Here is a 68,583-nt window from a genome sequence, read left to right as displayed (position 1 = left end):
GATGTGTTAAAATAGCAATGTAGAATAATCATATATATTATTAAAAAAGAAGCCTGGATCTAATTATTTGGACAATTAGTTATAAAGTTAAACATTTAAGTAACTTTCTGAAGTCTTCATCATAAGGTATTCTGTAAATATCCGTGGATACCTATTGTTATTTGTTATTATATTTTTTATATGACTTCATTAACGATCAAGAGAGAATAAAACATTAATGAACTATTATTTTCAGTCAAGGTTTTCTGTGATTTTCTTCATACACCAAGATTGACAATCATTAAAAGTATTGAATAGTGAATGATTGCTCTATTATAAAAGACTTTCAAATATTGATATTGCAATATTAATAGTCACATCACTAAAGCTACATCATTAATAGAGTCACATCATTGCATCTACATAATATAAGATTTCGGGGTTCTATTTTTAGGTTTGATTAAACAACTTGCCAAACACCTAGATTTTGTATGATTCTCTTTTAAAGAAAGATACCATATCCTCCATAAACAACATAGATTCATGAGTTTTACATTTAATTGAGTTAATGTCAATAGAATTTCTGTAATATAAGTTAATCAGTTAGAATTTGTGTACAGGATGTAATGTATTTTAATTAAGTAGGAGAATGGGGCATAGTAAGTCAGATGTTGTGATTAGTCTACAGTTGTTGCTCTGTAGCAAAGTTTAAGTCAATTGTTCCACCGTGGTTATGTTTGAATTATTAAAGATCAATTAATAATAGCAATAATATCAAAAATCAATGTTATTTTATGTTAATTGTTGATGGTTTCTTCCTGCCTCATTTAATCTGATTTCATATTGATTCCCAAGCCTGATCCCAATCATGATCTGATTTGTTTAAAGACAAATTGGTGAGGGCCAGTAGGCTGATGTAAGCCAATGTTTTGCTAGTTATTGGGATTTTTAAAGCTTGAAAACATTTAGATTTAGGAAAGAAAACAAGCTGTATTATTTTCTCTGCTGCTTGTTAGATAAAATATAAATTAAAGAATTAAATTGGATAATAACCAAAAAATTTGACATTTGTTTCATTATCCTAAAGACCTAGCTACTGGTTTATGAACAATAAAAATATTCATAATAATGTCAAATAATGTTAATTTTACATTTCCATATGCTCAAAATGCTGCACAATCTGACCCATGGCAAAACAATAATCCAAACCAAGACAAATTAATGAAAAAGTAAGCAAACGTAGGGGAGTCAAGTTTGTCACAGAAAAACATATGGCTATCTGTGTTACCGTGTTACTTTTCTTTCCTGCTAAGCAATGGTTTGGTTAAGGTTAGCAGACTAGCAGAGCTATAGCTGAGTTGGGCATCTATACATGGGGTTTATGCACTTTGTTTTATTACCCTCTTCATTCAATTGTACTTTAATTGTATAATTGTACTATTGTTTCTGTAACTTTTTTTTTTCCCTCAAATTCTGTAAAAGTCATACTGCAGCCTTTACCATAAGTCGAAAACTCTTGAAATGTTCCGGTATGGTTACCAATAACCCCCAGTACCCATAAACCTAAATTTGTGGTACTGCACCCAAAGGTGGCGCTATTGTAAAAAATCATGAATTAGTCTTATTTCTCCTCACCAGATTGACCTGGACTCAAAATTCTTTCAGAAAATTAATCTCTAGAAGAATGTTTACTTTTCCCACGATTTCATATTAAAGCTAAACATGATAAAAAGATTCACAGGCTACAAAAATAATCAAAAAATCACCAAAATCGCCACATAAAATCTTTAGACCAAGCCTCACAAAAATCATCAAACAGAATTTGTTTTATTTAGTTCCATTTGAGAAATATTGGCCAATAAATTTGGAGCAGTTAGCCCATTTTTCTTAGATGACCATTTTGTCATTGTATAAAAAAAACTACGACTATTATTAGGTGGATACCAATACCCCCACTACCCATAAACGCAAATTGTGGTACTCCACCCAAAGGTGGCGCTATTTAAAAAAAAATACGAACTAGCCTTATTTCTCCTTACTAGAATGACCTGGACTCAAAATTATTTCATCATATTAATCTCTAAAATCAGATAAAAATGTTTACTTTTCCCACAATTTCATAGAAAAGCCAAACGTCCACAGTCTCAACCCATTTTGCCTATATGACCATTTTGTTATTGTATAACTACCATACGGCTATCATTAGGTAGATACAATTAACAGTACAAATTTTCAGATCTGTACTCTTTTAAGAAAGCCCTTAATTCTCTTGTGAAATGTGTGCTTGGAGTTTTCTGGATGTTGTGTGCTTATCAATCAACATTTTTACATGTGAATGAGGCTTCATGCAGTTCAGGAATGTCAGTGGCTCAACGGGATAATGCCGTGTACTGGTGATCCTTAGGTTAAGAGTTGTTCAGATTAAAGCATTATGAACAAGCTGAACATAACATTCTGTAATTGCCACTCAATTAAGAAACACAACATTGAACAGCACCTGAAATTCATCAGGCAACATTCCGGCTCATTAGTTTCCAAGAATCTGACTGCCAAGACACAGTATGGCATTAAGGGAAACTTCTTCATTAACCATTTTTCCTTCATAATTAACTCTGTCATATTTATATTTCTTCCGTTAGTGTTCTTGACTAGATTTTTCTGGTATATGTTTTGAAGAAAGCCCTTAATTCACTTGAGAAATGTGTGCCTTGAGTTTTCTGGATGTTGTGTGCTTATCAATAGACATTTTGACCATGTGAATGAAGCTGCAGTTCAGGTTTATAAGTGGAATATCTTTCCTTAAATATGACAATTATATGTTATATTTGTATATCTTCCATTAGTGTGTTCTTGACTTTTAATTTTGCTCGGACCCCGTTAATCATTTATCATTTATTTGTTGTTGTTTTTACTCTGAGATGCGGTCCAGGGCCCCGTTTCCCGAAAGCATCGTTAGCCTAAGTGGATCGTGAAGTACGTCGTACGAGCATCGTACAGTTTTCACACCGTTTCCCGAAAGGTAACGAACGTCGTGAAAACGCTCGTAGCTAACGAGGATTCCAGGGGTACTCGTAGGATGCTAAGAGCATCAGCCTACTATAGCCTCAGTGGCGGCACCCGCGGACATTCCGTGTATTGGATGCAGGGTGCGATTTGTGAAAAAACCAGAGGGGGGGATAATTTTGAGAAACATTTTAAAATGTTTCAAAATGAAGACGGACCCTGTGTATTTTGGTTGTTAATTATTACGATGTAATGGTGAAAATACTTTGGGTGGGGGGGATAATTTTTATCCCCACCGAGGATAAAAATAATTCAGCAGAGGGTAGGACGTGTAAACCAGAGGGGGGGATAATCCCCACCATCCCCACCGGCAAATCGCACCCTGATTGGATGTGTTATATTATTGTATGTGTTTTATTAAAACACATCCAATACCACGGTATGCCCAGCTGGCACAAATTTGCAACCAAAAACAGTGGTTACCGCCGATATATTACTCATAGACTACTGTTAGATCTAAACAGCAAAGATAGAGACATGTTTGAAGTCAACAACAACATAATTAATTGCAGCAATTTAAAATTCCAAAAGTACATGCGCAGCCGAAATGTAGGCTACTGATCAATCGCCACGTCACAAGGCATATAATAAAATCAAATGATTCCATTGCTCTTGTGTGGGAGGTCACTTTCGAGCTGCACTTGCAGTCTCCCTCTGATTTTAATTCAACCATCGTGGTTAAAATGTCCTCATATTGATCAATGACAGAAGACATAGGCTACTGTAGACATGAATCATGCTGACACCAGCGGGTGTCAGATAATTTCTGCAGGCGGTTTTTGTTGCGATTGTTTGCATTAAGCACTGTAGGCGCTTCGGTGAGGCTGTGATGAAGTTCACTATTTATTGGACCGTGTCTAGACAGTAATGAATATCCCTGACCATAGTTAATTGCGTTTGTAGTCTACACTCAGACGTGAACTCATTATTGCATGCGGTTGTCTTCATTCCTAAAAAAATTAAAACATTCGGGAGTATGCAATAATACAAATTATTCTAAAGAGGTCTAGACTCCGTGCGCAGCCCAGCCTTCTCCAGTGAACCAAGAAAACCCCCGCTGTGACGACCGGGGGTTGACCCCTTCGGTTTTACACAGGACACTTGAGATAAGAAGGTGAAATCGCCGGGTGTGCCAAGCTGCGACCGAACCAGCTTGGCAGCGTAAAAAGACCTATAGCCTACATCATCCTGCCCAACAATATGGGCAGGATCTAGACCAAGCTCTCCTAATCGGGTCAGCAATTGCCGTGTGTCAATGCCTAGCCTCTGCGTTGGAATGATAATGAATAAATTGAACGTTGCATTTTTAATGTCTAGAAATATTCTAGACTAGAGAATGCGCGCCAATCAATGAAACCTTATGCGGAATCAGTTAAAGTCGGCTCTCTTTGCTGCGCAAAGCATGTTTCAGAAAACAGTACCTAGTTGTCACAGAAGCTATTTTTGATTTTCGTAATATGGAAGGGGGGAAAATGCCGTGAAAAAATGTGCACTGTGCATTCAGGATTAGGTCCGATACATATGTCGGCCTAGGCCTAATCAGTTGTGTTTTAATATCTTTAGCATTCAAATTATTGCAGTCTATTCTTTTCGTAGGCTACTCTGCTGTTGGCCTTGATGGGGAGATATTTTGACGCTTTTTAACCCCATTTTCCTGCGACATTCCTGCGTCTCCCTCAGTAGGCCTACGGAGCCCATTTCATTTCAGTGTCAGTAGACAGTTACAATCCTACGAACGTCGTGAGTGCACTGAACACGCGTTCATGCTAAGAGGAGTTTCGGGAAATGCTCCAAAGAAATTCACGATGGTTCGCAAGATCCATCGTGAGAATGATCGTATGAGCGAAGATCCATCGTTAACCGGAAAAGAGGCCCAGATGTTATTTCACTTGATGAATACAATGGCATCCGCATAATGTCAGTGACATGAACTTTTGATTCTACCTAGCCGACTACTGCTGACATAATAATTATAATAATAAATGATTTTATATAGCGCCTTTCAGGATACTCAAGGTCGCTTCACAAGAGTGGGAGGTGAGGGTGTATGAGTAGGCAAGTGAGTGAGTGTGCAAAATGCGTAAGGCGCTGGGTGGGGTCGTGAGTGAGAGGCCATAGGCCTCAGAGAAAAGGTGTTCTTTCGTGTACTTTTTGAAAGTCTCCACGGAAGGGGCACAGCGGATGTGGGGGGGGGGGGGGGGGGGGGGGGGGGGAGCTGATTCCACAGAGTGGAACATCATATCAAAATATTTTTTTCTACTTTAGGTACTATTTCAATTTTTATAATTTGAATGTGGTTTATAACCTTTGTTCATTATGGAATTAATTTTTGAAAGAGAAATAAAATCGTGAAAAATAATAACACTATTCTAATTGTTACCCACATACATTTTTGTTCAATATGTAAGTTGTACATGTTTCCAGATTTTTTCCTTTATTTAAAACAATTGACATACATTGTTTGATTTTAAACAGGCAATATATTTGTAAATATTCACATACAAATCAAAAGCAATTCATTAATAAAATACTAATTAGTAAATAAGACATCATTTTTACATTAATAGACAAGTCCTCTATATAAACTTGAAACCCTGAAAGATTATGAAACCATGATTGTTTATACATTCTTAAACAGGGTGTGAAACAGTGAGGTGAAGAACAGTGAAGCGAATAGATCAATATTTATGCTAGTTGCTCGGTTGCTGGTTGCAGATGTGCTTGTGACTGCAGCTGCAGCATTATTTGGCAGTGTTGCTCTTGATGTTGTTGAAGACCCTACAGTGGTGGGTCTGTGGGGTCCTGTTGTTGTTGTTGTTGTTGTTGATGTTGCAGCAGCAGTTGTGGATGAGGTATCTTTAGTAATATTCGGCATGGCTATGGGAAAGGTAAATATGTTTTTAGAAAATGGTAAGACGTTATGACATTTTGTATGATGAGCAATCAGTAGTATTTAAAAAAACTGACCTGCTTTGATACTGCTTGGAATTATATTCAGGAATATAGTCGATGTATCTAGTGCAATTTTCAGAGATTCTTCTGCACTAGTAATGTTTGGCACAACTGATTGATTCACAAAGATCAAATCAAGATCTGTCCCCACAGAGCCTTCCCTGTAGAGATACAAACGGTTGTCATTTGATATTCAGAAGTAAAAGTAAGTAATATTAGCCAATGAATTCAAAATAAATAAAAAGAAGCCTACTGACCACAGATGTCTTAGATGCGATCTAAGGAAAATGTTTGGATAGAAATGGCGGTATCCTCTATTACACTAAAGATGAGAAGCAACACATTTAAATTATTATGAATGAAATATTATAATTAAAATGGTTAAAATGGGACATTTATGAAAAGAGATGTTTCAAATAGAGTAGTATATTACCTCTGTTGTTATATTAAGACTGATGGCTTTGTATTCTTTAGATTGACGATTGATGTAAGCTGGGATCCATTTACGCATGATTCGAAACTGCAGTAGAAGGTAGCCTTCATCTTCTTCTGGAGGATTAGTTGATACTGTTGTGGATTCAGGGGAACTAGTCGGAGTGTCTGTGACTGCTTTAGTTGCTTTAGTTGCTGTTGTAGTTGTGAGACCAAGAGTTGTTGTTGTAGGGCCTGCAGTGGTAGCTTTGGTACCTGTGGTTGTTGTTGTGGGGGCTGCAGTTGTGGGGGTTGGAGCAACTGTTGTCGTTGTGAGTTGTGCTTTTGTAGTTGTGAGACCAACAGTTGTTGTTGTGGGGCCCGCAATGGTAATTATGGTACCTGCAATTGTTGTTGTTGGGCCTGCAGTTGAAGTTGTAGGTCTTCCAGTTGTGGTGGTTGGAGTAGCTGTTGTTGTAGGACCAGCAGTTGGTGTTTTTGGACCTGCTGTTGTTGTTGTGGTTTGAGCAGCAGTTGTTGTTGTATAACTTTTTGTCGTAGTTGTTGGACCTACAGTTGTGATGGCTGGAGCAAATGTTGTTGTTGTGGGACCTGTTTTAAAAGTTGTCGGACCTGCGGTTGTTCTGGTTTTAGCAGCTGTTATCGTTGTTGGACCTTCTGTGGTAGTGGTTGGACCTGCAGTTGTGGTGGTTTGAGTTGTCGTTGTGGGACCTGATGTTGTAGTTATAGAACCTGCAGTTGTGGTAGATTGAGCAGCTGTTATCTTTGTGGGACTTTCCGTGGTAGTTGTTGGAACAGATGTTGTAGTTATTGAAACTGCTGTTGTTGAGGGAACTGCTGTGGTAGTTGTTGGACCTCCAGTTGTGGTGGTTAGAGCAGTTGTGATTGTTTGAACTGCTGTTGTTGTTGTGGTTCGAGCAGCTGTTGTCACTGTAGGACCTGCTGTGGTAGTTGTTGGACCAGATGTTGTGGTTGCTTGACCAGCTGTTGTTGTTATAGGACCTGCTATGGTAGTTGTTGGGCCTGACATAGTAGTTGTTGGTGTTGTTGAGGGAACTGCTGTGGTAGTTGTTGGACCTCCAGTTGTGGTGGTTGGAGCAGTTGTGATTGTTTGACCTGCTGTTGTTGTTGTGGTTCGAGCAGCTGTTGTCACTGTAGGACTAGCTGTGGTAGTTGTTGGACCAGACGTTGCAGATGTTGGAACCGCTGTTGCTGTTGAGGGAACTGCTGTGGTAGTTGTTGGACCTGATGGTGTAGTTGTTGGAACTAATGTTGTTGTTGAGGGAACTGCTGTGGTAATTGTGGTGGTTTGAGCAGCTGTTGTCGTTGTGGGAATATCCGTGGTTTTTGTTGGACCAGCAGTTGTTGGTGTTGGACGTCCAGTTGTGGTGGTTTGAGGATTTGTTGTCGTTGTGGGACCAGCTGTGGTAGTTGTTGGACCTGAAGTTGTAGGTTTTGGAACTGCTATTGTTGTTCTAAGAACTTCTGTGGTAGTTGTTGGACCTGCAGTTGTGGTGGTGTGAGCAGTCATTGTCGTTGTGGGACCTGATATTGTAGTTGTTGGACCTGCAGTTGTCGTGGTTTGAGAAGCTACTGTTGTTGTGGGAATTTCCGCGGTAGTTGTTGGACCAGACGTTGTAGTTGTGGGAACTGCTGCTGTTGTTGTTGGACCTGCAGTTGTGGTGGTTTGAGCAGCTGTTGTTGTTGTAGGACCTGCTGTGGTTGTTGTTGGACCCGCAGTTGTGGTGGTTTGAGAAGCCGTTGTTGATGAAGGACTTGATGTGGTAGTTGTTGGACCTGAAGTTGTAGTTGTTGGAACTGCGGTGGAAGTTGTTGCACCTGCAGTTGTGGTGGTTTGAGCAGCTGTTGTTGTTGTAGGACCTGCTGTGGTTGTTGTTGGATCCGCAGTTGTGGTGGTATGAGCAGCTGTTGTTGTTGAAGAATTTGATGTGGTAGTTGTTGGTCCTGAAGTTGTAGTTGTTGGCACTGATCTTTTTGTTGTGGTACTTGCTGTGGTAGTTGTTCGACCTGCACTTGTGGTTGTTGGAGCAGCTGTTGTTGGTGTTGGACTCTCCGTGGTACTTGTTGGATCAGACAATGTAGTTGTGGGAGCTGCTGTTGTTGTTGTGGGACCAATTGTGGTAGTTGTTGGACCTGAAGTTGTAGTTGTTGGAACTGCTGTGGTAGTTGTTGGACCTGCAGTTGTGATGGTTTGAGCAGCTGTCGTCATTGTTGGAGTTTCCGTTGTACTTGTTGGACCAGATGTTGTAATTGTTGGACCTGACATTGTATTGGTGAGAACTGCTATTGTTGTGGGACTTGCTGGGGTAGTTGTTGGACCTGCTGTGGTAGTTGTTGGACCTGAAGCTGTGGTTGTTGGAGCAGCTGTTGCTGAGGTTTTTGGACTTGATGTAGTAGTCGTTGGCACTGATCTTTTTGTTGTGGGACTTGCTGAGGTAGATGTTGGACCTGCAGTTGCAGTGGTTTGAGCAACTGTCTTTGTTGTTGGACTTTCTGTAGTACTCCTTCGACCAGAAGTTGGAGATGTGAGAACTGCTGTTGTTGATGTGGGACCTGCTGTGGTGGTTGTTAGACCTGCAGTTGTGGTGCTATGAGCAGCCGTTGTCCTTGTGGGACCCGACGTTGTAGTTGTTGGACCTGCAGTTGTAGTTGTTGGAACTGCTGTGGTAGTTGTAGTACCTGCAGTTGTGGTTGTTGGAGCAGCTGTTGTTGTTGTTGGACTCTCTGTGGTACTTGTTGGACCAGACGATGTAGTTGTGGGAGCTGCTGTTGTTGTTGTAGGGCCTGCTGTGGTAGTTGTTGAACCTTCAGCTGTGGTTGTTTCAGCAGCTGTTTTCGTAGTGGGACCAGCTGTGGTAGTTGTTGGACTTGAAGTTGTAGCTGTTGGAACTGCTGTGGTAGTTGTTGGACCTGCAGTTGTGGTGGATTGAGCAGTTGTTGTTTTTGTAGGACCTGCTTTGGTAGTTGTTGGACCTGCAGTTGTGGCTGTTTGAAAAGCTGTTGTCGTTGTGGGACCTGCTGTGGTAGCTGTTGGACCTGAAGATGTGGTTGTTGGAACTTCTGATGCAGTTATAGGACCTTCTGTGGTAGTTCTTTGACCTGCAGTTGTGGTGCTATGAGCAGCCGTTGTCCTTGTAGGACCCAATGTTGTAGTTGTTGGAACTGCTGTGGTAGTTGTTGAACCTGCAGATGTGGTTGTTGGAGCAGCTATTGTGGTTGTTGGACTCTCCGTGGTACTTTTTTGACCAGACAATGTAGTTGTGGGAGTTGCTGTTATTGTTGTGGGACCTGCTGTGGTATTTGTTGGACCTTCAGTTGTGTTTTTTTCAGGAGCTGTAGTTGTAGTTGTTGGTCCTGACGTTGTAGTTGTTGGACCTACAGTTGTGGCAGTTTGAGGAGCTTTTGTTGTTGTTGGACTCTCTATTGTACTTGCTGGACCAGACAATGTAGTTGTGGGAGCTGCTGTGGTAGTTGTTGGACCTGCAGTTGTTGTTGGTTGTGCAGCTGTTGTTGTTGTTGGACCGTCTGTGGTAGTTGTTGGTCCTGCAGTTGTGGTTGTTGGAGCAGCTGTTGTGGTTCTTTGTCTCTCCGTGGAACTTGTTGGACCGGACGATGTAGTTGTGGGAGAGGCTGTTGTTGTTGTGGGACCAGCTGTGGTAGTTGTTGCACCTTCAGTTGTGGTTGTTTCAGGAGCAGTAGTTTTAGTTGTTGGTCTTGAAGTTGTAGTTGTTGGACCTACAGTCGCGACGGTTTGAGGAGCCGTTGTGGTTGTTGGATTCTCCGTTGTACTTGTTGGACCAGACGATGTACTTGTGGAAGTTGCTGTGATTGTTGTTGGGCCTTCAGTTGTGGTTGTTTCAGGAGCTGTTGTCGTTGTCGGACCAGCTGTGGTAGTTGTTGGTCTTGAAGTTGTAGTTGTTGGACCTGCAGTTGTGGTGGGTTGAGCAGCTGTTGTTGTTGAGGGAACTGCTGTGGTAGTTGTTGGACCTGCAGTTGTGGTTTTTAGAGCAGCTGTTGTTGTTGTTTTTGGAACTGATGAAGTAGTTGTTGTTTCTGACGTTGTAGTTGTTGGCACTGATCTTTTTGCTGTGGGACTTGCTGTTGTAGATGTTGGCCCTGCAGTTGTGGTGGTTTGTGCAGCTGTTGTTGTTATTGGACTCTCCGTGGTACTTGTTGGACTAGAATGTGTAGTTGTGGGAGCTGCTGTGGTAGTTGTGGTACCTGCAGTTGTGGTGGTGTGAGCAGCTGTTGTTGTTGTAGGACCGTCTGTGGTAGTTGTTGGACCTAAAGTTGTGGTGGTTTGAAGAGCCATTGTCGTTGTGGGACCAGCTGTGTTAGTTGTTTGAACTGAAGTTGGGGTTGTTGGAGCAGCTGTTGTAGTTGTTGGACTCTCCGTGGTACTTGTTGGACCAGGCGATGTAGTTGTGGAAGTTGCTGTTGTTGTTGTGGGACCTGCTGTGGTAGTTGTTGGACCTGCAGTTGTTGTTGGTTGAGCAGCTGTTGTTGTTGTTGGACCGTCTGTGGTAGCTGTTGGACCTGCAGTTGTGGTTGTTGGAACTGCTGTGGTAGTTGTTTGACCTGCAGTTGTGGTTGTTGGAGCAGCTGTTGTGGTTTTTGGTCTCTCCGTGGTACTTTTTGGACCGGACGATGTAGTTGTGGGAGTTACTGTTGTTGTTGTGGGACCAGCTGTTGTAGTTGTTGGACCTTCAGTTGTGGTTTTTTGTAGACCTATTGTCGTTGTGGGACCTGCTGTGGTAGTTGCTGGACCTGAAGTTCTGGTTGTTGGAGCAGCTGTTGTTGTTGTTGTTGAGGGAACTGCTGTGGTAATTGTTGGACCTGCAGTTGTGGTTTTTAGAGCAGCTGTTGTCGTTGTTTTTGGTCCTGATGTAGTAGTTGTTGGTTTTGACGTTGTAGTTGTTGCAACTGATCTATTTGTTGTGGGACTTGCTGTTGTAGATGTTGGCCCTGCAGTTGAGGTGGTTTGTGCAACTGTAGTTTTTGTTGGACTCTCCGTGGTACTTGTTGGACCAAACGATGTAGTTGTGGGAGCTGCTGTTGTTGTTGTGGGACCTGCTGTGGTAGTTGTTGGACCTTCAGTTGTCATTGTTTCAGGAGCTGTAGTTGTGGTTGTTGGTCCTGACGTTGTAGTTGTTGGACCTACAGTTGGGGCAGTTTGAGGAGCTTTTGTTGTTGTTGGACTCTCTATTGTACTTGCTGGACCAGACAATGTAGTTGTGGGAGCTGCTGTGGTAGTTGTTGGACCTGCTGTGGTAGCTGTTGGACCTTCAGTTGTGGTTGTTTCAGGAGCTGTTGTCGTTGTGGGACCAGCTATGGTAATTTTTGGACTTGAAGTTGTAGTTGTGGGAACTGCTGTGGTAGTTGTTGGACCTGCAGTTGTGGTGGTTTGTGCAGCTGTTGTTTTTGTTGGACTCTCCGTGGTGCTTGTTAGACCAGACGATGTAGTTGTGGGAGCTGCTGTTGTTTTTGTGGGACCTGCTGTGGTAGTTGTTGGACCTTCAGTTGTCTTTGTTTCAGGAGCTGCAGTTGTGGTTGTTGGTCCTGACGTGGTACTTGTTGGACCAGAGAGTGTAGTTGTGGGAGCTGATGTCGTAGTTCTTGGACCTTCAGTTGTGGTTGTTTCAGGAGCAGTAGTTTTAGTTGTTGGTCTTGAAGTTGTAGTTGTTGGACCTACAGTCGCGGCGGTTTGAGGAGCCGTTGTGGTTGTTGGATTCTCCGTTGTACTTGTTGGACCAGACGATGTACTTGTGGAAGTTGCTGTGGTAATTGTTGGGCCTACAGTTGTGGTTGTTTCAGGAGCTGTTGTCGTTGTCGGACCAGCTGTGGTAGTTGTTGGTCTTGAAGTTGTAGTTGTTGGAACTGCTGTGGTAGTTGTTGGACCTGCAGTTGTGGTGGGTTGAGCAGGTGTTGTTGTTGAGGGAACTGCAGTGGTAGTTGTTGGACCTACAGTTGTGGTTTTTAGAGCAGCTGTTGTTGTTGTTTTTGGAACTGATGAAGTAGTTGTTGTTTCTGACGTTGTAGTTGTTGGCACTGATCTTGTTGTTGTGGGACTTGCTGTTGTAGATGTTGGCCCTGCAGTTGTGGTGGTTTGTGCAGCTGTTGTTGTTGTTGGACTCTCCGTGGTACTTGTTGGACCAGACGATGTAGTTGTGGAAGTTGCTGCTGTTGTTGTGGGACCTGCTGTGGTAGTTGTTGGACCTGCAGTTGTTGTGGGTTGAGCAGCTGTTGTTGTTGTTGGACCGTCTGTGGTAGTTGTTCGACCTGCAGTTGTGGTGGTTTGAAGAGCTGTTGTCGTTGTGGGACCTGCTGTGGTAGTTGTTGGACCTGAAGTTGTAGTTGTTGGAACTTCTGTGGTAGTTGTTTGCCCTTCAGTTGTGGTTGTTGGAGCAACTGTTGTGGTTGTTATTCTATCCGTGGAACTTTTTGGACCGGACGATGTAGTTGTGGGAGATGCTGTGGTAGTTGTTGGACCTGCAGTTGTTGTTGGTTGTGCAGCTGTTGTTTTTGTTTGACCGTCTGTGGTAGTTGTTGGTCCTGCAGTTGTGGTTGTTGGAGCAGCTGTTGTGGTTCTTTGTCTCTCCGTGGAACTTGTTGGACCGGACGATGTAGTTGTGGGAGAGGCTGTTGTTGTTGTGGGACCAGCTGTGGTAGTTGTTGGACCTTCAGTTGTGCTTGTTTCGGGAGCTGTTGTCGTTGTGGGACCAGCTGTGGTAGTTGTTGGACTTGAAGTTGTAGTTGTTGAAACTTCTATGGTAGTTGTTGGACCTGCAGTTGTGGTGGTGTGAGCAGCTGTTGTTGTTGTAGGACTGTCTGTGGTAGTTGTTGGACCTGCAGTTGCGGTGGTTTGAAGAGACCTTGTCGTTGTGGGACCAGCTGTGTTAGTTGTTGGACCTGAAGTTGTGGTTGTTGGAGCAGCTGTTGTAGTTGTTGGACTCTCCGTGGTACTTGTTGGACCAGACGATGTAGTTGTGGAAGTTGCTGCTGTTGTTGTGGGACCTGCTGTGGTAGTTGTTGGACCTTCAATTGTCATTGTTTCAGGAGCTGTAGTTGTGGTTGTTGGTCCTGACGTTGTAGTTGTTGGATCTACAGTTGTGGCAGTTTGAGCAGCTGTTGTTGTTGTTGGACCGTCTGTGGTATTTGTTGGACTTGAAGTTGTAGTTGTTGGAAATGCTGTGGCAGTTGTTGGACCTGCAGTTGTGGTTTTTAGAGCAGCTGTTGTTGTTGTTTTTGGACCTGATGAAGTAGTTGTTGTTTCTGACGTTGTAGTTGTTGGCACTGATCTTTTTGTTGTGGGACTTGCTGTTGTAGATGTTGGCCCTGCAGTTGAGGTGGTTTGTGCAACTGTAGTTTTTGTTGGACTCTCCGTGGTACTTGTTGGACCAAACGATGTAGTTGTGGGAGCTGCTGTTGTTGTTGTGGGACCTGCTGTGGTAGTTGTTGGACCTTCAGTTGTCATTGTTTCAGGAGCTGTAGTTGTGGTTGTTGGTCCTGACGTTGTAGTTGTTGGACCTACAGTTGGGGCAGTTTGAGGAGCTTTTGTTGTTGTTGGACTCTCTATTGTACTTGCTGGACCAGACAATGTAGTTGTGGGAGCTGCTGTGGTAGTTGTTGGACCTGCTGTGGTAGCTGTTGGACCTTCAGTTGTGGTTGTTTCAGGAGCTGTTGTCGTTGCGGGACCAGCTATGGTAGTTGTTGGACTTGAAGTTGTAGTTGTGGGAACTGCTGTGGTAGTTGTTGGACCTGAAGTTGTGGTGGTTTGTGCAGCTGTTGTTTTTGTTGGACTCTCTGTGGTACTTGTTGGACCAGACGATGTAGTTGTGGGAGCTGCTGTTGTTTTTGTGGGACCTGCTGTGGTAGTTGTTGGACCTTCAGTTGTCTTTGTTTCAGGAGCTGCAGTTGTGGTTGTTGGTCCTGACGTGGTACTTGTTGGACCAGAGAGTGTAGTTGTGGGAGCTGATGTCGTAGTTCTTGGACCTTCAGTTGTGGTTGTTTCAGGAGCAGTAGTTTTAGTTGTTGGTCTTGAAGTTGTAGTTGTTGGACCTACAGTCGCGGCGGTTTGAGGAGCCGTTGTGTTTGTTGGATTCTCCGTTGTACTTGTTGGACCAGACGATGTACTTGTGGAAGTTGCTGTGGTAATTGTTGGGCCTACAGTTGTGGTTGTTTCAGGAGCTGTTGTCGTTGTCGGACCAGCTGTGGTAGTTGTTGGTCTTGAAGTTGTAGTTGTTGGAACTGCTGTGGTAGTTGTTGGACCTGCAGTTGTGGTGGGTTGAGCAGGTGTTGTTGTTGAGGGAACTGCAGTGGTAGTTGTTGGACCTACAGTTGTGGTTTTTAGAGCAGCTGTTGTTGTTGTTTTTGGAACTGATGAAGTAGTTGTTGTTTCTGACGTTGTAGTTGTTGGCACTGATCTTTTTGTTGTGGGACTTGCTGTTGTAGATGTTGGCCCTGCAGTTGTGGTGGTTTGTGCAGCTGTTGTTGTTGTTGGACTCTCCGTGGTACTTGTTGGACCAGACGATGTAGTTGTGGAAGTTGCTGCTGTTGTTGTGGGACCTGCTGTGGTAGTTGTTGGACCTGCAGTTGTTGTGGGTTGAGCAGCTGTTGTTGTTGTTGGACCGTCTGTGGTAGTTGTTCGACCTGCAGTTGTGGTGGTTTGAAGAGCTGTTGTCGTTGTGGGACCTGCTGTGGTAGTTGTTGGACCTGAAGTTGTAGTTGTTGGAACTTCTGTGGTAGTTGTTTGCCCTTCAGTTGTGGTTGTTGGAGCAACTGTTGTGGTTGTTATTCTATCCGTGGAACTTTTTGGACCGGACGATGTAGTTGTGGGAGATGCTGTGGTAGTTGTTGGACCTGCAGTTGTTGTTGGTTGTGCAGCTGTTGTTTTTGTTTGACCGTCTGTGGTAGTTGTTGGTCCTGCAGTTGTGGTTGTTGGAGCAGCTGTTGTGGTTCTTTGTCTCTCCGTGGAACTTGTTGGACCGGACGATGTAGTTGTGGGAGAGGCTGTTGTTGTTGTGGGACCAGCTGTGGTAGTTGTTGGACCTTCAGTTGTGCTTGTTTCGGGAGCTGTTGTCGTTGTGGGACCAGCTGTGGTAGTTGTTGGACTTGAAGTTGTAGTTGTTGAAACTTCTATGGTAGTTGTTGGACCTGCAGTTGTGGTGGTGTGAGCAGCTGTTGTTGTTGTAGGACTGTCTGTGGTAGTTGTTGGACCTGCAGTTGCGGTGGTTTGAAGAGACCTTGTCGTTGTGGGACCAGCTGTGTTAGTTGTTGGACCTGAAGTTGTGGTTGTTGGAGCAGCTGTTGTAGTTGTTGGACTCTCCGTGGTACTTGTTGGACCAGACGATGTAGTTGTGGAAGTTGCTGCTGTTGTTGTGGGACCTGCTGTGGTAGTTGTTGGACCTTCAATTGTCATTGTTTCAGGAGCTGTAGTTGTGGTTGTTGGTCCTGACGTTGTAGTTGTTGGATCTACAGTTGTGGCAGTTTGAGCAGCTGTTGTTGTTGTTGGACCGTCTGTGGTATTTGTTGGACTTGAAGTTGTAGTTGTTGGAAATGCTGTGGCAGTTGTTGGACCTGCAGTTGTGGTTTTTAGAGCAGCTGTTGTTGTTGTTTTTGGACCTGATGAAGTAGTTGTTGTTTCTGACGTTGTAGTTGTTGGCACTGATCTTTTTGTTGTGGGACTTGCTGTTGTAGATGTTGGCCCTGCAGTTGAGGTGGTTTGTGCAACTGTAGTTTTTGTTGGACTCTCCGTGGTACTTGTTGGACCAAACGATGTAGTTGTGGGAGCTGCTGTTGTTGTTGTGGGACCTGCTGTGGTAGTTGTTGGACCTTCAGTTGTCATTGTTTCAGGAGCTGTAGTTGTGGTTGTTGGTCCTGACGTTGTAGTTGTTGGACCTACAGTTGGGGCAGTTTGAGGAGCTTTTGTTGTTGTTGGACTCTCTATTGTACTTGCTGGACCAGACAATGTAGTTGTGGGAGCTGCTGTGGTAGTTGTTGGACCTGCTGTGGTAGCTGTTGGACCTTCAGTTGTGGTTGTTTCAGGAGCTGTTGTCGTTGCGGGACCAGCTATGGTAGTTGTTGGACTTGAAGTTGTAGTTGTGGGAACTGCTGTGGTAGTTGTTGGACCTGCAGTTGTGGTGGTTTGTGCAGCTGTTGTTTTTGTTGGACTCTCCGTGGTACTTGTTGGACCAGACGATGTAGTTGTGGGAGCTGCTGTTGTTTTTGTGGGACCTGCTGTGGTAGTTGTTGGACCTTCAGTTGTCTTTGTTTCAGGAGCTGCAGTTGTGGTTGTTGGTCCTGACGTGGTACTTGTTGGACCAGAGAGTGTAGTTGTGGGAGCTGATGTCGTAGTTCTTGGACCTTCAGTTGTGGTTGTTTCAGGAGCAGTAGTTTTAGTTGTTGGTCTTGAAGTTGTAGTTGTTGGACCTACAGTCGCGGCGGTTTGAGGAGCCGTTGTGGTTGTTGGATTCTCCGTTGTACTTGTTGGACCAGACGATGTACTTGTGGAAGTTGCTGTGGTAATTGTTGGGCCTACAGTTGTGGTTGTTTCAGGAGCTGTTGTCGTTGTCGGACCAGCTGTGGTAGTTGTTGGTCTTGAAGTTGTAGTTGTTGGAACTGCTGTGGTAGTTGTTGGACCTGCAGTTGTGGTGGGTTGAGCAGGTGTTGTTGTTGAGGGAACTGCAGTGGTAGTTGTTGGACCTACAGTTGTGGTTTTTAGAGCAGCTGTTGTTGTTGTTTTTGGAACTGATGAAGTAGTTGTTGTTTCTGACGTTGTAGTTGTTGGCACTGATCTTTTTGTTGTGGGACTTGCTGTTGTAGATGTTGGCCCTGCAGTTGTGGTGGTTTGTGCAGCTGTTGTTGTTGTTGGACTCTCCGTGGTACTTGTTGGACCAGACGATGTAGTTGTGGAAGTTGCTGCTGTTGTTGTGGGACCTGCTGTGGTAGTTGTTGGACCTGCAGTTGTTGTGGGTTGAGCAGCTGTTGTTGTTGTTGGACCGTCTGTGGTAGTTGTTCGACCTGCAGTTGTGGTGGTTTGAAGAGCTGTTGTCGTTGTGGGACCTGCTGTGGTAGTTGTTGGACCTGAAGTTGTAGTTGTTGGAACTTCTGTGGTAGTTGTTTGCCCTTCAGTTGTGGTTGTTGGAGCACCTGTTGTGGTTGTTATTCTATCCGTGGAACTTTTTGGACCGGTCGATGTAGTTGTGGGAGCTGCTGTTTTTGTTGTGGGACCTGCTGTGGTAGTTGTTGGACCTTCAGTTGTCATTGTTTCAGGAGCTGTAGTTGTGGTTGTTGGTCCTGACGTTGTAGTTGTTGGACCTACAGTTGTGGCAGTTTGAGGAGCTTTTGTTGTTGTTGGACTCTCTATTGTACTTGCTGGAGCAGACAATGTAGTTGTGGGAGCTGCTGTGGTAGTTGTTGGACCTGCAGTTGTTGTTGGTTGTGCAGCTGTTGTTGTTGTTTGACCGTCTGTGGTATTTTCTTGACCTGCAGTTGTGGTGGTGTGAGCGGCTGTTGTTGTTTTAGGACCGTCTGTGGTAGTTGTTGGACCTGAAGTTGTGGTTGTTGGAGCAGCTTTTGTGGTTGTTTGACTCTCCGTGGTACTCTTTGGACCAGACGATGTAGCTGTGGAAGTTGCTGTTGTTGTTGTGGGACCTGCTGTGGTAGTTGTTGGACCTTTGGTTGGGGTTGTTTCAGGACCTGTTGTCGTTGTCAGGCCAGCTGTGCTAGTTCTTGGTCTTGAAGTTGTAGTTGTTGGAACTGTTTTAGTAGTTGTTGGACCTGAAGTTGTTGTTGGTTGTGCAGCTGTTGTTTTTGTTTGACCTGCTGTGGTAGTTGTTGGTTTTGACGTTGTAGTTGTTGCAACTGATCTATTTGTTGTGGGACTTGCTGTTGTAGATGTTGGCCCTGCAGTTGAGGTGGTTTGTGCAACTGTAGTTTTTGTTGGACTCTCCGTGGTACTTGTTGGACCAAACGATGTAGTTGTGGGAGCTGCTGTTGTTGTTGTGGGACCTGCTGTGGTAGTTGTTGGACCTTCAGTTGTCATTGTTTCAGGAGCTGTAGTTGTGGTTGTTGGTCCTGACGTTGTAGTTGTTGGACCTACAGTTGGGGCAGTTTGAGGAGCTTTTGTTGTTGTTGGACTCTCTATTGTACTTGCTGGACCAGACAATGTAGTTGTGGGAGCTGCTGTGGTAGTTGTTGGACCTGCTGTGGTAGCTGTTGGATCTTCAGTTGTGGTTGTTTCAGGAGCTGTTGTCGTTGCGGGACCAGCTATGGTAGTTGTTGGACTTGAAGTTGTAGTTGTGGGAACTGCTTTGGTAGTTGTTGGACCTGCAGTTGTGGTGGTTTGTGCAGCTGTTGTTTTTGTTGGACTCTCCGTGGTACTTGTTGGACCAGACGATGTAGTTGTGGGACCTGCTGTGGTAGTTGTTGGACCTTCAGTTGTCTTTGTTTCAGGAGCTGCAGTTGTGGTTGTTGGTCCTGACGTGGTACTTGTTGGTCCAGAGAGTTTAGTTGTGGGAGCTGATGTCGTAGTTCTTGGACCTTCAGTTGTGGTTGTTTCAGGAGCAGTAGTTTTAGTTGTTGGTCTTGAAGTTGTAGTTGTTGGACCTACAGTCGCGGTGGTTTGAGGAGCCGTTGTGGTTGTTGGATTCTCTGTTGTACTTGTTGGACCAGACGATGTACTTGTGGAAGTTGCTGTGGTAGTTGTTGGGCCTACAGTTGTGGTTGTTTCAGGAGCTGTTGTCGTTGTCGGACCAGCTGTGGTAGTTGTTGGTCTTGAAGTTGTAGTTGTTGGAACTGCTGTGGTAGTTGTTGGACCTGCAGTTGTGGTGGGTTGAGCAGGTGTTGTTGTTGAGGGAACTGCAGTGGTAGTTGTTGGACCTACAATTGTGGTTTTTAGAGCAGCTGTTGTTGTTGTTTTTGGAACTGATGAAGTAGTTTCTGACGTTGTAGTTGTTGGCACTGATCTTTTTGTTGTGGGACTTGCTGTTGTAGATGTTGGCCCTGCAGTTGTTGTGGTTTGTGAAACTGTTGTTGTTGTTGGACTCTCCGTGGTACTTGTTGGACCAGACGATGTAGTTGTGGAAGTTGCTGCTGTTGTTGTGGGACCTGCTGTGGTAGTTGTTGGACCTGCAGTTGTTGTGGGTTGAGCAGCTGTTGTTGTTGTTGGACCGTCTGTGGTAGTTGTTCGACCTGCAGTTGTGGTGGTTTGAAGAGCTGTTGTCGTTGTGGGACCTGCTGTGGTAGTTGTTGGACCTGAAGTTGTAGTTGTTGGAACTTCTGTGGTAGTTGTTTGACCTTCAGTTTTGGTTGTTGGAGCAGCTGTTGTGGTTGTTATTCTATCCGTGGAACTTTTTGGACCGGACGATGTAGTTGTGGGAGCTGCTGTTTTTGTTGTGGGACCTGTTGTGGTAGTTGTTGGACCTTCAGTTGTCATTGTTTCAGGAGCTGTAGTTGTGGTTGTTGGTCCTGACGTTGTAGTTGTTGGACCTACAGTTGTGGCAGTTTGAGGAGCTTTTGTTGTTGTTGGACTCTCTATTGTACTTGCTGGACCAGACAATGTAGTTGTGGGAGCTGCTGTGGTAGTTGTTGAACCTGCAGTTGTTGTTGGTTGTGCAGCTGTTGTTGTTGTTTGACCGTCTGTGGTATTTTCTTGACCTGCAGTTGTGGTGGTGTGAGCGGCTGTTGTTGTTTTAGGACCGTCTGTGGTAGTTGTTGGACCTGAAGTTGTGGTTGTTGGAGCAGCTTTTGTAGTTGTTTGACTCTCCGTGGTACTCTTTGGACCAGACGATGTAGCTGTGGAAGTTGCTGTTGTTGTTGTGGGACCTGCTGTGGTAGTTGTTGGACCTTTGGTTGGGGTTGTTTCAGGACCTGTTGTCGTTGTCAGACCAGCTGTGCTAGTTGTTGGTCTTGAAGTTGTAGTTGTTGGAACTGTTTTGGTAGTTGTTGGACCTGCAGTTGTTGTGGGTTGAGCAGCTGTTGTTGTTGTTGGACCGTCTGTGGTAGTTGTTCGACCTGCAGTTGTGGTGGTTTGAAGAGCTGTTGTCGTTGTGGGACCTGCTGTGGTAGTTGTTGGACCTGAAGTTGTAGTTGTTGGAACTTCTGTGGTAGTTGTTTGACCTTCAGTTGTGGTTGTTGGAGCAGCTGTTGTGGTTGTTATTCTATCCGTGGAACTTTTTGGACCGGACGATGTAGTTGTGGGAGCTGCTGTTTTTGTTGTGGGACCTGCTGTGGTAGTTGTTGGACCTTCAGTTGTCATTGTTTCAGGAGCTGTAGTTGTGGTTGTTGGTCCTGACGTTGTAGTTGTTGGACCTACAGTTGTGGCAGTTTGAGGAGCTTTTGTTGTTGTTGGACTCTCTATTGTACTTGCTGGAGCAGACAATGTAGTTGTGGGAGCGGCTGTGGTAGTTGTTGAACATGGAGTTGTTGTTGGTTGTGCAGCTGTTGTTGTTGTTTGACCGTCTGTGGTATTTTCTTGACCTGCAGTTGTGGTGGTGTGAGCGGCTGTTGTTGTTTTAGGACCGTCTGTGGTAGTTGTTGGACCTGAAGTTGTGGTTGTTGGAGCAGCTTTTGTGGTTGTTTGACTCTCCGTGGTACTCTTTGGACCAGACGATGTAGCTGTGGAAGTTGCTGTTGTTGTTGTGGGACCTGCTGTGGTAGTTGTTGGACCTTTGGTTGGGGTTGCTTCAGGACCTGTTGTCGTTGTCAGACCAGCTGTGCTAGTTGTTGGTCTTGAAGTTGTAGTTGTTGGAACTGTTTTGGTAGTTGTTGGACCTGCAGTTGTTGTGGGTTGAGCAGCTGTTGTTGTTGTTGGACCGTCTGTGGTAGTTGTTCGACCTGCAGTTGTGGTGGTTTGAAGAGCTGTTGTCGTTGTGGGACCTGCTGTGGTAGTTGTTGGACCTGAAGTTGTAGTTGTTGGAACTTCTGTGGTAGTTGTTTGACCTTCAGTTGTGGTTGTTGGAGCTGCTGTTGTGGTTGTTATTCTATCCGTGGAACTTTTTGGACCGGACGATGTAGTTGTGGGAGCTGCTGTTTTTGTTTTGGGACCTGCTGTGGTAGTTGTTGGACCTTCAGTTGTCATTGTTTCAGGAGCTGTAGTTGTGGTTGTTGGTCCTGACATTGTAGTTGTTGGACCTACAGTTGTGGCAGTTTGAGGAGCTTTTGTTGTTGTTGGACTCTCTATTGTACTTGCTGGACCAGACAATGTAGTTGTGGGAGCTGCTGTGGTAGTTGTTGGACCTGCAGTTGTTGTTGGTTGTGCAGCTGTTGTTGTTGTTTGACCGTCTGTGGTAGTTGTTGGTCCTGCAGTTGTGGTTGTTGCAGCAGCTGTTGTGGTTCTTTGTCCTTCCGTGGAACTTGTTTGACCGGAAGATGTAGTTGTGGGAGAGGCTGTTGTTGTTGTGGGACCAGCTGTGGTAGTTGTTGGACCTTCAGTTGTGGTTGTTTCAGGAGCAGTAGTTTTAGTTGTTGGTCTTGAAGTTGTAGTTGTTGGACCTACAGTCGCGACGGTTTGAGGAGCCGTTGTGGTTGTTGGATTCTCCGTTGTACTTGTTGGACCAGACGATGTACTTGTGGAAGTTGCTGTCATTGTTGTTGGGCCTTCAGTTGTGGTTGTTTCAGGAGCTGTTGTCGTTGTCGGACCAGCTGTGGTAGTTGTTGGTCTTGAAGTTGTAGTTGTTGGACCTGCAGTTTTGGTGGGTTGAGCAGCTGTTGTTGTTGAGGGAACTGCTGTGGTAGTTGTTGGACCTGCAGTTGTGGTTTTTAGAGCAGCTGTTGTTGTTGTTTTTGGAACTGATGAAGTAGTTGTTGTTTCTGACGTTGTAGTTGTTGGCACTGATCTTTTTGCTGTGGGACTTGCTGTTGTAGATGTTTGCCCTGCAGTTGTGGTGGTTTGTGCAGCTGTTGTTGTTGTTGGACTCTCCGTGGTACTTGTTGGACTAGACAGTGTAGTTGTGGGAGCTGCTGTGGTAGTTGTGGGACCTGCAGTTGTGGTGGTGTGAGCAGCTGTTGTTGTTGTAGGACCGTCTGTGGTAGTTGTTGGACCTAAAGTTGTGGTGGTTTGAAGAGCCATTGTCGTTGTGGGACCAGCTGTGTTAGTTGTTTGAACTGAAGTTGGGGTTGTTGGAGCAGCTGTTGTAGTTGTTGGACTCTCCGTGGTACTTGTTGGACCAGGCGATGTAGTTGTGGAAGTTGCTGTTGTTGTTGTGGGACCTGCTGTGGTAGTTGTGGGACCTGCAGTTGTGGTGGTGTGAGCAGCTGTTGTTGTTGTAGGACCGTCTGTGGTAGTTGTTGGACCTAAAGTTGTGGTGGTTTGAAGAGCCATTGTCGTTGTGGGACCAGCTGTGTTAGTTGTTTGAACTGAAGTTGGGGTTGTTGGAGCAGCTGTTGTAGTTGTTGGACTCTCCGTGGTACTTGTTGGACCAGGCGATGTAGTTGTGGAAGTTGCTGTTGTTGTTGTGGGACCTGCTGTGGTAGTTGTTGGACCTGCAGTTGTTGTTGGTTGAGCAGCTGTTGTTGTTGTTGGACCGTCTGTGGTAGTTGTTGGACCTGCAGTTGTGGTTGTTGGAACTGCTGTGGTAGTAGTTTGACCTGCAGTTGTGGTTGTTGGAGCAGCTGTTGTGGTTTTTGGTCTCTCCGTGGTACTTTTTGGACCGGACGATGTAGTTGTGGGAGTTACTGTTGTTGTTGTGGGACCAGCTGTTGTAGTTGTTGGACCTTCAGTTGTGGTTTTTTGTAGACCTGTTGTCGTTTTGGGACCTGCTGTGGTAGTTGCTGGACCTGAAGTTCTGGTTGTTGGAGCAGCTGTTGTTGTTGTTGTTGAGGGAACTGCTGTGGTAGTTGTTGGACCTGCAGTTGTGGTTTTTAGAGCAGCTGTTGTCGTTGTTTTTGGTCCTGATGTAGTAGTTGTTGGTTTTGACGTTGTAGTTGTTGCAACTGATCTATTTGTTGTGGGACTTGCTGTTGTAGATGTTGGCCCTGCAGTTGAGGTGGTTTGTGCAACTGTAGTTTTTGTTGGACTCTCCGTGGTACTTGTTGGACCAAACGATGTAGTTGTGGGAGCTGCTGTTGTTGTTGTGGGACCTGCTGTGGTAGTTGTTGGACCTTCAGTTGTCATTGTTTCAGGAGCTGTAGTTGTGGTTGTTGGTCCTGACGTTGTAGTTGTTGGACCTACAGTTGGGGCAGTTTGAGGAGCTTTTGTTGTTGTTGGACTCTCTATTGTACTTGCTGGACCAGACAATGTAGTTGTGGGAGCTGCTGTGGTAGTTGTTGGACCTGCTGTGGTAGCTGTTGGACCTTCAGTTGTGGTTGTTTCAGGAGCTGTTGTCGTTGCGGGACCAGCTATGGTAGTTGTTGGACTTGAAGTTGTAGTTGTGGGACCTGCTGTGGTAGTTGTTGGACCTTCAGTTGTCTTTGTTTCAGGAGCTGCAGTTGTGGTTGTTGGTCCTGACGTGGTACTTGTTGGACCAGAGAGTGTAGTTGTGGGAGCTGATGTCGTAGTTCTTGGACCTTCAGTTGTGGTTGTTTCAGGAGCAGTAGTTTTAGTTGTTGGTCTTGAAGTTGTAGTTGTTGGACCTACAGTCGCGGCGGTTTGAGGAGCCGTTGTGGTTGTTGGATTCTCCGTTGTACTTGTTGGACCAGACGATGTACTTGTGGAAGTTGCTGTGGTAATTGTTGGGCCTACAGTTGTGGTTGTTTCAGGAGCTGTTGTCGTTGTCGGACCAGCTGTGGTAGTTGTTGGTCTTGAAGTTGTAGTTGTTGGAACTGCTGTGGTAGTTGTTGGACCTGCAGTTGTGGTGGGTTGAGCAGGTGTTGTTGTTGAGGGAACTGCAGTGGTAGTTGTTGGACCTGCAGTTCTGGTTTTTACAGCAGCTGTTGTCGTTGTTTTTGGTCCTGATGTAATAGTTGTTTGTCTTAACTTTGTACTTATCGGCACTGTTCTTTCTGTTACTGGACTTGCTGTTGTAGATGTTGGACTTGCAGTTGTGGTGGTTTGTGCAGCTGTTGTTTTTGTTGGACTCTCCGTGGTACTTTTTGGACCAGACGATGTAGTTGCGGGAGCTGCTGTTGTTGTTGTGGGACCTGCTGTGGTAGTTGTTGGACCTTCAGTTGTCTTTGTTTCAGGAGCTGCAGTTGTGGTTGTTGGTCCTGACGTTGTAGCTGTTGGACCTACAGTTGTGGCAGTTTGAGTAGCTTTTGTTGTTGTTGGACTCTCTGTTGTACTTGCCCGACCAGACAATGTAGTTGTGGGAGCTGCTGTGGTAGTTGTTTGACCTGAAGTTGTAGTGGTTGGAACTGCTGTGGTAGATGTTGGTCCTGCAGTTGTGGTTGTTGGAGCAGCTGTTGTGGTTCTTTGTCTCTCCGTGGAACTTGTTTGACCGGATGATGTAGTTGTGGGAGAGGCTGTTGTTGTTGTGGGACCAGCTGTGGTAGTTGTTGGACCTTCAGTTGTGGTTATTTCAGGAGCTGTTGTCGTTGTGGGACCAGCTGTGGTAGTTGTTGGACTTGAAGTTGTAGTTGTTGGAACTGCTATGGTAGTTGTTGGACCTGCAGTTGTGGTGGTGTGAGCAGCTGTTGTTGTTGTAGGACTGTCTGTGGTAGTTGTTGGACCTGCAGTTGTGGTGGTTTGAAGAGCGCTTGTCGTTGTGGGACCAGCTGTGTTAGTTATTGGACCTGAAGTTGTGGTTGTTGGAGCAGCTGTTGTAGTTGTTGGACTCTCCGAGGTACTTGTTGGACCAGACGATGTAGTTGTGGAATTTGCTATTGTTGTTGTGGGACCTGCTGTGGTAGTTGTTGGACCTTCGGTTGTGGTTGTTTCAGGAGCTGTTGTCGTTGTCAGACCAGCTGTGGTAGTTTTCGGTCTTGAAGTTGTAATTGTTGGAACTGTTGTGGTAGTTGTTTGACCTGCAGTTGTGGTTGGTTGAGCAGCTGTTGTTGTTGTTGGACCGTCTGTGGTAGTTGTTCGACTTGTAGTTGTAGTTGTTGGAAATGCTGTGGCAGTTGTTGGACCTGCAGTTGTGGTTTTTAGAGCAGCTATTGTTGTTGTTTTTGGACCTGATGAAGTCGTTGTTGTTTCTGACGTTGTAGTTGTTTGCACTGATCTTTTTGTTGTGGGACTTGGTGTTGTAGATGTTGGCCCTGCAGTTGTGGTGGTTTGTGCAGCTGTTGTTGTTGTTGGACTCTCCGTGGTACTTGTTGGACTAGACAGTGTAGTTGTGGGAGCTGCAGTGGTAGTTGTGGGACCTACTGTTGTGGTGGTGTGAGCAGCTGTTGTTGTTGTAGGACCGTCTGTGGTAGTTGTTGGACCTGCAGTTGTGGTGGGTTGAGCAGCTGTTGTTGGACCGTCTGTGGTAGTTGTTGGACCTGCAGTTGTGGTTATTGGAACTGCTGTGGTATTTTTTGGACTTGAAGTTGTAGTTGTTGGAACTGCTATGGTAGTTGTTGGACCTGCAGTTGTGGTGATGTGAGCTGTTGTTGTTGTTGTAGGACTGTCTGTGGTAGTCGTCGAGCCTGCAGTTGTGGTGGTTTGAAGACCCCTTGTCGTTGTGGGACCAGCTGTGTTAGTTGTTGGACCTGAAGTTGTGGTTGTTGGAGCAGCTGTTGTAGTTGTTGGACTCAACGTGGTACTTGTTGGACCAGACGATATAGTTGTGGAAGTTGCTGTTGTTGTTGTGGGACCTGCTGTGGTAGTTGTTGGACCTGCAGTTGTTGTTGGTTGAGCAGCTGTTGTTGTTGTTGGACCGTCTGTGGTACCTGTTGGACCTGCAGTTGTGGTTGTTGGAACTGCTGTGGTAGTTGTTTGACCTGCAGTTGTGGTTGTTGGAGCAGCTGTTGTGGTTTTCGGTCTCTCCGTGGCACTTTTTAGACCGGACGATGTAGTTGTGGGAGTTACTGTTGTTGTGGGACCAGCTGTTGTAGTTGATGGACCTTCAGTTGTGGTTGTTTGTAGAGCTGTTGTCGTTGTGGGACCTGCTGTGGTGGTTGCTGGACCTGCAGTTGTGGTTTTTAGAGCAGCTGTTGTTGTTGTTTTTGGACCTGATGAAGTAGTTGTTGTTCCTGACGTTTTAGATGTTGGCCCTGCAGTTGTGGTTGTTTGTGCTGCTGTTGTTGTTGTTGGACTCTCTGTGGTACTTGCTGGACCAGACAGTGTAGCTGTGGGAGCTGCTGTGGTAGTTGTGGGACCTGCAGTTGTGGTGGTGTGAGCAGCTGTTGTTGTTTTAGGACCGTCTGTGGTAGTTGCTGGACCTGCAGATGTGGTGGTTTGAAGAGCCCTTGTCGTTGTGAAACCAGCTGTGTTAGTTGTTGGACCTGAAGTTGTGGTTGTTGGAGCAGCTGTTGTGGTTGTTTGACTCTCCGTGGTACTTGCTGGACCAGACGATGTAGTTGTGGAAGTTGCTGTCGTTTTTGTGGGACCTGCTGTGGTAGTTGTTGGACCTTTGTTTGGGGTTGTTTCAGGAGCTGATGTCATTGTCAGACCAGCTGTGGTAGTTGCTGGACCTGAAGTTGTGGTTGTTGGAGCAGCTGTTGTTGTTGAGGGAACTGCTATGGTAGTTGTTGGACCTGCAGTTGTGGTTTTTAGAGCAGCTGTTGTTGTTGTTTTTGGACCTGATGAAGTAGTTGTTGTTCCCGACGTTGTAGTTGTTGGCACTGATCTTTTTGTTGTGGGACTTGCTGTTGTAGATGTTGGCCCTGCAGTTGTGGTGGTTTGTGCAGCTTTTGTTGTTGTTGGACTCTCCGTGGTACTTGTTGGACCAGAGAGTGTAGTTGTGGGAGCTGATGTCGTAGTTGTTGGACCTTCAGTTGTGTTTTTTTCAGGAGCAGTAGTTTTAGTTGTTGGTCTTGAAGTTGTAGTTGTTGGACCTACAGTTGCGGCGGTTTGAGGAGCTGTTGTTGTTGTTGGACTCTCCGTTGTACTTGTTGGACCAGACGATGTACTTGTGGAAGTTGCTGTGGTAGTTGTTGGGCCTTCAGTTGTGGTTGTTTCAGGAGCTGTTGTCGTTGTCGGACCAGCTGTGGTAGTTGTTGGTCTTGAAGTTGTAGTTGGTGGAACTGCTGTGGTAGTTGTTGGACCTGCAGTTGTGGTGGGTTGAGCAGCTGTTGTTGTTGTAGGATCGACTGTGGTAGTTAGTGGACCTGATGTTGTAGTTGTTGGAGCAGCAGTTCGTGTTCTTTTTGGACCTGATGTAGTAGTTGTTGGTCCTGACGTTGTAGTTGTTGGCAGTGATCTTTTTGTCGTGGGACTTTCTGTGGTAGATGTTGGACCTGCTGTGAAAGTTGTTGGACCTGAAGTTGTAGTTGTTGGAACTGCTGTGGTAGTTGTGTGACCTGCAGCTGTTGTTGTTGTATGATCGACTGTGGTAGTTAGTGGACCTGAAGTTGTAGTTGTTGGAGCAGCAGTTGTTGTTCTTTTTGGAGCTGATGTAGTAGTTGTTGGTCCTGACGTTGTAGTTGTTGGCACTGATCTTTTTGCCGTGGGACTTTCTGTGGTAGATGTTGGACCTGCTGTGAAAGTTGTTGGACCTGAAGTTGTAGTTGTTGGAACTGCTGTGGTAGTTGTGTGACCTGCAGTTGTGGTTGTTGGAGCAGCCGTTGTGGTTGTTGGTCTATCAGTGGTACTTTCTGGACCAAACGATGTAGTTGTGGGAGTTACTGTTGTTGTTGTGGGACCAGCTGTGGTAGTTGTTGGACCTGAAGTTGTAGTTGTTGGAACTGCTGTGGTAGTTGTGTGACCTGCAGTTGTGGTTGTTGGTATATCAGTGGTACTTTTTGGACCAGACGATGTAGTTGTGGGAACTGTTGTTGTTGTGGGACCAGCTGTGGTAGTTGTTGGACCTTCAGTTGTAGTTGTTGGAACTGCTGTGGTAGTTGTTGGACCTGCAGATGTGGTGGTGTGAGCAGCGTCTGTGGTAGTTGTTGGACCTTTGGTTGGGGTTGTTTCAGGAGCTGTTGTCGTTGTCAGACCAGCTGTGCTAGTTGTTGGTCTTGAAGTTGTAGTTGTTGGAACTGTTTTGGTAGTTGTTGGACCTGCAGTTGTTGTGGGTTGAGCAGCTGTTGTTGTTGTTGGACCGTCTGTGGTAGTTGTTCGACCTGCAGTTGTGGTGGTTTGAAGAGCTGTTGTCGTTGTGGGACCTGCTGTGGTAGTTGTTGGACCTGAAGTTGTAGTTGTTGGAACTTCTGTGGTAGTTGTTTGACCTTCAGTTGTGGTTGTTGGAACAGCTGTTGTGGTTGTTATTCTATCCGTGGAACTTTTTGGACCGGACGATGTAGTTGTGGGAGCTGCTGTTTTTGTTGTGGGACCTGCTGTGGTAGTTGTTGGACCTTCAGTTGTCATTGTTTCAGGAGCTGTAGTTGTGGTTGTTGGTCCTGACGTTGTAGTTGTTGGACCTACAGTTGTGGCAGTTTGAGGAGCTTTTGTTGTTGTTGGACTCTCTATTGTACTTGCTGGACCAGACAATGTAGTTGTGGGAGCTGCTGTGGTAGTTGTTGGACCTGCAGTTGTTGTTGGTTTTGCAGCTGTTGTTGTTGTTTGACCGTCTGTGGTAGTTGTTGGTCCTGCAGTTGTGGTTGTTGGAGCAGCTGTTGTGGTTCTTTGTCTCTCCGTGGAACTTGTTGGACCGGACGATGTAGTTGTGGGAGAGGCTGTTGTTGTTGTGGGACCAGCTGTGGTAGTTGTTGGACCTTCAGTTGTGGTTGTTTCGGGAGTTGTTGTCGTTGTGGGACCAGCTGTGATAGTTGTTGGACTTGAAGTTGTAGTTGTTGAAACTACTATGGTAGTTGTTGGACCTGCAGTTGTGGTGGTGTGAGCAGCTGTTGTTGTTGTAGGACTGTCTGTGGTAGTTGTTGGACCTGCAGTTGCGGTGGTTTGAAGAGCCCTTGTCGTTGTGGGACCAGCTGTGTTAGTTGTTGGACCTGAAGTTGTGGTTGTTGGAGCAGCTGTTGTAGTTGTTGGACCTACAGTTGTGGCAGTTTGAGCAGCTGTTGTTGTTGTTGGACCGTCTGTGGTATTTGTTGGACTTGAAGTTGTAGTTGTTGGAAATGCTGTGGCAGTTGTTGGACCTGCAGTTGTGGTTTTTAGAGCAGCTGTTGTTGTTGTTTTTGGACCTGATGAAGTAGTTGTTGTTTCTGACGTTGTAGTTGTTGGCACTGATCTTTTTGTTGTGGGACTTGCTGTTGTAGATGTTGGCCCTGCAGTTGTGGTGGTTTGTGCAGCTGTTGTTGTTGTTGGACTCTCCCTGGTACTTGTTGGACTAGACAGTGTAGTTGTGGGAGCTGCAGTGGTAGTTGTGGGACCTGCTGTTGTGGTGGTGTGAGCAGCTGTTGTTGTTGTAGGACCGTCTGTGGTAGTTGTTGGACCTGCAGTTGTGGTTATTGGAACTGCTGTGGTAGTTTTTGGACTTGAAGTTGTAGTTGTTGGAACTGCTATGGTAGTTGTTGGACCTGCAGTTGTGGTGATGTGAGCTGTTGTTGTTGTTGTAGGACTGTCTGTGGTAGTTGTCGAACCTGCAGTTGTGGTGGTTTGAAGAGCCCTTGTCGTTGTGGGACCAGCTGTGTTAGTTGTTGGACCTGAAGTTGTGGTTGTTGGAGCAGCTGTTGTAGTTGTTGGACTCAACGTGGTACTTGTTGGATCAGACGATATAGTTGTGGAAGTTGCTGTTGTTGTTGTGGGACCTGCTGTGGTAGTTGTTGGACCTGCAGTTGTTGTTGGTTGAGCAGCTGTTGTTGTTGTTGGACCGTCTGTGGTACCTGTTGGACCTGCAGTTGTGGTTGTTGGAAATGCTGTGGTAGTTGTTTGACCTGCAGTTGTGGTTGTTGGAGCAGCTGTTGTGGTTTTCGGTCTCTCTGTGGCACTTTTTAGACCGGACGATGTAGTTGTGGGAGTTACTGTTGTTGTGGGACCAGCTGTTGTAGTTGATGGACCTTCAGTTGTGGTTGTTTGTAGAGCCGTTGTCGTTGTGGGACCTGCTGTGGTGGTTGCTGGACCTGAAGTTGTTGTTGTTGGAGCAGCTGTTGTTGTTGTTGAGGGAACTGCTGTGGTAGTTGTTGGACCTGCAGTATTGGTTTTTAGAGCAGCTGTTGTTGTTGTTTTTGGACCTGATGAAGTAGTTGTTGTTCCTGACGTTGTAGTTGTTGGCACTGATCTTTTTGTTGTGGGACTTGCTGTTGTAGATGTTGGCCCTGCAGTTGTGGTGGTTTGTGCTGCTGTTGTTGTTGTTGGACTCTCCGTGGTACTTGCTGGACCAGACAGTGTAGTTGTGGGAGCTGCTGTGGTAGTTTTGGGACCTGCAGTTGTGGTGGTGTGAGCAGCTGTTGTTGTTTTAGGACCGTCTGTGGTAGTTGCTGGACCTGCAGTTGTGGTGGTTTGAAGAGCCCTTGTCGTTGTGAAACCAGCTGTGTTAGTTGTTGGACCTGAAGTTGTGGTTGTTGGAGCAGCTGTTGTGGTTGTTTGACTCTCCGTGGTACTTGCTGGACCAGACGATGTAGTTGTGGAAGTTGCTGTCGTTGTTGTGGGACCTGCTGTGGTAGTTGTTGGACCTTTGTTTGGGGTTGTTTCAGGAGCTGTTGTCATTGTCAGACCAGCTGTGGTAGTTGCTGGACCTGAAGTTGTGGTTGTTGGAGCAGCTGTTGTTGTTGAGGGAACTGCTATGGTAGTTGTTGGACCTGCAGTTGTGGTTTTTAGAGCAGCTGTTGTTGTTGTTTTTGGACCTGATGAAGTAGTTGTTGTTCCCGACGTTGTAGTTGTTGGCACTAATCTTTTTGTTGTGGGACTTGCTGTTGTAGATGTTGGCCCTGCAGTTGTGGTGGTTTGTGCAGCTTTTGTTGTTGTTGGACTCTCCGTGGTACTTGTTGGACCAGAGAGTGTAGTTGTGGGAGCTGATGTCGTAGTTGTTGGACCTTCAGTTGTGTTTTTTTCAGGAGCAGTAGTTTTAGTTGTTGGTCTTGAAGTTGTAGTTGTTGGACCTACAGTTGCGGCGGTTTGAGGAGCTGTTGTTGTTGTTGGACTCTCCGTTGTACTTGTTGGACCAGACGATGTACTTGTGGAAGTTGCTGTGGTAGTTTTTGGGCCTTCAGTTGTGGTTGTTTCAGGAGCTGTTGTCGTTGTCGGACCAGCTGTGGTAGTTGTTGGTCTTGAAGTTGTAGTTGTTGGAACTGCTGTGGTAGTTGTTGGACCTGCAGTTGTGGTGGGTTGAGCAGCTGTTGTTGTTGTAGGATCGACTGTGGTAGTCAGTGGACCTGAAGTTGTAGTTGTTGGAGCAGCAGTTGTTGTTCTTTTTGGACCTGATGTAGTAGTTGTTGGTCCTGACGTTGTAGTTGTTGGCACTGATCTTTTTGTCGTGGGACTTTCTGTGGTAGATGTTGGACCTGCTGTGAAAGTTGTTGGACCTGAAGTTGTAGTTGTTGGAACTGCTGTGGTAGTTGTGTGACCTGCAGTTGTGGTTGTTGGAGTAGCCGTTGTGGTTGTTGGTCTATCAGTGGTACTTTTTGGACCAAACAATGTAGTTGTGGGAGTTACTGTTGTTGTTGTGGGACCAGCTGTGGTAGTTGTTGGACCTGAAGTTGTAGTTGTTGGAACTGCTGTGGTAGTTGTGTGACCTGCAATTGTGGTTGTTGGAGCAGCCGTTGTGGTTGTTGGTATATCAGTGGTACTTTTTGGAACAGACGATGTAGTTGTGGGAACTGTTGTTGTTGTGGGACCAGCTGTGGTAGTTGTTGGACCTTCAGTTGTAGTTGTTGGAACTGCTGTGGTAGTTGTTGGACCTGCAGATGTGGTGGTGTGAGCAGCGTCTGTGGTAGTTGTTGGACCTTTGGTTGGGGTTGTTTCAGAACCTGTTGTCGTTGTCAGACCAGCTGTGCTAGTTGTTGGACTTGAAGTTGTAGTTGTTGGAACTGTTTTGGTAGTTGTTGGACCTGCAGTTGTTGTGGGTTGAGCAGCTGTTGTTGTTGTTGGACCATCTGTGGTAGTTGTTCGACCTGCAGTTGTGGTGGTTTGAAGAGCTGTTGTCGTTGTGGGACCTGCTGTGGCAGTTGTTGGACCTGAAGTTGTAGTTGTTGGAACTTCTGTGGTAGTTGTTTGACCTTCAGTTGTGGTTGTTGGAGCAGCTGTTGTGGTTGTTATTCTATCCGTGGAACTTTTTGGACCGGACGATGTAGTTGTGGGAGCTGCTGTTTTTGTTGTGGGACCTGCTGTGGTAGTTGTTGGACCTTCAGTTGTCATTGTTTCAGGAGCTGTAGTTGTGGTTGTTGGTCCTGACGTTGTAGTTGTTGGACCTACAGTTGTGACACTTTGACGAGCTTTTGTTGTTGTTGGACTCTCTATTGTACTTGCTGGACCAGACAATGTAGTTGTGGGAGCTGCTGTGGTAGTTGTTGGACCTGCAGTTGTTGTTGGTTGTGCAGCTGTTGTTGTTGTTTGACCGTCTGTGGTAGTTGTTGGTCCTGCAGTTGTGGTTGTTGGAGCAGCTGTTGTGGTTCTTTGTCTCTCCGTGGAACTTGTTGGACCGGACGATGTAGTTGTGGGAGAGGCTGTTGTTGTTGTGGGACCAGCTGTGGTAGTTGTTGGACCTTCAGTTGTGGTTGTTTCGGGAGTTGTTGTCGTTGTGGGACCAGCTGTGGTAGTTGTTGGACTTGAAGTTGTAGTTGTTGAAACTACTATGGTAGTTGTTGGACCTGCAGTTGTGGTGGTGTGAGCAGCTGTTGTTGTTGTAGGACTGTCTGTGGTAGTTGTTGGACCTGCAGTTGCGGTGGTTTGAAGAGCCCTTGTCGTTGTGGGACCAGCTGTGTTAGTTGTTGGACCTGAAGTTGTGGTTGTTGGAGCAGCTGTTGTAGTTGTTGGACCTACAGTTGTGGCAGTTTGAGCAGCTGTTGTTGTTGTTGGACCGTCTGTGGTATTTGTTGGACTTGAAGTTGTAGTTGTTGGAAATGCTGTGGCAGTTGTTGGACCTGCAGTTGTGGTTTTTAGAGCAGCTGTTGTTGTTGTTTTTGGACCTGATGAAGTAGTTGTTGTTTCTGACGTTGTAGTTGTTGGCATTGATCTTTTTGTTGTGGGACTTGCTGTTGTAGATGTTGGCCCTGCAGTTGTGGTGGTTTGTGCAGATGTTGTTGTTGTTGGACTCTCCGTGGTACTTGTTGGACCAGACAGTGTAGTTGTGGGAGCTGGTGTGTTAGTTGTGGGACCTGCAGTTGTGGTGGTGTGAGCAGCTGTTGTTGTTGTAGGACCGTCTGTGGTAGTTGTTGGACCAGCAGTTGTGGTGGTTTGAAGAACCATTGTCGTTGTGGGACCAGCTGTGTTAGTTGTTGGACATGAAATTGGGGTTGTTGGAGCAGCTGTTGTGGTTGTTGGATTGTCCGTGGTACTTGTTGGACCAGACGATGTAGTTGTGGAATTTGCTGTTGTTGTTGTGGGACCTGCTGTGGTAGTTGTTGGACCTTCGGTTGTGGTTGTTTCAGGAGCTGATGTCGTTGTTGGGCCGTCTGTGGTAGTTGTTGGTCCTGCAGATGTGTTTGTTGGAGCAGCTGTTGTGGTTCTTTGTCTCTCCGTGGAACTTGTTGGACCGGACGATGTAGTTGTGGGAGAGGCTGTTGTTGTTGTGGGACCAGCTGTGGTAGTTGTTGGACCTACAGTTGTGGTTGTTTTAGGAGCTGTTGTCGTTGTGGTGCCAGCTGTGGTAGTTGTTGGACCTGCAGTTGCGGTGGTTTGAAGAGCCCTTGTCGTTGTGGGACCAGCTGTGTTAGTTGTTAGACCTGAAGTTGTGGTTGTTGGAGCAGCTGTTGTAGTTGGTGGACTCTCCGTGGTACTTGTTGGACCAGACGATGTAGTTGTGGAAGTTGCTGTTGTTGTTGTTGGACCGTCTGTGGTAGTTGTTCGACTTGTAGTTGTAGTTGTTGGAACTGCTGTGGCAGTTGTTGGACCTTCAGTTGTGGTTGTTGGAGCAGCTGTTGTGGTTGTTATTCTCTCCGTGGAACTTTTTGGACCGGACGATGTAGTTGTGGGAGCTGCTGTTTTTGTTGTGGGACCTGCTGTGGTAGTTGTTGGACCTTCAGTTGTCATTGTTTCAGGAGCTGTAGTTGTGGTTGTTGGTCCTGACGTTGTAGTTGTTGGACCTACAGTTGTGGCAGTTTGAGGAGTTTTTGTTGTTGTTGGACTCTCTATTGTACTTGCTGGACCAGACAATGTGGTTGTGGGAGCTGCTGTGGTAGTTGTTGGACCTGCAGTTGTTGTTGGTTGTGCAGCTGTTGTTGTTGTTTGACCGTCTGTGGTAGTTGTTGGTCCTGCAGTTGTGGTTGTTGGAGCAGCTGTTGTGGTTCTTTGTCTCTCTGTGGAACTTGTTGGACCGGACGATGTAGTTGTGGGAGAGGCTGTTGTTGTTGCGGGACCAGCTGTGGTAGTTGTTGGACCTTCAGTTGTGGTTGTTTCAGGAGCTGTTGTCGTTGTCAAACCAGCTGTGGTAGTTGTTGGTCTTGAAGTTGTAGTTGTTGGAACTGTTTTGGTAGTTGTTTGACCTGCAGTTTTGGTTGTTGGAGCAGCTGTTGTGGTTTTTGGTCTCTCCGTGGTACTTTTTCGACCGGACGATGTAGTTGTGGGAGTTACTGTTGTTGTGGGACCAGCTGTTGTAGTTGATGGACCTTCAGTTGTGGTTGTTTGTAGAGCTGTTGTCGTTGTGGGACCTGCTGTGGTGGTTGCTGGACCTGAAGTTGTTGTTGTTGGAGCAGCTGTTGTTGTTGTTGAGGGAACTGCTGTGGTAGTTATTGGACCTGCAGTTGTGGTTTTTAGAGCAGCTGTTGTTGTTGTTTTTGGACCTGATGAAGTAGTTGTTGTTCCTGACGTTGTAGTTGTTGGCACTGATCTTATTGTTGTGGGACTTGCTGTTGTAGATGTTGGCCCTGCAGTTGTGGTGGTTTGTGCTGCTGTTGTTGTTGTTGGACTCTCCGTGGTACTTGCTGGACCAGACAGTGTAGTTGTGGGAGCTGCTGTGGTAGTTGTGGGACCTGCAGTTGTGGTGGTGTGAGCAGCTGTTGTTGTTTTAGGACCGTCTGTGGTAGTTGCTGGACCTGCAGTTGTGGTGGTTTGAAGAGCCCTTGTCGTTGTGAAACCAGCTGTGTTAGTTGTTGGACCTGAAGTTGTGGTTGTTGTAGCAGCTGTTGTGGTTGTTTGACTCTCCGTGGTACTTGCTGGACCAGACGATGTAGTTGTGGAAGTTGCTGTCGTTGTTGTGGGACCTGCTGTGGTAGTTGTTGGACCATTGTTTGGGGTTGTTTCAGGAGCTGTTTTCGTTGTCAGACCAGCTGTGGTAGTTGCTGGACCTGAAGTTGTGGTTGTTGGAGCAGCTGTTGTTGTTGAGGGAACTGCTATGGTAGTTGTTGGACCTGCAGTTGTGGTTTTTAGAGCAGCTGTTGTTGTTGTTTTTGGACCTGATGAAGTAGTTGTTGTTCCCGACGTTGTAGTTGTTGGCACTGATCTTTTTGTTGTGGGACTTGCTGTTGTAGATGTTGGCCCTGCAGTTGTGGTGGTTTGTGCTGCTGTTGTTGTTGTTGGACTCTCCGTGGTACTTGCTGGACCAGACAGTGTAGTTGTGGGAGCTGCTGTGGTAGTTGTGGGACCTGCAGTTGTGGTGGTGTGAGCAGCTGTTGTTGTTTTAGGACCGTCTGTGGTAGTTGCTGGACCTGCAGTTGTGGTGGTTTGAAGAGCCCTTGTTGTTGTGAAACCAGCTGTGTTAGTTGTTGGACCTGAAGTTGTGGTTGTTGTAGCAGCTGTTGTGGTTGTTTGACTCTCCGTGGTACTTGCTGGACCAGACGATGTAGTTGTGGAAGTTGCTGTCGTTGTTGTGGGACCTGCTGTGGTAGTTGTTGGACCTTTGTTTGGGGTTGTTTCAGGAGCTGTTGTCGTTGTCAGACCAGCTGTGGTAGTTGCTGGACCTGAAGTTGTGGTTGTTGGAGCAGCTGTTGTTGTTGAGGGAACTGCTATGGTAGTTGTTGGACCTGCAGTTGTGGTTTTTAGAGCAGCTGTTGTTGTTGTTTTTGGACCTGATGAAGTAGTTGTTGTTCCCGACATTGTAGTTGTTGGCACTGATCTTTTTGTTGTGGGACTTGCTGTTGTAGATGTTGGCCCTGCAGTTGTGGTGGTTTGTGCAGCTTTTGTTGTTGTTGGACTCTCCGTGGTACTTGTTGGACCAGAGAGTGTAGTTGTGGGAGCTGATGTCGTAGTTGTTGGACCTTCAGTTGTGGTTTTTTCAGGAGCAGTAGTTTTAGTTGTTGGTCTTGAAGTTGTAGTTGTTGGACCTACAGTTGCGGCGGTTTGAGGAGCTGTTGTTGTTGTTGGACTCTCCGTTGTACTTGTTGGACCAGACGATGTACTTGTGGAAGTTGCTGTGGTAGTTGTTGGGCCTTCAGTTGTGGTTGTTTCAGGAGCTGTTGTCGTTGTCGGACCAGCTGTGGTAGTTGTTGGTCTTGAAGTTGTAGTTGTTGGAACTGCTGTGGTAGTTGTTAGACCTGCAGTTGTGGTGGGTTGAGCAGCTGTTGTTGTTGTAGGATCGACTGTGGTAGTTAGTGGACCTGAAGTTGTAGTTGTTGGAGCAGCAGTTGTTGTTCTTTTTGGACCTGATGTAGTAGTTGTTGGTCCTGACGTTGTAGTTGTTGGCACTGATCTTTTTGTCGTGGGACTTTCTGTGGTAGATGTTGGACCTGCTGTGAAAGTTGTTGGACCTGAAGTTGTAGTTGTTGGAACTGCTGTGGTAGTTGTGTGACCTGCAGTTGTGGTTGTTGGAGCAGCCACTGTGGTTGTTGGTCTATCAGTGGTACTTTTTGGACCAAACAATGTAGTTGTGGGAGTTACTGTTGTTGTTGTGGGACCAGCTGTGGTAGTTGTTGGACCTGAAGTTGTAGTTGTTGGAACTGCTGTGGTAGTTGTGTGACCTGCAGTTGTGGTTGTTGGAGCAGCCGTTGTGGTTGTTGGTATATCAGTGGTACTTTTTGGACCAGACGATGTAGTTGTGGGAACTGTTGTTGTTGTGGGACCAGCTGTGGTAGTTGTTGGACCTTCAGTTGTAGTTGTTGGAACTGCTGTGGTAGTTGTTGGACCTGCAGATGTGGTGGTGTGAGCAGCGTCTGTGGTAGTTGTTGGACCTTTGGTTGGGGTTGTTTCAGGACCTGTTGTCGTTGTCAGACCAGCTGTGCTAGTTGTTGGTCTTGAAGTTGTAGTTGTTGGAACTGTTTTGGTAGTTGTTGGACCTGCAGTTGTTGTGGGTTGAGCAGCTGTTGTTGTTGTTGGACCGTCTGTGGTAGTTGTTCGACCTGCAGTTGTGGTGGTTTGAAGAGCTGTTGTCGTTGTGGGACCTGCTGTGGTAGTTGTTGGACCTTCAGTTGTGGTTGTTGGAGCAGCTGTTGTGGTTGTTATTCTCTCCGTGGAACTTTTTGGACCGGACGATGTAGTTGTGGGAGCTGCTGTTTTTGTTGTGGGACCTGCTGTGGTAGTTGTTGGACCTTCAGTTGTCATTGTTTCAGGAGCTGTAGTTGTGGTTGTTGGTCCTGACGTTGTAGTTGTTGGACCTACAGTTGTGGCAGTTTGAGGAGTTTTTGTTGTTGTTGGACTCTCTATTGTACTTGCTGGACCAGACAATGTGGTTGTGGGAGCTGCTGTGGTAGTTGTTGGACATGCAGTTGTTGTTGGTTGTGCAGCTGTTGTTGTTGTTTGACCGTCTGTGGTAGTTGTTGGTCCTGCAGATGTGTTTGTTGGAGCAGCTGTTGTGGTTCTTTGTCTCTCTGTGGAACTTGTTGGACCGGACGATGTAGTTGTGGGAGAGGCTGTTGTTGTTGCGGGACCAGCTGTGGTAGTTGTTGGACCTTCAGTTGTGGTTGTTTCAGGAGCTGTTGTCGTTGTCAAACCAGCTGTGGTAGTTGTTGGTCTTGAAGTTGTAGTTGTTGGAACTGTTTTGGTAGTTGTTTGACCTGCAGTTTTGGTTGTTGGAGCAGCTGTTGTGGTTTTTGGTCTCTCCGTGGTACTTTTTCGACTGGACGATGTAGTTGTGGGAGTTACTGTTGTTGTGGGACCAGCTGTTGTAGTTGATGGACCTTCAGTTGTGGTTGTTTGTAGAGCTGTTGTCGTTGTGGGACCTGCTGTGGTGGTTGCTGGACCTGAAGTTGTTGTTGTTGGAGCAGCTGTTGTTGTTGTTGAGGGAACTGCTGTGGTAGTTATTGGACCTGCAGTTGTGGTTTTTAGAGCAGCTGTTGTTGTTGTTTTTGGACCTGATGAAGTAGTTGTTGTTCCTGACGTTGTAGTTGTTGGCACTGATCTTTTTGTTGTGGGACTTGCTGTTGTAGATGTTGGCCCTGCAGTTGTGGTGGTTTGTGCTGCTGTTGTTGTTGTTGGACTCTCCGTGGTACTTGCTGGACCAGACAGTGTAGTTGTGGGAGCTGCTGTGGTAGTTGTGGGACCTGCAGTTGTGGTGGTGTGAGCAGCTGTTGTTGTTTTAGGACCGTCTGTGGTAGTTGCTGGACCTGCAGTTGTGGTGGTTTGAAGAGCCCTTGTCGTTGTGAAACCAGCTGTGTTAGTTGTTGGACCTGAAGTTGTGGTTGTTGTAGCAGCTGTTGTGGTTGTTTGACTCTCCGTGGTACTTGCTGGACCAGACGATGTAGTTGTGGAAGTTGCTGTCGTTGTTGTGGGACCTGCTGTGGTAGTTGTTGGACCTTTGTTTGGGGTTGTTTCAGGAGCTGTTGTCGTTGTCAGACCAGCTGTGGTAGTTGCTGGACCTGAAGTTGTGGTTGTTGGAGCAGCTGTTGTTGTTGAGGGAACTGCTATGGTAGTTGTTGGACCTGCAGTTGTGGTTTTTAGAGCAGCTGTTGTTGTTGTTTTTGGACCTGATGAAGTAGTTGTTGTTCCCGACGTTGTAGTTGTTGGCACTGATCTTTTTGTTGTGGGACTTGCTGTTGTAGATGTTGGCCCTGCAGTTGTGGTGGTTTGTGCAGCTTTTGTTGTTGTTGGACTCTCCGTGGTACTTGTTGGACCAGAGAGTGTAGTTGTGGGAGCTGATGTCGTAGTTGTTGGACCTTCAGTTGTGTTTTTTTCAGGAGCAGTAGTTTTAGTTGTTGGTCTTGAAGTTGTAGTTGTTGGACCTACAGTTGCGGCGGTTTGAGGAGCTGTTGTTGTTGTTGGACTCTCCGTTGTACTTGTTGGACCAGACGATGTACTTGTGGAAGTTGCTGTGGTAGTTGTTGGGCCTTCAGTTGTGGTTGTTTCAGGAGCTGTTGTCGTTGTCGGACCAGCTGTGGTAGTTGTTGGTCTTGAAGTTGTAGTTGTTGGAACTGCTGTGGTAGTTGTTAGACCTGCAGTTGTGGTGGGTTGAGCAGCTGTTGTTGTTGTAGGATCGACTGTGGTAGTTAGTGGACCTGAAGTTGTAGTTGTTGGAGCAGCAGTTGTTGTTCTTTTTGGACCTGATGTAGTAGTTGTTGGTCCTGACGTTGTAGTTGTTGGCACTGATCTTTTTGTCGTGGGACTTTCTGTGGTAGATGTTGGACCTGCTGTGAAAGTTGTTGGACCTGAAGTTGTAGTTGTTGGAACTGCTGTGGTAGTTGTGTGACCTGCAGTTGTGGTTGTTGGAGCAGCCACTGTGGTTGTTGGTCTATCAGTGGTACTTTTTGGACCAAACAATGTAGTTGTGGGAGTTACTGTTGTTGTTGTGGGACCAGCTGTGGTAGTTGTTGGACCTGAAGTTGTAGTTGTTGGAACTGCTGTGGTAGTTGTGTGACCTGCAGTTGTGGTTGTTGGAGCAGCCGTTGTGGTTGTTGGTATATCAGTGGTACTTTTTGGACCAGACGATGTAGTTGTGGGAACTGTTGTTGTTGTGGGACCAGCTGTGGTAGTTGTTGGACCTTCAGTTGTAGTTGTTGGAACTGCTGTGGTAGTTGTTGGACCTGCAGATGTGGTGGTGTGAGCAGCGTCTGTGGTAGTTGTTGGACCTTTGGTTGGGGTTGTTTCAGGACCTGTTGTCGTTGTCAGACCAGCTGTGCTAGTTGTTGGTCTTGAAGTTGTAGTTGTTGGAACTGTTTTGGTAGTTGTTGGACCTGCAGTTGTTGTGGGTTGAGCAGCTGTTGTTGTTGTTGGACCGTCTGTGGTAGTTGTTCGACCTGCAGTTGTGGTGGTTTGAAGAGCTGTTGTCGTTGTGGGACCTGCTGTGGTAGTTGTTGGACCTTCAGTTGTGGTTGTTGGAGCAGCTGTTGTGGTTGTTATTCTCTCCGTGGAACTTTTTGGACCAGACGATGTAGTTGTGGGAGCTGCTGTTTTTGTTGTGGGACCTGCTGTGGTAGTTGTTGGACCTTCAGTTGTCATTGTTTCAGGAGCTGTAGTTGTGGTTGTTGGTCCTGACGTTGTAGTTGTTGGACCTACAGTTGTGGCAGTTTGAGGAGTTTTTGTTGTTGTTGGACTCTCTATTGTACTTGCTGGACCAGACAATGTGGTTGTGGGAGCTGCTGTGGTAGTTGTTGGACCTGCAGTTGTTGTTGGTTGTGCAGCTGTTGTTGTTGTTTGACCGTCTGTGGTAGTTGTTGGTCCTGCAGTTGTGGTTGTTGGAGCAGCTGTTGTGGTTCTTTGTCTCTCTGTGGAACTTGTTGGACCGGACGATGTAGTTGTGGGAGAGGCTGTTGTTGTTGCGGGACCAGCTGTGGTAGTTGTTGGACCTTCAGTTGTGGTTGTTTCAGGAGCTGTTGTCGTTGTCAAACCAGCTGTGGTAGTTGTTGGTCTTGAAGTTGTAGTTGTTGGAACTGTTTTGGTAGTTGTTTGACCTGCAGTTTTGGTTGTTGGAGCAGCTGTTGTGGTTTTTGGTCTCTCCGTGGTACTTTTTAGACCGGACGATGTAGTTGTGGGAGTTACTGTTGTTGTGGGACCAGCTGTTGTAGTTGATGGACCTTCAGTTGTGGTTGTTTGTAGAGCTGTTGTCGTTGTGGGACCTGCTGTGGTGGTTGCTGGACCTGAAGTTGTTGTTGTTGGAGCAGCTGTTGTTGTTGTTGAGGGAACTGCTGTGGTAGTTATTGGACCTGCAGTTGTGGTTTTTAGAGCAGCTGTTGTTGTTGTTTTTGGACCTGATGAAGTAGTTGTTGTTCCTGACGTTGTAGTTGTTGGCACTGATCTTTTTGTTGTGGGACTTGCTGTTGTAGATGTTGGCCCTGCAGTTGTGGTGGTTTGTGCTGCTGTTGTTGTTGTTGGACTCTCCGTGGTACTTGCTGGACCAGACAGTGTAGTTGTGGGAGCTGCTGTGGTAGTTGTGGGACCTGCAGTTGTGGTGGTGTGAGCAGCTGTTGTTGTTTTAGGACCGTCTGTGGTAGTTGCTGGACCTGCAGTTGTGGTGGTTTGAAGAGCCCTTGTCGTTGTGAAACCAGCTGTGTTAGTTGTTGGACCTGAAGTTGTGGTTGTTGTAGCAGCTGTTGTGGTTGTTTGACTCTCCGTGGTACTTGCTGGACCAGACGATGTAGTTGTGGAAGTTGCTGTCGTTGTTGTGGGACCTGCTGTGGTAGTTGTTGGACCATTGTTTGGGGTTGTTTCAGGAGCTGTTTTCGTTGTCAGACCAGCTGTGGTAGTTGCTGGACCTGAAGTTGTGGTTGTTGGAGCAGCTGTTGTTGTTGAGGGAACTGCTATGGTAGTTGTTGGACCTGCAGTTGTGGTTTTTAGAGCAGCTGTTGTTGTTGTTTTTGGACCTGATGAAGTAGTTGTTGTTCCCGACGTTGTAGTTGTTGGCACTGATCTTTCTGTTGTGGGACTTGCTGTTGTAGATGTTGGCCCTGCAGTTGTGGTGGTTTGTGCTGCTGTTGTTGTTGTTGGACTCTCCGTGGTACTTGCTGGACCAGACAGTGTAGTTGTGGGAGCTGCTGTGGTAGTTGTGGGACCTGCAGTTGTGGTGGTGTGAGCAGCTGTTGTTGTTTTAGGACCGTCTGTGGTAGTTGCTGGACCTGCAGTTGTGGTGGTTTGAAGAGCCCTTGTCGTTGTGAAACCAGCTGTGTTAGTTGTTGGACCTGAAGTTGTGGTTGTTGTAGCAGCTGTTGTGGTTGTTTGACTCTCCGTGGCACTTGCTGGACCAGACGATGTAGTTGTGGAAGTTGCTGTCGTTGTTGTGGGACTTGCTGTGGTAGTTGTTGGACCTTTGTTTGGGGTTGTTTCAGGAGCTGTTGTCGTTGTCAGACCAGCTGTGGTAGTTGCTGGACCTGAAGTTGTGGTTGTTGGAGCAGCTGTTGTTGTTGAGGGAACTGCTATGGTAGTTGTTGGACCTGCAGTTGTGGTTTTTAGAGCAGCTGTTGTTGTTGTTTTTGGACCTGATGAAGTAGTTGTTGTTCCCGACGTTGTAGTTGTTGGCACTGATCTTTTTGTTGTGGGACTTGCTGTTGTAGATGTTGGCCCTGCAGTTGTGGTGGTTTGTGCAGCTTTTGTTGTTGTTGGACTCTCCGTGGTACTTGTTGGACCAGAGAGTGTAGTTGTGGGAGCTGATGTCGTAGTTGTTGGACCTTCAGTTGTGGTTTTTTCAGGAGCAGTAGTTTTAGTTGTTGGTCTTGAAGTTGTAGTTGTTGGACCTACAGTTGCGGCGGTTTGAGGAGCTGTTGTTGTTGTTGGACTCTCCGTTGTACTTGTTGGACCAGACGATGTACTTGTGGAAGTTGCTGTGGTAGTTGTTGGGCCTTCAGTTGTGGTTGTTTCAGGAGCTGTTGTCGTTGTCGGACCAGCTGTGGTAGTTGTTGGTCTTGAAGTTGTAGTTGTTGGAACTGCTGTGGTAGTTGTTGGACCTGCAGTTGTGGTGGGTTGAGCAGCTGTTGTTGTTGTAGGATCGACTGTGGTAGTTAGTGGACGTGAAGTTGTAGTTGTTGGAGCAGCAGTTGTTGTTCTTTTTGGACCTGATGTAGTAGTTGTTGGTCCTGACGTTGTAGTTGTTGGCACTGATCTTTTTGTCGTGGGACTTTCTGTGGTAGATGTTGGACCTGCTGTGAAAGTTGTTGGACCTGAAGTTGTAGTTGTTGGAACTGCTGTGGTAGTTGTGTGACCTGCAGTTGTGGTTGTTGGAGCAGCCACTGTGGTTGTTGGTCTATCAGTGGTACTTTTTGGACCAAACGATGTAGTTGTGGGAGTTACTGTTGTTGTTGTGGGACCAGCTGTGGTAGTTGTTGGACCTGAAGTTGTTGTTGTTGGAACTGCTGTGGTAGTTGTGTGACCTGCAGTTGTGGTTGTTGGAGCAGCCGTTGTGGTTGTTGGTATATCAGTGGTACTTTTTGGACCAGACGATGTAGTTGTGGGAACTGTTGTTGTTGTGGGACCAGCTGTGGTAGTTGTTGGACCTTCAGTTGTAGTTGTTGGAACTGCTGTGGTAGTTGTTGGACCTGCAGATGTGGTGGTGTGAGCAGTGTCTGTGGTAGTTGTTGGACCTTTGGTTGGGGTTGTTTCAGGACCTGTTGTCGTTGTCAGACCAGCTGTGCTATTTGTTGGTCTTGAAGTTGTAGTTGTTGGAACTGTTTTGGTAGTTGTTGGACCTGCAGTTGTTGTGGGTTGAGCAGCTGTTGTTGTTGTTGGACCGTCTGTGGTAGTTGTTCGACCTGCAGTTGTGGTGGTTTGAAGAGCTGTTGTCGTTGTGGGACCTGCTGTGGTAGTTGTTGGACCTTCAGTTGTGGTTGTTGGAGCAGCTGTTGTGGTTGTTATTCTCTCCGTGGAACTTTTTGGACCGGACGATGTAGTTGTGGGAGCTGCTGTTTTTGTTGTGGGACCTGCTGTGGTAGTTGTTGGACCTTCAGTTGTCATTGTTTCAGGAGCTGTAGTTGTGGTTGTTGGTCCTGACGTTGTAGTTGTTGGACCTACAGTTGTGGCAGTTTGAGGAGTTTTTGTTGTTGTTGGACTCTCTATTGTACTTGCTGGACCAGACAATGTGGTTGTGGGAGCTGCTGTGGTAGTTGTTGGACCTGCAGTTGTTGTTAGTTGTGCAGCTGTTGTTGTTGTTTGACCGTCTGTGGTAGTTGTTGGTCCTGCAGTTGTGGTTGTTGGAGCAGCTGTTGTGGTTCTTTGTCTCTCTGTGGAACTTGTTGGACCGGACGATGTAGTTGTGGGAGAAGCTGTTGTTGTTGCGGGACCAGCTGTGGTAGTTGTTGGACCTTCAGTTGTGGTTGTTTCAGGAGCTGTTGTCGTTGTCAAACCAGCTGTGGTAGTTGTTGGTCTTGAAGTTGTAGTTGTTGGAACTGTTTTGGTAGTTGTTTGACCTGCAGTTTTGGTTGTTGGAGCAGCTGTTGTGGTTTTTGGTCTCTCCGTGGTACTTTTTAGACCGGACGATGTAGTTGTGGGAGTTACTGTTGTTGTGGGACCAGCTGTTGTAGTTGATGGACCTTCAGTTGTGGTTGTTTGTAGAGCTGTTGTCGTTGTGGGACCTGCTGTGGTGGTTGCTGGACCTGAAGTTGTTGTTGTTGGAGCAGCTGTTGTTGTTGTTGAGGGAACTGCTGTGGTAGTTATTGGACCTGCAGTTGTGGTTTTTAGAGCAGCTGTTGTTGTTATTTTTGGACCTGATGAAGTAGTTGTTGTTCCTGACGTTGTAGTTGTTGGCACTGATCTTTTTGTTGTGGGACTTGCTGTTGTAGATGTTGGCCCTGCAGTTGTGGTGGTTTGTGCTGCTGTTGTTGTTGTTGGACTCTCCGTGGTACTTGCTGGACCAGACAGTGTAGTTGTGGGAGCTGCTGTGGTAGTTGTGGGACCTGCAGTTGTGGTGGTGTGAGCAGCTGTTGTTGTTTTAGGACCGTCTGTGGTAGTTGCTGGACCTGCAGTTGTGGTGGTTTGAAGAGCCCTTGTCGTTGTGAAACCAGCTGTGTTAGTTGTTGGACCTGAAGTTGTGGTTGTTGTAGCAGCTGTTGTGGTTGTTTGACTCTCCGTGGTACTTGCTGGACCAGACGATGTAGTTGTGGAAGTTACTGTCGTTGTTGTGGGACCTGCTGTGGTAGTTGTTGGACCTTTGTTTGGGGTTGTTTCAGGAGCTGTTGTCGTTGTCAGACCAGCTGTGGTAGTTGCTGGACCTGAAGTTGTGGTTGTTGGAGCAGCTGTTGTTGTTGAGGGAACTGCTATGGTAGTTGTTGGACCTGCAGTTGTGGTTTTTAGAGCAGCTGTTGTTGTTGTTTTTGGACCTGATGAAGTAGTTGTTGTTCCTGACGTTGTAGTTGTTGGCACTGATCTTTTTGTTGTTGGACTTGCTGTTGTAGATGTTGGCCCTGCAGTTGTGGTGGTTTGTGCTGCTGTTGTTGTTGTTGGACTCTCCGTGGTACTTGCTGGACCAGACAGTGTAGTTGTGGGAGCTGCTGTGGTAGTTGTGGGACCTGCAGTTGTGGTGGTGTGAGCAGCTGTTGTTGTTTTAGGACCGTCTGTGGTAGTTGCTGGACCTGCAGTTGTGGTGGTTTGAAGAGCCCTTGTCGTTGTGAAACCAGCTGTGTTAGTTGTTGGACCTGAAGTTGTGGTTGTTGTAGCAGCTGTTGTGGTTGTTTGACTCTCCGTGGTACTTGCTGGACCAGACGATGTAGTTGTGGAAGTTGCTGTCGTTGTTGTGGGACCTGCTGTGGTAGTTGTTGGACCTTTATTTGGGGTTGTTTCAGGAGCTGTTGTCGTTGTCAGACCAGCTGTGGTAGTTGCTGGACCTGAAGTTGTGGTTGTTGGAGCAGCTGTTGTTGTTGAGGGAACTGCTATGGTAGTTGTTGGACCTGCAGTTGTGGTTTTTAGAGCAGCTGTTGTTGTTGTTTTTGGACCTGATGAAGTAGTTGTTGTTCCCGACGTTGTAGTTGTTGGCACTGATCTTTTTGTTGTGGGACTTGCTGTTGTAGATGTTGGCCCTGCAGTTGTGGTGGTTTGTGCAGCTTTTGTTGTTGTTGGACTCTCCGTGGTACTTGTTGGACCAGAGAGTGTAGTTGTGGGAGCTGATGTCGTAGTTGTTGGACCTTCAGTTGTGGTTTTTTCAGGAGCAGTAGTTTTAGTTGTTGGTCTTGAAGTTGTAGTTGTTGGACCTACAGTTGCGGCGGTTTGAGGAGCTGTTGTTGTTGTTGGACTCTCCGTTGTACTTGTTGGACCAGACGATGTACTTGTGGAAGTTGCTGTGGTAGTTGTTGGGCCTTCAGTTGTGGTTGTTTCAGGAGCTGTTGTCGTTGTCGGACCAGCTGTGGTAGTTGTTGGTCTTGAAGTTGTAGTTGTTGGAACTGCTGTGGTAGTTGTTGGACCTGCAGTTGTGGTGGGTTGAGCAGCTGTTGTTGTTGTAGGATCGACTGTGGTAGTTAGTGGACCTGAAGTTGTAGTTGTTGGAGCAGCAGTTGTTGTTCTTTTTGGACCTGATGTAGTAGTTGTTGGTCCTGACGTTGTAGTTGTTGGCACTGATCTTTTTGTCGTGGGACTTTCTGTGGTAGATGTTGGACCTGCTGTGAAAGTTGTTGGACCTGAAGTTGTAGTTGTTGGAACTGCTGTGGTAGTTGTGTGACCTGCAATTGTGGTTGTTGGAGCAGCCACTGTGGTTGTTGGTCTATCAGTGGTACTTTTTGGACCAAACGATGTAGTTGTGGGAGTTACTGTTGTTGTTGTGGGACCAGCTGTGGTAGTTGTTGGACCTGAAGTTGTAGTTGTTGGAACTGCTGTGGTAGTTGTGTGACCTGCAGTTGTGGTTGTTGGAGCAGCCGTTGTGGTTGTTGGTATATCAGTGGTACTTTTTGGACCAGACGATGTAGTTGTGGGAACTGTTGTTGTTGTGGGACCAGCTGTGGTAGTTGTTGGACCTTCAGTTGTAGTTGTTGGAACTGCTGTGGTAGTTGTTGGACCTGCAGATGTGGTGGTGTGAGCAGCGTCTGTGGTAGTTGTTGGACCTTTGGTTGGGGTTGTTTCAGGACCTGTTGTCGTTGTCAGACCAGCTGTGCTAGTTGTTGGTCTTGAAGTTGTAGTTGTTGGAACTGTTTTGGTAGTTGTTGGACCTGCAGTTGTTGTGGGTTGAGCAGCTGTTGTTGTTGTTGGACCGTCTGTGGTAGTTGTTCGACCTGCAGTTGTGGTGGTTTGAAGAGCTGTTGTCGTTGTGGGACCTGCTGTGGTAGTTGTTGGACCTTCAGTTGTGGTTGTTGGAGCAGCTGTTGTGGTTGTTATTCTCTCCGTGGAACTTTTTGGACCGGACGATGTAGTTGTGGGAGCTGCTGTTTTTGTTGTGGGACCTGCTGTGGTAGTTGTTGAACCTTCAGTTGTCATTGTTTCAGGAGCTGTAGTTGTGGTTGTTGGTCCTGACGTTGTAGTTGTTGGACCTACAGTTGTGGCAGTTTGAGGAGTTTTTGTTGTTGTTGGACTCTCTATTGTACTTGCTGGACCAGAAAATGTGGTTGTGGGAGCTGCTGTGGTAGTTGTTGGACCTGCAGTTGTTGTTGGTTGTGCAGCTGTTGTTGTTGTTTGACCATCTGTGGTAGTTGTTGGTCCTGCAGTTGTGGTTGTTGGAGCAGCTGTTGTGGTTCTTTGTCTCTCTGTGGAACTTGTTGGACCGGACGATGTAGTTGTGGGAGAGGCTGTTGTTGTTGCGGGACCAGCTGTGGTAGTTGTTGGACCTTCAGTTGTGGTTGTTTCAGGAGCTGTTGTCGTTGTCAAACCAGCTGTGGTAGTTGTTGGTCTTGAAGTTGTAGTTGTTGGAACTGTTTTGGTAGTTGTTTGACCTGCAGTTTTGGTTGTTGGAGAAGCTGTTGTGGTTTTTGGTCTCTTCGTGGTACTTTTTGGACCGGACGATGTATTTGTGGGAGTTACTGTTGTTGTTGTGGGACCAGCTGTTGTAGTTGTTGGACCTTCAGTTGTGGTTGTTTGTACAGCTGTTGTCGTTGTGGGACCTGCTGTGGTAGTTGCTGGACCTGAAGTTGTGGTTCTTGGAGCAGTTGTTGCTGTTGTTGAGGGAACTGCTGTGGTAGTTGTTGGACCTGCAGTTCTGGTTTTTACAGCAGCTGTTGTTGTTGTTTTTGGTCCTGATGTAGTAGTTGTTGGTCTTGACTTTGTACTTATCGGCACTGTTCTTTCTGTTACTGGACTTGCTGTTGTAGATGTTGGACCTTCAGTTGTGGTTGTTTGTACAGCTGTTGTCGTTGTGGGACCTGCTGTGGTAGTTGCTGGACCTGACATTGTTGTTGTTGAGGGAACTGCTGTGGTAGTTGTTGGACCTGCAGTTCTGGTTTTTAGAGCAGCCGTTGTCGTTGTTTTTGGTCCTGATGTAGTAGTTGTTGGTTTTGACGTTGTAGTTGTTGCAACTGATCTATGTGTTGTGGGAATTGCTGTTGTAGATGTAGGCCCTGCAGTTGAGGTGGTTTGTGCAACTGTAGTTTTTGTTGGACTCTCCGTGGTACTTGTTGGACCAGACGATGTATTTGTGGGAGCTGCTGTTGTTGTTGTGGGACCTGCTGTGGTAGTTGTTGGACCTTCAGTTGTCATTCTTTCAGGAGCTGTAGTTGTGGTTGTTGGTCCTGACGTTGTAGTTGTTGGATCTACAGTTGTGGCAGTTTGAGGAGCTTTTGTTGTTGTTGGACTCTCTATTGTACTTGCTGGACCAGACAATGTAGTTGTGGGAGCTGCTGTGGTAGTTGTTGGACCTGCTGTGGTAGTTGTTGGACCTTCAGTTGTGGTTGTTTCAGGAGCTGTTGTCGTTGCAGGACCAGCTATGGTAGTTGTTGGACTTGAATTTGTAGTTTTGGGAACTGCTGTGGTAGTTGTTGGACCTGCAGTTGTGGTGGTTTGTGCAGCTGTTGTTTTTGTTAAACTCTCCGTGGTACTTGTTGGACCAGACGATGTAGTTGTGGGAGCTGCTGTTGTTGTTGTGGAACCTGCTGTGGTAGTTGTTGGACCTTCAGTTGTCTTTGTTTCAGGAGCAGCAGTTGTGGTTGTTGGTCTTGACGTTGTAATTGTTGGACCTACAGTTGTGGCAGTTTGAGGAGATTTTGTTGTTGTTGGACTCTCTGTTGTACTTGCTGGACCAGACAATGTAGTTGTGGCAGCTGCTGTGGTAGTTGTTTGACCTGAAGTTGTAGTGGTTGGAACTGCTGTGGTAGTTGTTGGTCCTGCAGTTGTGGTTGTTTGAGAAACTGTTGTGGTTCTTTGTCTCTCCATGGAACTTGTTGGACCGGATGTAGTTTTGGGAGCGGCTGTTGTTGTTGTGGGACCAGCTGTGGTAGTTGTTGGGCCTTCAGTTGTGGTTGTTTCAGGAGCTGTTGTCGTTGTGGGACCAGCTGTGGTAGTTGTTGGACTTGAAGTTGTAGTTGTTGGAACTGCTATGGTAGTTGTTGGACCTGCAGTTGTGGTGGTGTGAGCAGCTGTTGTTGTTGTAGGACTGTCTGTGGTAGTTGTTGGACCTGCAGTTTTGGTGGTTTGAAGAGCCCTTGTCATTGTGGGACTAGCTGTGTTAGTTATTGGACCTGAAGTTGTGGTTGTTGGATCAGCTGTTGTAGTTGTTGGACTCTCCGTGGTACTTGTTGGACCAGACGATGTTGTTGTGGAAGTTGCTGTTGTTGTTGTGTGAACTGCTGTGGCAGTTGTTGGACCTGCAGTTGTTGTTCGTTGAGCAGCTGTTGTTGTTGTTGGACCGTCTGTGGTAGTTGTTGGACCTGAAGTTGTAGTGGTTGGAACTGCTGTGGTAGTTGTTGGTCTTGCAGTTGTGGTTGTTGGAGCAGCTGTTGTGGTTCTTTGTCTCTCCGTGGAACTTGTTGGACCGGACGATGTAGTTGTGGGAGAGGCTGTTGTTGTTGTGGGACCAGCTGTGGTAGTTGTTGGACCTGCAGTTGTGGTTGTTGGAGCAGCTGTTGTTGTTGTTTTTGGACCTGATGAAGTAGTTGTTGTTCCTGACATTGTAGTTGTTGGCACTGATCTTTTTGTTGCGAAACTTGCTGTTGTAGATGTTGGCCCTGCAGTTGTGGTGGTTTGTGCAGCTGTTGTTGTTGTTGGACTCTCTGTGGTACTTGTCTTACCAGACAGTGTAGTTGTGGGAGCTGATTTCGTAGTTGCTGGACCTGAAGTTGTGGTTGTTGGAGCAGCTGTTGTAGTTGTTGGACTCTCCGTTGTATTTGTTGGACCAGACGATGTAGTCGTGGAAGTTGCTGTTGTTGTTGTGGGACCTGCTGTGGTAGTTGTTGTACCTGCAGTTGTTGCTGGTTGAGCAGCTGTTGTTGTTGTTGGACTGTCTGTGGTAGTTGTTGGACCTGAAGTTGTAGTGGTTGGAACTGCTGTGGTAGTTGTTGGTCCTGCAGTTGTGGTTGTTGGAGCAGCTGTTGTGGTTCTTTGTCTCTCCGTGGAACTTGTTGGACCGGACGATGTAATTGTGGGGGAGGCTGTTGTTGTTGTGGGACCAGCTGTGGTAGTTGTTGGACCTTCAGTTGTGGTTGTTTCAGGAGCTGTTGTCGTTGTGGGACCAGCTGTGGTAGTTGTTGGACTTGAAGTTGTGGTTGTTTCAGGAGCTGTTGTCGTTGTGGGACCAGCTGTGGTAGTTGTTGGACTTGAAGTTGTAGTTGTTGGAACTGCTGTGGTAGTTGTTGGACCTGCAGTTGTGGTGGTTTGTGCAGCTGTTGTTTTTGTTAAACTCTCCGTGGTACTTGTTGGACCAGACGATGCAGTTGTGGGAGCTGCTGTTGTTGTTGTGGAACCTGCTTTGGTAGTTGTTGGACCTTCAGTTGTCTTTGTTTCAGGAGCTGCAGTTGTGGTTGTTGGTCTTGACATTGTAGTTGTTGGACCGACAGTTGTGGCAGTTTGAGGAGAATTTGTTGTTTTAGTTGTGGCAGCTGCTGTGGTAGTTCTTTGACCTGAAGTTGTAGTGGTTGGAACTGCTGTGGTAGTTGTTGGTCCTGCAGTTGTGGTTGTTTGAGAAGCTGTTGTGGTTCTTTGTCTCTCCGTGGAACTTGTTGGACCGGACGATATAGTTGTGGGAGAGGCTGTTGTTGTTGTGGGACCAGCTGTGGTAGTTGTTGGACCTGCAGTTGTGGTGGTTTGAAGAGCTGTTGCCGTTCTTGGACCTGCTGTGGTAGTTGTTGGACCTGAAGTTGTAGATGTTGGAACTGCTGTGGTAGTTGTTTGACCTGCAGTTGTGGTTGTTGGAGCAGCTGTTGTGGTTGTTAGTGTCTCCGTGGTACTTTTTGGACCGGACGATGTAGTTGTGGGAGTTGTTGTTGTTGTGGGACCAGCTGTTGTAGTTGTTGGACCTTCAATTGTGGTTGTTTGAAGAGCTGTTGTCGTTGTGGGACCTGCTGTGGTAATTGCTGGACCTGAAGTTGTGGTTGTTGGAGCAGCTGCTTTTGTTGTTGAGGGAACTGCTGTGGTAGTTGTTGGACCTGCAGTTGTGGTTTTTAGAGCAGCTGTTGTCGTTGTGGGACCTGCTGTGGTAGTTGTTGGACCTGAAGTTGTAGTTGTTGGAACTGCTGTGGTAGTTGTTTGAGCTTCAGTTGTGGTTGTTGGAGCAGCTGTTGTGGTTGTTAATCTCTCCGTGGTACTTTTTCGACCGGACGATGTAGTTGTGGGAGTTACTGTTGTTGTTGTTGGACCAGCTGTTGCACTTGTTGGACCTTCAGTTGTGGTTGTTGGAAGAGCTGTTGTCGTTGTGGGACCTGCTGTGGAAGTTGCTGGACCTGAAGTTGTGGTTGTTGGAGCAGCTGTTTTTGTTGTTGAGGGAACTGCTGTGGTAGTTGTTGGACCTGCAGTTGTGGTTTTTAGAGCAGCTGTTGTTGTTGTTTTTGGACCTGATGAAGTAGTTGTTGTTCCTGACATTGTAGTTGTTGGCACTGATCTTTTTGTTGCGAAACTTGCTGTTGTAGATGTTGGCCCTGCAGTTGTGGTGGTTTGTGCAGCTGTTGTTGTTGGACTCTCCGTGGTACTTGTCTTACCAGACAGTGTAGTTGTGGGAGCTGATTTCGAAGTTGCTGGACCTGAAGTTGTGGTTGTTGGAGCAGCTGTTGTAGTTGTTGGACTCTCCGTTGTACTTGTTGGACCAGACGATGTAGTCGTGGAAGTTGCTGTTGTTGTTGTGGGACCTGCTGTGGTAGTTGTTGGACCTGCAGTTGTTGTTGGTTGAGCAGCTGTTGTTGTTGTTGGACCGTCTGTGGTAGTTGTTGGACCTGAAGTTGTAGTGGTTGGAACTGCTGTGGTAGTTGTTGGTCCTGCAGTTGTGGTTGTTGGAGCAGCTGTTGTGGTTCTTTGTCTCTCCGTGGAACTTGTTGGACCGGACGATTTAATTGTGGGGGAGGCTGTTGTTGGCGTGGGACCAGCTGTGGTAGTTGTTGGACCTTCAGTTGTGGTTGTTTCAGGAGCTGTTGTCGTTGTGGGACCAGCTGTGGTAATTTTTGGACTTGAAGTTGTAGTTGTTGGAACTGCTATGGTAGTTGTTGGACCTGCAGTTGTGGTGGTGTGAGCAGCTGTTGTTGTTGTAGGATTGTCTGTGGTAGTTGTTGGACCTGCAGTTGTGGTTGTTGGAACTGCTGTGGTAGTTGCTTGACCTGGAGTTGTGGTTGCTGGAGCAGCTGTTGTGGTTTTTGGTCTCTCCGTGGTACTTTTTGGACCGGACGATGTAGTTGTGGGAGTTACTGTTGTTGTTGTGGGACCAGCTGTTGTAGTTGTTGGACCTTCAGTTGTGGTTGTTGGAAGAGCTGTTGTCGTTGTGGGACCTGCTGTGGTAGTTGCTGGACCTGAAGTTGTGGTTGTTGGAGCAGCTGTTGTTGTTGTTGTTGTTAAGGGAACTGATGTGGTAGTTGTTGGACCTGCAGTTGTGGTTTTTAGAGCAGCTGTTGTTGTTGTTTTTGGACCTGATGAAGTAGTTGTTGTTCCTGACGTTGTAGTTGTTGGCACTGATCTTTTTTTTGTGGGACTTGCTGTTGTAGATGTTGGCCCTGCAGTTGTGGTGGTTTGTGCTGCTGTTGTTGATGTTGGACTCTCCGTGGTACTTGTTGGACCAGACAGTGTAGTTGTGGGACCTGCAGTTGTGTTGGTGTGAGCAGCTGTTGTTGTTTTAGGACCGTCTGTGCTAGTTGTTGGACTTGCAGTTGTGGTGGTTTGAAGAGGCCTTGTCGTTGTGGGACCAGCTGTGTTAGTTGTTGGACCTGAAGTTGTGGTTGTTGGAGCAGCTGTTGTGGTTGTTGGAGCAGCTGTTGTGGTTCTTTGTCTCTCCGTGGAACTTGTTGAACCGGACAATATAGATGTGGGAGAGGCTGTTGTTGTTGTGGGACCAGCTGTGGTAGTTGTTGGACCTGCAGTTGTGGTGGTTTGAAGAGCTGTTGCCGTTGTGGGACCTGCTGTGGTAGTTGTTGGACCTGAAGTTGTAGTTGTTGGAACTGCGGTGGTAGTTGTTGGACCTGCAGTTGTGGTTGTTGGAAGAGCTGTTGTCGTTGTGGGACCTGCTGTGGTAGTTGCTGGACCTGAAGTTGTGGTTGTTGGAGCAGCTGCTTTTGTTGTTGAGGGAACTGCTGTGGTAGTTTTTGGACCTACAGTTGTGGTTTTTAGAGCAGCCGTTGTCGTTGTGGGACCTGCTGTGGTAGTTGTTGGACCTGAAGTTGTAGTTGTTGGAACTGCTGTGGTAGTTGTTTGACCTTCAGTTGTGGTTGTTGGAGCAGCTGTTGTGGTTGTTAATCTCTCCGTGGTACTTTTTCGACCGGACGATGTAGTTGTGGGAGTTACTGTTGTTGTTGTTGGACCAGCTGTTGCACTTGTTGGACCTTCAGTTGTGGTTGTTGGAAGAGCTGTTGTCGTTGTGGGACCTGCTGTGGTAGTTGCTGGACCTGAAGTTGTGGTTGTTGGAGCAGCTGTTTTTGTTGTTGAGGGAACTGCTGTGGTAGTTGTTGGACCTGCAGTTGTGGTTTTTAGGGCAGCTGTTGTTGTTGTTTTTGGACCTGATGAAGTAGTTGTTGTTCCTGACATTGTAGTTGTTGGCACTGATCTTTTTGTTGCGAAACTTGCTGTTGTAGATGTTGGCCCTGCAGTTGTGGTGGTTTGTGCAGCTGTTGTTGTTGTTGGACTCTCCGTGGTACTTGTCTTACCAGACAGTGTAGTTGTGGGAGCTGATTTCGTAGTTGCTGGACCTGAAGTTGTGGTTGTTGGAGCAGCTGTTGTAGTTGTTGGACTCTCCGTTGTACTTGTTGGACCAGACGATGTAGTCGTGGAAGTTGCTGTTGTTGTTGTGGGACCTGCTGTGGTAGTTGTTGGACCTGCAGTTGTTGTTGGTTGAGCAGCTGTTGTTGTTGTTGGACCGTCTGTGGTAGTTGTTGGACCTGAAGTTGTAGTGGTTGGAACTGCTGTGGTAGTTGTTGGTCCTGCAGTTGTGGTTGTTGGAGCAGCTGTTGTGGTTCTTTGTCTCTCCGTGGAACTTGTTGGACCGGACGATGTAATTGTGGGGGAGGCTGTTGTTGGCGTGGGACCAGCTGTGGTAGTTGTTGGACCTTCAGTTGTGGTTGTTTCAGGAGCTGCTGTCGTTGTGGGACCAGCTGTGGTAATTTTTGGACTTGAAGTTGTAGTTGTTGGAACTGCTATGGTAGTTGTTGGACCTGCAGTTGTGGTGGTGTGAGCAGCTGTTGTTGTTGTAGGACTGTCTGTGGTAGTTGTTGGACCTGCAGTTGTGGTTGTTGGAACTGCTGTGGTAGTTGCTTGACCTGGAGTTGTGGTTGCTGGAGCAGCTGTTGTGGTTTTTGGTCTCTCCGTGGTACTTTTTGGACCGGACGATGTAGTTGTGGGAGTTACTGTTGTTGTTGTGGGACCAGCTGTTGTAGTTGTTGGACCTTCAGTTGTGGTTGTTGGAAGAGCTGTTGTCGTTGTGGGACTTGCTGTGGTAGTTGCTGGACCTGAAGTTGTGGTTGTTGGAGCAGCTGTTGTTGTTGTTGTTGTTAAGGGAACTGATATGGTAGTTGTTGGACCTGCAGTTGTGGTTTTTAGAGCAGCTGTTGTTGTTGTTTTTGGACCTGATGAAGTAGTTGTTGTTCCTGACGTTGTAGTTGTTGGCACTGATCTTTTTTTTGTGGGACTTGCTGTTGTAGATGTTGGCCCTGCAGTTGTGGTGGTTTGTGCTGCTGTTGTTGATGTTGGACTCTCCGTGGTACTTGTTGGACCAGACAGTGTAGTTGTGGGACCTGCAGTTGTGTTGGTGTGAGCAGCTGTTGTTGTTTTAGGACCGTCTGTGCTAGTTGTTGGACTTGCAGTTGTGGTGGTTTGAAGAGGCCTTGTCGTTGTGGGACCAGCTGTGTTAGTTGTTGGACCTGAAGTTGTGGTTGTTGGAGCAGCTGTTGTGGTTGTTGGAGCAGCTGTTGTGGTTCTTTGTCTCTCCGTGGAACTTGTTGAACCGGACAATATAGATGTGGGAGAGGCTGTTGTTGTTGTGGGACCAGCTGTGGTAGTTGTTGGACCTGCAGTTGTGGTGGTTTGAAGAGCTGTTGCCGTTGTGGGACCTGCTGTGGTAGTTGTTGGACCTGAAGTTGTAGTTGTTGGAACTGCGGTGGTAGTTGTTGGACCTGCAGTTGTGGTTGTTGGAAGAGCTGTTGTCGTTGTGGGACCTGCTGTGGTAGTTGCTGGACCTGAAGTTGTGGTTGTTGGAGCAGCTGCTTTTGTTGTTGAGGGAACTGCTGTGGTAGTTTTTGGACCTACAGTTGTGGTTTTTAGAGCAGCCGTTGTCGTTGTGGGACCTGCTGTGGTAGTTGTTGGACCTGAAGTTGTAGTTGTTGGAACTGCTGTGGTAGTTGTTTGACCTTCAGTTGTGGTTGTTGGAGCAGCTGTTGTGGTTGTTAATCTCTCCGTGGTACTTTTTCGACCGGACGATGTAGTTGTGGGAGTTACTGTTGTTGTTGTTGGACCAGCTGTTGCACTTGTTGGACCTTCAGTTGTGGTTGTTGGAAGAGCTGTTGTCGTTGTGGGACCTGCTGTGGTAGTTGCTGGACCTGAAGTTGTGGTTGTTGGAGCAGCTGTTTTTGTTGTTGAGGGAACTGCTGTGGTAGTTGTTGGACCTGCAGTTGTGGTTTTTAGGGCAGCTGTTGTTGTTGTTTTTGGACCTGATGAAGTAGTTGTTGTTCCTGACATTGTAGTTGTTGGCACTGATCTTTTTGTTGCGAAACTTGCTGTTGTAGATGTTGGCCCTGCAGTTGTGGTGGTTTGTGCAGCTGTTGTTGTTGTTGGACTCTCCGTGGTACTTGTCTTACCAGACAGTGTAGTTGTGGGAGCTGATTTCGTAGTTGCTGGACCTGAAGTTGTGGTTGTTGGAGCAGCTGTTGTAGTTGTTGGACTCTCCGTTGTACTTGTTGGACCAGACGATGTAGTCGTGGAAGTTGCTGTTGTTGTTGTGGGACCTGCTGTGGTAGTTGTTGGACCTGCAGTTGTTGTTGGTTGAGCAGCTGTTGTTGTTGTTGGACCGTCTGTGGTAGTTGTTGGACCTGAAGTTGTAGTGGTTGGAACTGCTGTGGTAGTTGTTGGTCCTGCAGTTGTGGTTGTTGGAGCAGCTGTTGTGGTTCTTTGTCTCTCCGTGGAACTTGTTGGACCGGACGATGTAATTGTGGGGGAGGCTGTTGTTGGCGTGGGACCAGCTGTGGTAGTTGTTGGACCTTCAGTTGTGGTTGTTTCAGGAGCTGCTGTCGTTGTGGGACCAGCTGTGGTAATTTTTGGACTTGAAGTTGTAGTTGTTGGAACTGCTATGGTAGTTGTTGGACCTGCAGTTGTGGTGGTGTGAGCAGCTGTTGTTGTTGTAGGACTGTCTGTGGTAGTTGTTGGACCTGCAGTTGTGGTTGTTGGAACTGCTGTGGTAGTTGCTTGACCTGGAGTTGTGGTTGCTGGAGCAGCTGTTGTGGTTTTTGGTCTCTCCGTGGTACTTTTTGGACCGGACGATGTAGTTGTGGGAGTTACTGTTGTTGTTGTGGGACCAGCTGTTGTAGTTGTTGGACCTTCAGTTGTGGTTGTTGGAAGAGCTGTTGTCGTTGTGGGACTTGCTGTGGTAGTTGCTGGACCTGAAGTTGTGGTTGTTGGAGCAGCTGTTGTTGTTGTTGTTGTTAAGGGAACTGATATGGTAGTTGTTGGACCTGCAGTTGTGGTTTTTAGAGCAGCTGTTGTTGTTGTTTTTGGACCTGATGAAGTAGTTGTTGTTCCTGACGTTGTAGTTGTTGGCACTGATCTTTTTTTTGTGGGACTTGCTGTTGTAGATGTTGGCCCTGCAGTTGTGGTGGTTTGTGCTGCTGTTGTTGATGTTGGACTCTCCGTGGTACTTGTTGGACCAGACAGTGTAGTTGTGGGACCTGCAGTTGTGTTGGTGTGAGCAGCTGTTGTTGTTTTAGGACCGTCCGTGCTAGTTGTTGGACTTGCAGTTGTGGTGGTTTGAAGAGGCCTTGTCGTTGTGGGACCAGCTGTGTTAGTTGTTGGACCTGAAGTTGTGGTTGTTGGAGCAGCTGTTGTGGTTGTTGGAGCAGCTGTTGTGGTTCTTTGTCTCTCCGTGGAACTTGTTGAACCGGACAATATAGATGTGGGAGAGGCTGTTGTTGTTGTGGGACCAGCTGTGGTAGTTGTTGGACCTGCAGTTGTGGTGGTTTGAAGAGCTGTTGCCGTTGTGGGACCTGCTGTGGTAGTTGTTGGACCTGAAGTTGTAGTTGTTGGAACTGCTGTGGTAGTTGTTGGACCTGCAGTTGTGGTTGTTGGAAGAGCTGTTGTCGTTGTGGGACCTGCTGTGGTAGTTGCTGGACCTGAAGTTGTGGTTGTTGGAGCAGCTGCTTTTGTTGTTGAGGGAACTGCTGTGGTAGTTTTTGGACCTACAGTTGTGGTTTTTAGAGCAGCTGTTGTTGTTGTTTTTGGACCTGATGAAGTAGTTGTTGTTTCTGACGTTGCAGTTGTTGGCACTGATCTTTTTGTTGTGGGACTTGTTGTTGTAGATGTTGGCCCTGCAGTTGTGGTGGTTTGTGCAGCTGTTGTTGTTGTGGGACTCTCCGTGGTACTTGTTGGACCAGAGAGTGTAGTTGTGGGAGCTGCTGTGGTAGTTGTTGGACCTGCAGTTGTGGTGGTTTGAAGAGCCATTGTCGTTGTGGGACCAGCTGTGTTAGTTGTTGGACCTGAAGTTGGGGTTGTTGGAGCAGCTGTTTCGGTTGTTGGATTCTCCGTGGTACTTGTTGGACCAGACGATGTAGTTGTGGAATTTGCTGTTGTTGTTGTGGGACCTGCTGTGGTAGTTGTTGAAACTTTGGTTGTGGTTGTTTCAGGAGCTGTTGTCGTTGTCAGACCAGCTGTAGTAGTTGTTGGTCTTGAAGTTGTAGTTGTTGGAACTGTTGTGGTAGTTGTTTGACCTGCAGTTGTGGTTGTTGGAGCAGCTGTTGTGGTTTTTGGTCTCTCCGTGGTACTTTTTGGACTGGAGGATGTAGTTGTTTGAGTTACTGTTGTTGTTGTGGGACCAGCTGTTGTAGTTGTTGGACCTTCAGTTGTGGTTGTTTGTAGAGCTGTTGTTGTTGTGGGACCTGCTGTGGTAGTTGTTTGACCTGCAGTTCTGGTTTTTAGAGCAGCCGTTGTCGTTGTTTTTGGTCCTGATGTAGTAGTTGTTGGTTTTGACGTTGTAGTTGTTGCAACTGATCTATGTGTTGTGGGACTTGCTGTTGTAGATGTTGGCCCTGCAGTTGAGGTGGTTTGTGCAACTGTAGTTTTTGTTGGACTCTCCGTGGTACTTGTTGGACCAGACGATGTAGCTGTGGGAGCTGCTGTTGTTGTTGTGGGACCTGCTGTGGAAGTTGTTGGACCTTCAGTTGTCATTGTTTCAGGAGCTGTAGTTGTGGTTGTTGGTCCTGACGTTGTAGTTGTTGGATCTACAGTTGTGGCAGTTTGAGGAGCTTTTGTTGTTGTTGGACTCTCTATTGTACTTGCTGGACCAGACAATGTAGTTGTGGGAGCTGCTGTGGTAGTTGTTGGACCTGCTGTGGTAGTTGTTGGACCTTCAGTTTTGGTTGTTTCAGGAGCTGTTGTCGTTGCAGGACCAGCTATGGTAGTTGTTGGACTTGAATTTGTAGTTTGGGTAACTGCTGTGGTAGTTGTTGGACCTGCAGTTGTGGTGGTTTGTGCAGCTGTTGTTTTTGTTAAACTCTCCGTGGTACTTGTTGGACCAGACGATGTAGTTGTGGGAGTTGCTGTTGTTGTTGTGGAACCTGCTGTGGTAGTTGTTGGACCTTCAGTTGTCTTTGTTTCAGGAGCTGCAGTTGTGGTTGTTGGTGTTGACGTTGTAGTTGTTGGACCTACAGTTGTGGCAGTTTGAGGAGATTTTGTTGTTTTATTTGTGGCAGCTGCTGTGGTAGTTGTTTGACCTGAAGTTGTAGTGGTTGGAACTGCTGTGGTAGTTGTTGGTCCTGCAGTTGTGGTTGTTTGAGAAGCTGTTGTTGTTCTTTGTCTCTCCATGGAACTTGTTGGACCGGACGATGTAGTTGTGGGAGAGGCTGTTGTTGTTGTGGGACCAGCTGTGGTAGTTGTTGGACCTTCAGTTGTGGTTGTTTCAAGAGCTGTTGTCGTTGTGGGACTAGCTGTGGTAGTTGTTGGACTTGAAGTTGTAGTTGTTGGAACCGCTATGGAAGTTGTTGGCCCTGCAGTTGTGGTGGTGTGAGCAGCTGTTTTTGTTGTAGGACTGTCTGTGGTAGTTGTTGGACCTGCAGTTGTGGTGGTTTGAAGAGCCCTTGTCATTGTGGGACCAGCTGTGTTAGTTATTGGACCTGAAGTTGTGGTTGTTGGATCAGCTGTTGTAGTTGTTGGACTCTCCGTGGTACTTGTTGGACCAGACGATGTTGTTGTGGAAGTTGCTGTTGTTGTTGTTTGACCTGCTGTGGCAGTTGTTGGACCTGCAGTTGTTGTTGGTTGAGCAGATGTTGTTGTTGTTGGACCGTCTGTGGTAGTTGTTGGACCTGAAGTTGTAGTGGTTGGAACTGCTGTGGTAGTTCTTGGTCCTGCAGTTGTGGTTGTTGGAGCAGCTGTTGTGGTTCTTTGTCTCTCCTTGGAACTTGTTGGACCGGACGATATAGTTGTGGGAGAGGCTGTTGTTGTTGTGGGACCAGCTGTGGTAGTTGTTGGACCTGCAGTTGTGGTGGTTTGAAGAGCTGTTGCCGTTCTGGGACCTGCTGTGGTAGTTGTTGGACCTGAAGTTGTAGTTGTTGGAACTGCTGTGGTAGTTGTTTGACCTTCAGTTGTGGTTGTTGGAGCAGCTGTTGTGGTTGTTAGTGTCTCCGTGGTACTTTTTGGACCGGACGATGTAGTTGTGGGAGTTATTGTTGTTGTTGTGGGACCAGCTGTTGCACTTGTTGGACCTTCAGTTGTGGTTGTTGGAAGAGCTGTTGTCGTTGTGGGACCTGCTGTGGTAGTTGCTGGACCTGAAGTTGTGGTTGTTGGAGCAGCTGTTTTTGTTGTTGAGGGAACTACTGTGGTAGTTGTTGGACCTGCAGTTGTGGTTTGTAGAGCAGCTGTTGTTGTTGTGTTTGGACCTGATGAAGTAGTTGTTGTTCCTGACATTGTAGTTGTTGGCACTGATCTTTTTGTTGCGAAACTTGCTGTTGTAGATGTTGGCCCTGCAGTTGTGGTGGTTTGTGCAGCTGTTGTTGTTGTTGGACTCTCCGTGGTACTTGTCTTACCAGACAGTGTAGTTGTGGGAGCTGATTTCGTAGTTGCTGGACCTGAAGTTGTGGTTGTTGGAGCAGCTGTTGTAGTTGTTGGACTCTCCGTTGTACTTGTTGGACCAGACGATGTAGTCGTGGAAGTTGCTGTTGTTGTTGTGGGACCTGCTGTGGTAGTTGTTGGACCTGCAGTTGTGGTTGTTGGAGCAGCTGTTGTGGTTCTTTGTCTCTCCGTGGAACTTGTTGGACCGGACGATTTAATTGTGGGGGAGGCTGTTGTGGTTCTTTGTCTCTCCGTGGAACTTGTTGGACCGGACGATGTAATTGTGGGGGAGGCTGTTGTTGTTGTGGGACCAGCTGTGGTAGTTGTTGGACCTTCAGTTGTGGTTGTTTCAGGAGCTGTTGTCGTTGTGGGACCAGCTGTGGTAGTTGTTGGACTTGAAGTTGTAGTTGTTGGAACTGCTATGGTAGTTGTTGGACCTGCAATTGTTGTTGGTTGAGCAGCTGTTGTTGTTGTAGGACTGTCTGTGGTAGTTGTTGGACCTGCAGTTGTGGTTGTTGGAACTGCTGTGGTAGTTGCTTGACCTGCAGTTGTGGTTGCTGGAGCAGCTGTTGTGGTTTTTGGTCTCTCCGTAGTACTTTTTGGACCGGACGATGTAGTTGTGGGAGTTGCTTTTGTTGTTGTGGGACCAGCTGTTGTAGTTGTTGGACCTTCAGTTGTGGTTGTTGGAAGAGCTGTTGTCGTTATGGGACCTGCTGTGGTAGTTGCTGGACCTGAAGTTGTGGTTGTTGGAGCAGCTGTTGTTGTTGTTGTTAAGGGAACTGATGTGGTAGTTGTTGGACCTGCAGTTGTGGTTTTTAGAGCCGCTGTTGTTGTTGTTTTTGGACCTGATGAAGTAGTTGTTGTTCCTGACGTTGTAGTTGTTGGCACTGATCTTTTTTTTGTGGGACTTGCTGTTGTAGATGTTGGCCCTGCAGTTGTGGTGGTTTGTGCTGCTGTTGTTGATGTTGGACTCTCCGTGGTACTTGTTGGACCAGACAGTGTAGTTGTGGGAGCTGCTGTGGTAGTTGTGGGACCTGCAGTTGTGGTGGTGTGAGCAGCTGTTGTTGTTTTAGGACCGTCTGTGCTAGTTGTTGGACTTGCAGTTGTGGTGGTTTGAAGAGGCCTTGTCGTTGTGGGACCAGCTGTGTTAGTTGTTGGACCTGAAGTTGTGGTTGTTGGAGCAGCTGTTGTGGTTGTTGGAGCAGCTGTTGTGGTTCTTTGTCTCTCCGTGGAACTTGTTGGACCGGACAATATAGATGTGGGAGAGGCTGTTGTTGTTGTGGGACCAGCTGTGGTAGTTGTTGGACCTGCAGTTGTGGTGGTTTGAAGAGCTGTTGCCGTTGTGGGACCTGCTGTGGTAGTTGTTGGACCTGCAGTTGTGGTTGTTGGAACTGCTGTGGTAGTTGCTTGACCTGCAGTTGTGGTTGCTGGAGCAGCTGCTGTGGTTTTTGGTCTCTCCGTGGTACTTTTTTGACCGGACGATGTAGTTGTGGGAGTTGCTGTTGTTGTTGTGGGACCAGCTGTTGTAGTTGTTGGACCTTCATTTGTGGTTGTTGGAAGAGCTGTTGTCGTTGTGGGACCTGCTGTGGTAGTTGCTGGACCTGAAGTTGTGGTTGTTGGAGCAGCTGCTGTTGTTGTTGTTAAGGGAACTGATGTGGTAGTTGTTGGACCTGCAGTTGTGGTTTTTAGAGCAGCTGTTGTTGTTGTTTTTGGACCTGATGAAGTAGTTGTTGTTCCTGACGTTGTAGTTGTTGGCACTGATCTTTTTTTTGTGGGACTTGCTGTTGTAGATGTTGGCCCTGCAGTTGTGGTGGTTTGTGCTGCTGTTGTTGATGTTGGCCTCTCCGTGGTACTTGTTGGACCAGACAGTGTAGTTGTGGGAGCTCCTGTGGTAGTTGTGGGACCTGCAGTTGTGGTGGTGTGAGCAGCTGTTGTTGTTTTAGGACCGTCTGTGCTAGTTGTTGGACTTGCAGTTGTGGTGGTTTGAAGAGGCCTTGTCGTTGTGGGACCAGCTGTGTTAGTTGTTGGACCTGAAGTTGTGGTTGTTGGAGCAGCTGTTGTGGTTGTTGGAGCAGCTGTTGTGGTTCTTTGTCTCTCCTTGGAACTTGTTGGACCGGACAATATAGATGTGGGAGAGGCTGTTGTTGTTGTGGGACCAGCTGTGGTAGTTGTTGGACATGCAGTTGTGGTGGTTTGAAGAGCTGTTGCCGTTGTGGGACCTGCTGTGGTAGTTGTTGGACCTGAAGTTGTAGTTGTTGGAACTGCTGTGGTAGTTGTTGGACCTGCAGTTGTGGTTGTTGGAAGAGCTGTTGTCGTTGTGGGACCTGCTGTGGTAGTTGCTGGACCTGAAGTTGTGGTTGTTGGAGCAGCTGCTTTTGTTGTTGAGGGAACTGCTGTGGTAGTTTTTGGACCTACAGTTGTGGTTTTTAGAGCAGCTGTTGTTGTTGTTTTTGGACCTGATGAAGTAGTTGTTGTTTCTGACGTTGTAGTTGTTGGCACTGATCTTTTTGCTGTGGGACTTGTTGTTGTAGATGTTGGCCCTGCAGTTGTGGTGGTTTGTGCAGCTGTTGTTGTTGTGGGACTCTCCGTGGTACTTGTTGGACCAGAGAGTGTAGTTGTGGGAGCTGCTGTGGTAGTTGTGGGACCTAAAGTTGTGGTGGTGTGAGCAGCTGTTGTTGTTGTAGGACCGTCTGTGGTAGTTGTTGGACCTGCAGTTGTGGTGGTTTGAAGAGCCATTGTTGCTGTGGGACCAGTTGTGTTAGTTGTTGGACCTGAAGTTGGGGTTGCTGGAGCAGCTGTTGTGGTTGTTGGATTCTCCGTGGTACTTGTTGGACCAGACGATGTAGTTGTGGAATTTGCTGTTGTTGTTGTGGGACCTGCTGTGGTAGTTGTTGGACCTGCGGTTGTGGTTGTTTCAGGAGCTGTTGTCGTTGTCAGACCAGCTGTGGTAGTTGTTTGTCTTGAAGTTGTAGTTGTTGGAACTGTTGTGGTAGTTGTTTGACCTGCAATTGTGGTTGTTGGAGCAGCTGTTGTGGTTTTTGGTCTCTCCGTGGTACTTTTTGTACCGGACGATGTAGTTGTGGGAGTTACTGTTGTTGTTGTGGGACCAGTTGTTGTAGTTGTTGGACCTTCAGTTGTGGTTGTTTGTAGAGCTGTTGTCGTTGTGGGACCTGCTGTGGTAGTTGCTGGACCTGACGTTGTGGTTGTTGGAGCAGCTGTTGTCGTTGTTTTTGGTCCTGATGTAGTAGTTGTTGGTCTTGACGTTGTACTTGTCGGCACTGTTCTTTCTGTTGTGGGACTTGCTGTTGTAGATGTTGGACCTGCAGTTGTGCTGGTTTGTGCAGCTGTTGTTTTTGTTGGACTCTCCGTGGTACTTGTTGGACCAGACGATGTAGTTGTGGGAGCTGCTGTTGTTGTTGTGGGACCTGCTGTGGTAGTTGTTGGACCTTCATTTGTCTTTGTTTCAGGAGCTGCAGTTGTGGTTGTTGGTCCTGACGTTGTAGTTGTTGGACCTACAGTTGTGGCAGTTTGTGCAGCTGTTGTTGTTGTTGGACTCTCTGTGGTACTTTTTGGACCAGACAGTGTAGTTGTGGGAGCTGCTGTGGTAGTTGTGGGACCTGCAGTTGTGGTGGTGTGAGCAGCTGTTGTTGTTTTAGGACCGTCTGTGCTAGTTGTTGGACCTGCAGTTGTGGTGGTTTGAAGAGCTGTTGCCGTTGTGGGACCTGCTGTGGTAGTTGTTGGACCTGAAGTTGTAGTTGTTGGAACTGCTGTGGTAGTTGTTGGACCTGCAGTTGTGGTTGTTGGAAGAGCTGTTGTCGTTGTGGGACCTGCTGTGGTAGTTGCTGGACCTGAAGTTGTGGTTGTTGGAGCAGCTGCTTTTGTTGTTGAGGGAACTGCTGTGGTAGTTTTTGGACCTACAGTTGTGGTTTTTAGAGCAGCTGTTGTTGTTGTTTTTGGACCTGATGAAGTAGTTGTTGTTTCTGACGTTGTAGTTGTTGGCACTGATCTTTTTGCTGTGGGACTTGTTGTTGTAGATGTTGGCCCTGCAGTTGTGGTGGTTTGTGCAGCTGTTGTTGTTGTGGGACTCTCCGTGGTACTTGTTGGACCAGAGAGTGTAGTTGTGGGAGCTGCTGTGGTAGTTGTGGGACCTAAAGTTGTGGTGGTGTGAGCAGCTGTTGTTGTTGTAGGACCGTCTGTGGTAGTTGTTGGACCTGCAGTTGTGGTGGTTTGAAGAGCCATTGTTGCTGTGGGACCAGTTGTGTTAGTTGTTGGACCTGAAGTTGGGGTTGTTGGAGCAGCTGTTGTGGTTGTTGGATTCTCCGTGGTACTTGTTGGACCAGACGATGTAGTTGTGGAATTTGCTGTTGTTGTTGTGGGACCTGCTGTGGTAGTTGTTGGACCTGCGGTTGTGGTTGTTTCAGGAGCTGTTGTCGTTGTCAGACCAGCTGTGGTAGTTGTTTGTCTTGAAGTTGTAGTTGTTGGAACTGTTGTGGTAGTTGTTTGACCTGCAATTGTGGTTGTTGGAGCAGCTGTTGTGGTTTTTGGTCTCTCCGTGGTACTTTTTGTACCGGACGATGTAGTTGTGGGAGTTACTGTTGTTGTTGTGGGACCAGTTGTTGTAGTTGTTGGACCTTCAGTTGTGGTTGTTTGTAGAGCTGTTGTCGTTGTGGGACCTGCTGTGGTAGTTGCTGGACCTGACGTTGTGGTTGTTGGAGCAGCTGTTGTCGTTGTTTTTGGTCCTGATGTAGTAGTTGTTGGTCTTGACGTTGTACTTGTCGGCACTGTTCTTTCTGTTGTGGGACTTGCTGTTGTAGATGTTGGACCTGCAGTTGTGCTGGTTTGTGCAGCTGTTGTTTTTGTTGGACTCTCCGTGGTACTTGTTGGACCAGACGATGTAGTTGTGGGAGCTGCTGTTGTTGTTGTGGGACCTGCTGTGGTAGTTGTTGGACCTTCATTTGTCTTTGTTTCAGGAGCTGCAGTTGTGGTTGTTGGTCCTGACGTTGTAGTTGTTGGACCTACAGTTGTGGCAGTTTGTGCAGCTGTTGTTGTTGTTGGACTCTCTGTGGTACTTGTTGGACCAGACAGTGTAGTTGTGGGAGCTGCTGTGGTAGTTGTGGGACCTGCAGTTGTGGTGGTGTGAGCAGCTGTTGTTGTTTTAGGACCGTCTGTGCTAGTTGTTGGACCTGCAGTTGTGGTGGTTTGAAGAGCCCTTGTCGTTGTGGGACCAGCTGTGTTAGTTGTTGGACCTGAAGTTGTGGTTGTTGGAGCAGCTGTTTTGGTTGTTGGAGCAGCTGTTGTGGTTCTTTGTCTCTCCGTGGATCTTGTTGGACCGGACGATATAGTTGTGGGAGAGGCTGTTGTTGTTGTGGGACCAGCTGTGGTAGTTGTTGGACTTGCAGTTGTGGTGGTTTGAAGAGCTGTTGCCATTGTGGGACCTGCTGTGGTAGTTGTTGGACCTGAAGTTCTAGTTGTTGGAACTGCAGTCGTAGTTGTTTGACCTGCAGTTGTGGTTGTTGGAGCAGCTGTTGTGGTTGTTAGTGTCTCCGTGGAACTTTTTGGACCGGACGATGTAGTTGTGGGAGTTACTGTTGTTGTTGTGGGACCAGCTGTTGTAGTTGTTGGACCTTCAATTGTGGTTGTTTGAAGAGCTGTTGTCGTTGTGGTAGTTGCTGGACCTGAAGTTATGGTTGTTGGAGCAGCTGCTTTTGTTGTTGAGGGAACTGCTGTGTTAGTTGTTGGACCTGCAGTTGTGGTTTTTAGAGCAGCTGTTGATGTTGTTTTTGGACCTGATGAAGTAGTTGTTGTTTCTGACGTTGTAGTGGTTGGCACTGATCTTTTTGTTGTGGGACTTGCTGTTGTAGATGTTGGCCCTGCAGTTGTGGTGGTTTGTGCAGCTGTTGTTGTTGTTGGACTCTCCGTGGTACTTGTTGGACCAGAGAGTGTAGTTGTGGGAGCTGCTGTGGTAGTTGTGGGACCTGCAGTTGTGGTGGTGTGAGCAGCTGTTGTTGTTGTAGGACCGTCTGTGGTAGTTGTTGGACCTGCAGTTGTGGTGGTTTGAAGAGCCATTGTCGTTGTGGGACCAGCTGTGTTAGTTGTTGGACCTGAAGTTGGGGTTGTTGGAGCAGCTGTTGTGGTTCTTTGTCTCTCCGTGGAACTTGTTGGACCGGATGATGCAGTTGTGGGGGAGGCTGTTGTTGTTGTGGGACCAGCTGTGGTAGTTGCTGGACCTGAAGTTGTGGTTGTTGGAGCAGCTGTTGTTGTTGTTGTTGAGGGAACTGCTTTGGTAGTTGTTGGACCTGCAGTTGTGGTTTTTAGAGCAGCTGTTGTTGTTGTTTTTGGACCTGATGAAGCAGTTGTTGTTCCTGACGTTGTAGTTGTTGGCACTGATCTTATTTTTGTGGGACTTGCTGTTGTAGATGTTGGCCCTGCAGTTGTGGTGGTTTGTGCTGCTGTTGTTGTTGTTGGACTCTCCGTGGTACTTGTTGGACCAGACAGTGTAGTTGTGGGAGCTGCTGTGCTACTTGTTGGACCTGCAGTTGTGGTGGTTTGAAGAGCCCTTGTCGTTGTGGGACCAGCTGTGTTAGTTGTTGGACCTGAAGTTGTGGTTGTTGCAGCAGCTGTTGTGGTTGTTGGAGCAGCTGTTGTGGTTCTTTGTCTCTCCGTGGAACTTGTTGGACCGGACGATATAGTTGTGGGAGAGGCTGTTGTTGTTGTGGGACCAGCTGTGGTAGTTGTTGGACCTGCAGTTGTGGTTGTTTGAAGAGCTGTTGTCGTTGTGGGACCTGCTGTGGTAGTTGCTGGACCTGAAGTTGTGGTTGTTGGAGCAGCCGCTTTTGTTGTTGAGGGAACTGCTGTGGTAGTTGTTGGACCTGCAGTTGTGGTTTTTAGAGCAGCTGTTGTTGTTGTTTTTTGACGTGATGAAGTAGTTGTTGTTTCTGACGTTGTAGTTGTTGGCACTGATCTTTTTGTTGTGGGACTTGCTGTTGTAGATGTTGGCCCTGCAGTTGTGGTGGTTTGTGCAGCTGTTGTTGTTGTTGGACTCTCCGTGGTACTTGTTGGACCAGAGAGTGTAGTTGTGGGAGCTGCTGTGGTAGTTGTGGGACCTGCAGTTGTGGTGGTGTGACCAGCTGGTGTTGTTGTAGGACCATCTGTGGTAGTTGTTGGACCTTCAGTTGTCTTTGTTTCAGGAGCTGTAGTTTTAGTTGTTGGTCCTGAAGTTGTAGTTGTTGGACCTACAGTTGCGGCGGTTTGAGGAGCTGTTGTTGTTGTTGGACTCTCCGTTGTACTTGTTGGACCAGACGATGTACTTGTGGAAGTTGCTGTGGTAGTTGTTGGAGCTTCAATTGTGGTTGTTTCAGGAGCTGTTCTCGTTGTCGGACCAGCTGTGGTAGTTGTTGGTTTTGACGTTGTAGTTGTTGGAACTGCTGTGGTAGTTGTTGGACCTGCAGTTGTGGTGGGTTGAGTAGCTGTTGTTGTTGTAGGACCGACTGTGGTAGTGAGGGGACCTGAAGTTGTCGTTGTTGGAGCAGCTGTTGTTGTTCTTTTTGGACCTGATGTAGTAGTTG

This window comes from Pollachius pollachius (genome assembly GCF_949987615.1).
Source record: "Pollachius pollachius genome assembly, chromosome: 2".
NCBI lineage: Eukaryota > Metazoa > Chordata > Actinopteri > Gadiformes > Gadidae > Pollachius > Pollachius pollachius.
The sequence above is the reverse complement of the archived record's forward strand: the minus strand, read 5'-3'. Positions refer to the sequence as shown.